Source organism: Gorilla gorilla, chromosome 5, assembly GCF_029281585.2.
Source record: "Gorilla gorilla gorilla isolate KB3781 chromosome 5, NHGRI_mGorGor1-v2.1_pri, whole genome shotgun sequence".
Lineage (NCBI taxonomy): Eukaryota > Metazoa > Chordata > Mammalia > Primates > Hominidae > Gorilla > Gorilla gorilla.
In genome coordinates, this window is record NC_073229.2 from 33,603,041 (window position 1) to 33,675,129 (window position 72,089).

At 43.0% G+C, this 72,089-nt stretch overlaps 1 long non-coding RNA gene and 1 pseudogene across 1 annotated transcript; one reads left to right on the plus strand and one right to left on the minus strand.

The window, feature by feature from the left end:
* Nucleotides 1-960: 960 nt before the first annotated feature.
* Nucleotides 961-58,452, minus strand: LOC129534242 (uncharacterized). The gene is made up of 3 exons (XR_008680754.2): nt 58,138-58,452; nt 57,890-57,973; nt 961-1,449 (listed from the first exon to the last, which is right to left on the minus strand). It is a non-coding gene; the product is annotated as an uncharacterized lncRNA (long non-coding RNA).
* On the plus strand, nt 31,590-32,241 carry LOC101154086 (actin-related protein 2/3 complex subunit 3-like; annotated as a pseudogene).
* Nucleotides 58,453-72,089: the final 13,637 nt, after the last annotated feature.

Sequence of the window (72,089 nt, forward strand, 5' to 3'; positions counted from 1 at the left end):
GACACAGACACAGAGGATGCACACAGGTTAGGAGGCCATGTGAAGACAGACGCAGAGGTTGCAGTGATGCTGCCACAAGCCAGGGAATGCCAGGGATTGCTGGCGACCACCAGGAGCTAGAAGAAAGACATGAAGCAGATCCTTTCTCTAAACCTCCGGAAAGAACCAACCCCAATGACACCTTGATTCTGGCCTTCTAACCTCCAGAACTGTTAGAGAATACATTTCTGTTGTCTTAAGCCACACAGTTTGTGGTAACTTGTTACAGCAGCCCTAGCTGATGGATATAGTAGTTTCACAGATACTTGGTTGAGTAAACTGACTTGGGTGGTGTATTAGTCCATTCTCACGCTGCTAATAAAGACATACCCAAGACTGGGTAATTTATAAAGGAAAAAAGTTTAATTGACTCACAGTGCCACAGGGCTGGGTAGACCTCAGGAAACTTACAATCATGGTAGAAGGGGAAGCAAACACATCTGTCTTCACATGGTGGCAGCGAGGAGAAGTGCAGATCAAAGTGGGGAAAAAGCCCCTTATAAAACCATCAGATCTCATGATCTCACTATCATGAGAAGAGCATGGAGTAACGGTCCCCATGATTCAATTACCTCCCACAGGGTCCCTCCTATGACACGTGGAAATTATGTGAACTACAGTTCAAGATGAGATTTGGGGCCAGGCACAGTGGCTCACACCTGTAATCCCAGCACTTTGGGAGGCCAAGGCGGGCAAATCACTTGAGGTCAGGAGTTCGAGACCAGCCTGGCCAACATGAGGAAACCATGTCTCTACTAAAAATACAAAAATTAGCTGGGCGTGGTGGCACACACCTGTAGTCCCAGCTACTTGGGAAGCTAAGGCAGGAGAATCGCTTGAACCTGGTAGGCAGAGGTTGCAGGGAGTAGACATTGTGCCACTGCACTCCAGCGTGGGCAACAGAGTGAGACTTTATCTCTCAAAAAGAAAAAAAAAAAAAGATGAGATTTGGGTGGGGACACAGCCAAACCATATCAAGTAGTGACTTGAACCAACCTATAACTCACCTAACTCATCTGAGAGATCTGCATAGCATTGATTGCTATGAGAATCCAATGTAATAATGTAACTGCCCCATGGGTTCTCCTTACCCTCTGCCTAGACAGAGCTGATTTATTAAGACAGGAGAATTGCATTAGAGAAAGATTTCAATTCATGCAGAGCTGGCTGTATGAAATTTTATTATTACTCAAATCGGTCTTCCTGAGAATTTGGGAATTGGAATTTTTAAGTATAATTTGGTGGGTAGGGGCCAGTGAGTTGGGAGTGCTGATTGTTTGGGTTGGAGAGGAAATCAAAGGGAGTTGAAGCTGTCCTCTTGCACTGAGCACTTCCTGGTTGGGGGCCACAAGACCAGATGAGCCGGTTTATCGATCTGGGTGGTGCCAGCTGATCCATGGAGTACAGGGTCTGCAAAATATTTCAAACACTGAACTTAGGTTTTATATTAGTGACATTATCCCCAGGAGCATTTGGAGAGGTTCAGAATTTTGCAGCCTCCAGCAGCATGACTCCTAAACCATAATTTCTAATCTTGTGGCTAATCTGTTAGTCCTGCACAGGCAGTCTAGTCCCCGGGCAGGAGGGGGATTTGTTTTGGGAAAGGGCTGTTACTGTCTTTGTTTTAAACTATAAACTATGTTCCTTCCAAACTTAGTTCGGCCTATGCCTAGGAATGAACAAGGACAGCTTGGAGGTTAGAAGCAAGATGGAGTTGGTTAGGTCAGATCTCTTTCACTGTAATGATTTTGTCAGTTATAATTTTTGCAAAGGTGGTTTCAGTAACACTTTTGCCACAACAAAATCTTTGGCTGTCAGTGTGCTTTGTTGTTTTGGTTAAAGTACTTCATAAAGTATAGCAATGCAAGCATTTGAATATGCACAGAACCCCTCTGGAGTCATCCACAGGGAATTGGTAGAGGAGGTGGTCTCTGTGTAACTGCCCAGTGGGTTCTTCCCGCCTACTGCACAGACAAAACCAATTCACTGAGACCACAGGATTGTAATAAAGAAAGAGTTTAGTAGACAAGAGGCTGGCCATGCCATGTGGGAGACAGAGTTGTTACTCAAGTTGATCTCCTAGAAGATTCAGAGGCTAGGATTTTTCAAGGATACTTCGTTGGGCCAGGGAGTCTGCTTCTGGATGAGATCAAGACTGGTGGGCAGGGGCCTGTGGGTCCGGGTGGAGCTATTGCTAAAATGCAGAAACCTGAAAGGACATCTCAAAAGGCCAGTCTTAGGTTCCACAGTAGAGATGTTACCTGCAGGAGTAATTGGGGAAGTTGCAAATCTTGTGATCGCCAGAATAATGGTGGTAATCATTTACGTCTATACCTTAGCAGAATTCAGGTTCTTCACATCCTCCCCGTGGCATTTCACTCTCTTTACAAAGGCATTTAATTTTGGAGAAGGGCTATTACCATTTAAACTATAAACCAAATGTGTCGCAAAGTTAGCTTGGCAAAAGCCCAGGAATAATTAAGGGCAGTTTGGAGGTTAAAGGCAAGGTGGGGGTTAGTTAGATCAGATATCTTTCACTGTCATAATTTTCTCACTGTTAGAATTTTTGCAAAGGCAATTTCATCTGGGGATGGGAACTGGTTGCGGGGAGTCAGGTGTGGGTGAGGACTTAGTCTTCACTGTTTACATTATTGAATTGGGTTGCGTATTCATGCAGCACCTATTTTAAAAGGTAAAAATTTAAGTGATAAAGAGCTATGTGACAGTTATTCCCTGTGACTCACTTTCCTCTTCCTCTTTCTGTTTCTCTCTGTTGCTGTGTCTTTGGTGAAGCAGAGGGTAGAGGACATCATGGGTCAATGAACTGTGGGTTGGGTCCCAGGACAAGGATAAACATTCCAGATCAAGAGTTGAGTGCTTGTCTCCCACACAGTACTCCCACTCCCTGCTCTGAGGCTACTTGCTGCTATCTTCATTGTGCATGTCAGGCAATGCAAATTCCCCCCATCCCCCATATACTCAGACCTCCAATCATTTGTCAAGTAGCTCATACAATATTATGTCCAGGGCCTGGGGCAGTACATGCCCATAGCAAGTGCTCAGCTGAAATGCACTGAGGTACATGGCTGGAGCCCTACCCCAATTCTTACTGGATGAAGGCTTCCTCCCTCCCCTTGTTAGGCTGAGCCCCAGGCAACTTTTCCAGAAAGGGTACAGCTGTGGGGAGAGGAGGGCATACATGCAGCACCCAGAAATGATTCTATCTTCTCTTCCATCCCTATTAGGCCAATCTTTCAGAATTTATGAAATATCAAGCAATGTAATCAAATGAGGAATCCGTTGCACGCACTGTGGGCCTGAAATACCAAAGGCAGCACAGTGAGGAACAGAAAGGAGGAATGCAATCTGTTTCCAGCAAGTTAAGGTAGAATTGAGCTTGCCTTCCTCCCCCACCTTCTCACTTAGCCTTTCACCAGAAAAATCATGCAATTTCCCCTTCTCTCTAATGTGTACTAATGTATGGTATTTGTAGTGGATGAAATTGCCATGCAGGAATTTGGGATGCTGGTATCTGAGGAGGCAGATGTCTTGCGAAAAGGTTACCATGAACCTGTGGGGAGGGGTGTTGCCCACTGCCAGGGATCCACAGCTGAGACTGCTCTGCCTGGGCCTCCCACATGATGGCTGGCATCTGGCTGGACTGGAACTGTAACCGCCGAATGGGTTCACCTTGCCCGCTGCCTAGACAGAACCAATTTATCAAGACAGGGGAATTACAATAGAGAAAGAGTAATTCACACAGAGCCGGCTGTGTGGGAGTCCAGAATTTTATTATTACTCAAATTAGTCTTCCCGAGCATTCTGGGATCGGATCTTTTAAAGACAACTTGATGGTTGGGCGTGGTGGCTCACACCTGTAATCCCAGCACTTTGGGGGGCCAAGGTGGGTGGATCACCTGAGGTCAGGACTTCGAGACCAGCCTGGCCAACATGGAGAAACCCCATCTCTATTAAAAATACAAAAATTAGCTGGGCGTGGTGACTGCGCCTGCAGTCCCAGCTACTCGGAGGCTGAGACTGGAGAATCACTTGATCGAGGGAGGCAGAGGTTGCAGTGAGCTGAGATGGCACCACTGCACTCCAGCCTGGGCTACAGAGCAAGACCCTGTCTCAAAAAATAAATAAATAACATAAAGACAATTTGGTGGGTGGGAGGAAGCCAGTGAACCGGGAGTGCTGATTGGTCAGGTCAGAGATGAAATCATAGAAAACTGAAGCTGTCCTCTTGCACTGAGTCAGTCCCTGTGCTCAGTTCACAAGATCATATGAGCCAGTTTATCCACCTGGGTGGTGCCAGCTGTGCCAGCTGATCCTTCAAGTGCAGGGTCTGCAAAATATCTCAAGCGCTGATCTTAGGAACAGTTTAGGGAGGGTCAGAATCTTGTAGCCTCCAGCTGCATGACTCCTAGACCATAATTTCTAATCTGTGGCTAATCTATTAGTCCTACAAAGGCAGTCTAGTCCCCAGGCAACAAGGAGGCTTCTTTGGGGAAAGAGCTGTTATCGTCTTTGTTTTAAACTGTAAACTAAGTTCCTCCCCAAATTAGTTCAGCCTATGCCCAGGAATGAAAAAGAACAGCTGGACGTTTAGAAGCAAGATGAAGTTGCTTAGGTCAGATCTCTTTCACTGTTTCAGTTACAATTTTGCAATGGCAGTTTCAGAACCACTACACTTATTTTGGCTCACAAACTTATATATGCTTTTCTGGACTTGCCCTCTCCCTTAGCTGTACTTGTTTTTTTCCAAGATACTCGTTTTGACTCAAAAGAAAATTGTAATAGGGAAGAAATCAAATCTTCACCTTACTGCGAGGCAAACAGGAGTTAGAGAGGTTTGAAAGTGTTCGCAATCAGAGGATGGAAAAAAGTGTGACAGGCAGGCCACAGGGAAATGCTTTTCATTTGTTCAGACAGTCACATCAGAAAGAACCAATCTGTTAGAAATACTAAACGGGTATTGGTATGGATTTAGAACAAAGGCTACCGATATAAACATGAGCACGCACATATCTGCAGTTCTGAGCTGGAAGACACATCTGTTTATTAAGGGCTCAGTCCCCTAGGGGCAGAGATGCCCAGACCGGTTAGACTGGATTGAGAGTCCATTATGGATTGAATCCATTGTGCTTGGGCCACCTGTCTGCTTGTGATAAGAGAGAGGCCCAGGAAGGCGGAAGAATCATCGGTTTCCCTGGTTAGATGAGGCATCAGGGGTGGTTTTTCCAAAGGGAGCTGTGTGGTTTTACTTTCCCCATGTAAGGATTGAAAATCATGTTATTTGCTTCATACTAATATACATAGGTCTACATATGTGTAAAACCTCATTGAATCTCCTCCGCCAGCCAGTCGGGTGTTAATTGCCATTGACATCATTTCCACTTCACAGATGAGCACACCACAGTCCAGAGAGATTTAGCATCAGGTTATAATGTTTGGTGTCTGGACCCAGATAGTCTGGAGTCAGGAGGCTATGCAGATTAATCCAGTGGGCTCTTTATCACCGAAATAGAGCTCACTCATACATTCCAGAAGTATTTACTGAGATTCTGAGCGCTGGATGCCATTCCTAGTACAGGGTGTTGGGGAGGGAAGATGGGGGACCCAAATGTGAATAATGCTCAGCTCTGGCCTCTGGGAGCCCACCTGCTGCTGGGGAAAACAGACAATGATAAAATAATGGGTAGGACAGGGAGAGTGGGATGGGATCCCAAGAGATTCTCCTCATTCAGCTGTGGGGTGATGGTATCAAGGAAAGACTTCCTGAGGGAGGTGGATCTCAAAGGATGAAGGGGTTACTGGTGGGCAAAGCACTGGGGATGAACATGCGTGTGGTGGAAGATGCATGTGTGTGTGCGTGTGTGTGTGTGTGTGTGAGGTCTGTGTATAGTATGTTAGGTGTGTGGTTGTTTATGTGTGTGTCTCCGAGGAGTATATATGAGGTGTGAGAGGGGGGTGTGTGTGTAGCTATGAAGAAAGTCTATGAGCAAATCTGTATAGCCAGTATAAAGACTTGAAATGTGCTAAACACATAGACATGATAAATATTTGGGTGATGGAAACCCTAAATGCCCTGACTTATCATTACCGACTATCCATCTAACAAAATTTCACATGTACCCTGTAAATACATTCAAATATAATGCATCAATCAATCAATCAATAATAGAAGGGTTGTAAAAAAGCAGGGTTCAGGAGCTTGATTGTGGAGAAGCAGGCTGTACTGTGACATTAACTTTTGTGTGAAACTCGTATCAGGAAGATACAGACAGGGATTTTTCATCTCTGATAATGACAGCTCTGAGCACCTGGAGGGAGGAAGGCCCTAAAGTAATCTCTGTAAATGAGTAGAGGGCTGAAAAGACAAGCAGAATGAGATAGTTAAAGAGGACGATTTAGCCTTTATTGGGTCCCGAGGTTCTAAAGGGCTAGTTAGGGAGAGCATGCTGAGGCTGTCCTTGCAGCAGACCTGATTCAGGGGAAGCTCCCAAAGTCCCAGGGTCGTGGGCAGCAGGCAAGGTGGCTCTGGTGGCAGCAGTCTTGAATTCAAATCCTGCTCCCTCCACCTGTGTGACAATGTGACCTGGGGTAAGTTGTTTACCATTTCGGAGCCTCACTTTGCTCACCTATGAGGCAAAGGTAAAGGCATGGCTTGCAGGTATGTTAGGAAGATAACACGAACTAAAAATATGTGGACCTAGTGCCTTGTGGGCACTCCGTAGAGCAGCTTTCTTTAGGTTCTTAAGTCAGGGCCATAGGAGGGTGGTTTTTCCCGACACTATCAAATACGGTGTCAAAGCATGATATTCCAACACATTGAGCTTTAAAGATCGAATTGGCTGTTATTAGCAATTCATAATCCAGGCAGTGTCCAGTCTCTGAAATAGACTGTCAGGAATGGCAGAACAGTGGATTTTTGTAAGGCACCTGAGCAGGAACGAGGAAAACAGCAAAAAGCAGATTGGTCAACATCAGCTGACTCTGGGTTATTTTCCTTGTATGGGTGAAAGCAGATGGGACTTCCTTAACACTGGCTCAGCTTGACTGGGCTTCTTTTGATTAGTTGCTGTGAATCTCCTGGGTTGCGTTGTTTGTTTGTTTGTTTAGAAAACTGACCTGTTTGGGTATTTTTCTGTTTTTTAAAATTTCTGTTTGCTTATGTGGCACTTATCATGAGTGATTGCATTTTGGTTTGGTGTGTTGGGGCTTAATGCAGGTGCTCAGTCCAAAACAATGGCCTCTTATAGATTTTATTTAAGGATAGAATAATACAGAGGAAATCTACCCAGGCAAATGGAGACAGTATATGAATTGTTATTTAAAGGAGCACCTAAATATCTTGGTTTGAGTGCTTTCTGTTTGTGGTTAGAAAACAATTTCAGAGAGAACTGAATCACAACGCTAGAGGCACCATAGGTGGTCTCCAGTGCTCTCTATGAGGGTTAAGACATTCTCAAAAGAAATAAATTTTAATTAACTTTAACTTAAATATATCTAGAAATTTCAAAGGACGGTAGGAGTCCAGAGGCACATTGTAAATTTTAATATATTTTATTTTTTTTATTTATTTTCTTTTCGAGATGGAGTCTCACTCTATATACTAGGCTGGAGTGCAATGGCGTGATCTCGGCTCACTGCAACCTCCGCCTCCCAGGTTCAAGTGGTTCTCCTGCCTCAGCCTCCTGAGTAGCTGGGATTACAGGCACCCACCATCATGCCTGGCTAATGTTTGTATTTTTGTAGAGACGGGGTTTCACCATGTTGGCCAGGCTGGTCTTGAACTCCTGACCTCAGGTGATCCTCCCCCCTTGGCCTCCCAAAGTGCTGGGATTACAGGCATGAGCCACTGTGCCCAGACTAAATTTTAATACATTTTAAAGTAAAGATCATACACTTGGACATAGAGTATGGAATGATAGACATTGTAAACTTGGAAGGGAGGGAGGGCTGGAGCCCAGTGAGAGATGAGAAATCACTTAGTGAACATTATTCAGGTGATGGCTACACTAAAAGCCCAGACTTCACCACTAGGCAATATATCCAAGTAACAATAAAAATAAAATAAAATAAAAAGTAAAGATCCACTGTGTTCCCCTCCTCTAAGTCTAAAAAGTGTTAAATAGTTTAGGAATCATTATTCTTTGGTTTTAGGGTAATGCAATTTGAGATGTTTTATGCACAACATGAATGAGAATACCCCTCATTCACCTAAGATATATTTAATACAGATTTCTTAAGAAGAACAGCGTTTCCTCTAACCATTTCTTTGATTTGCTACTTTGAAGTAAGACAGTGAACTAGACTTTCTGGGATGGGGTTGAAATTGGCAAATACTGTGGGAATTTTGGTGTGTTTTAAAAGGCTATTTGAAAATAACCTTTTCTCCCAAAGAAAGAACAGCTTGGAGCATCTTGTATGAATCGTAGCTTGTGCTCTATAATTGCAAGGGTCATGCTAACTAGAAGAGTGACATTGCTTTATAATAGGATGTGCATGACAATTAATTTAATAGAGAATGAGACTGAGGTATGAGAAACAGTTTGGTATTTCAGCATTCTCAGTTAAACACATTCCCTGGACAAAATTATGAATTGGGCCAAGAAGGTCAAGAAACTGTATTAGTTATCTACTGTTGTGTAACAATTCATTCTGACATTTAGCAGCTTAAAACAACAAACGTTTATTATTTTGTGCAATTTTTGAAAGTCAGGAGTCTGGGTTTAGCTGGGTGGTTCTGGCCCAGTGTGTGTCATGAGATGTAGTTGAGATGTTGATGTCGGCCAGAGCTACAGACATCTGGAGGTCTGCCTGGGGTTGCAAGACCCACTTCTAAACTCATTCAGGTGGCTGTTGGCCGGATGCCTCTCCCACCTTACCCCATGGCCCTATCCAAGGGCTGCTCATAACATGGCAACTGGCTAATCCGAGAGCAGGTGATCTAAGAGACAGCCACCAGGACAGAAGCCACCATGCCTTTATAACCTAATCTTGGAAGTGATACACCATCACCTCTGCTGTATTCTACTGTCACACAGACCAGCTCAACTACTGTGGTTAGGAACTGTACAAGGGTGTGAAAACCAGGATGTGGGGGGGCCTTTGCTTCTTGGGAGCAAAAAGTGATGGTAGATCACTTTGAAGCTTGGCTGAGTCACTTATTACTTGTGTGGCTTTAGTCAAGTTACTTAAACTCCTTGTGCCTCTGCTGTCTCATTATAAAATAGAAACACTTGTCCTCACCTCTGACTTAACACATGCAGAGCACCTGGAGCAATGCCTGATACATTGTAAGTATTAATACCATAGAAATGTCAGCTCTTACTTTTAGCTTGCACCCTGCTGGCCTTATATTAGTTCTTCCCCACCTTGGTTGTTCCTGCCCTTCTTCCTTCCTTTTCTCTTGCAAAAAACCTTATTCTCCTTTACAATGCTTCATTTGCACTGACTGATGACAGAGTTTTTTTTTTGAGATGAGTCTCGCTCTGACAGAGTTTTAGTATTATTCCTTCTGAATATATTTTCATATTAACTGAGAATAATATCTTGAACTTAAGGATGAAGCTGCCAGCTGTAGAGGGAAGGGCTTTGGAGAAGTGGTTGGGCTTTTCTTAGCTCCCTGGAATTTGCTCTTTGAAAGAAATACACATATGTGCATACGTCCCATGATGAATATAGTCCTAGGATTTGATAGTTCGTGGTTGAAAGACATTTTAGAAATGTCTTGGAAATACTAAGACTGAAGTTTCTTAAGTCAGTGTATGCTAAACTACACTTATGTGTGTGTGTTTGTGTGTGTGTGTGTGTGTGTGTGTGTATGTGTATATATACTCAGTGTATCTTAAATATACATAGTTCCTTATAAAAGAAATAAATGCACATCAGGCCGGTTGCAGTGGCTCACGCCTATAACTCCAGCACTTTGGGAGGCCAAGGCCAGTGGATCACTTGAAGTCAGGAGTTTGAGACTAGCCTGGCCAGCATAGTGAAACCCCGTCTCTACAAAAATACAAAAATTAGTCAGGCATGGTGGTGCACACTTGTAATCTCAGCTACTTGGGAGGCTGAGGTTGGGAGGATCACTTGAACTCGGGAGGCAGAGGTTGGAGTGAGCCGAGATGGTGCTGCTGCACTCCAGCCTGGCCAACAGGGTGAGACTCTGTCCTGAAAAAAAAAACCAAACAGAAAAGAAATACATGCACATCAAAATTAATAACTTATATGAACAAAAGGACACAACCAATAGAGTGAAAAGGAAGCCTATGGAATTGGAGAAAATATTTGCAAATCATATTTCTGCTAAGAGGTTAATATTTAGAATATAAGAATGCCTACAAATCGACAACAAAAACAAAACATCCTGATTAAAAATGAGCAGAGGCTGGATGCAGTAGCTCACACCTGTAATCCCAGCACTTTAGAAGGCTGAGGTAAGAGGATCACCTGAGCCTGGGAGGTAAAGGCTGCGAGGAGCCATGATTGTGCTACTGCACTCCTCCTGCCTGAGTGTGACAGACAAAGTGAGACCCTGTCTCAAAAAGGAAGGAAGGAAGAAGGATGGAAAGGAAGGAAGAAAGGAGAAGGGAAAGGGAAAAGAAAAGAAAAGGAAGGAAGGAAGAAAGAAAAGAAAGAAAGAAAGAAAAAGGCAAAGGACTTGAATAGACTTTTCTCTAAAGATATGCAAATGGCCATAAAACACATTGAAAGATGTTTAACATCACTAATCATTAGGGAAATTCAAAAAAGCCGCAATGAAATACCACCTTATATCCATTAGGATGACTGCTATAAAAAACAAAAACTCCAAACAGAAAACAAGTGCTTGTGAGGATGTGGAGAAATTGGAACTCTTGTACATGGTGGGAAGGTAAAATGGTACAGCCTCTATGGAAAACAGTATGGCAATTCCTCAAGAAGATAAAAAATAGAATTAACATACCACCCAGCCATTCTGCTTCTGGGTATGCACCCAGAAGAATTGAAAGTGGGGGCAAGGCACAGTGGCTCCCGCCTGTAATCCCAGCATTTTGGGAGGCCAAGGCAGGTGGATCACTTGGGGTCAGGAGTTCAAGACCAGCCTGGCCAACATGGTGAAACCCTGTCTCTACTAAAAATACAAAAATTAACTGGGTGTGGTGGTAGGCACCTGTGATCCCAGCTACTCGGGAGGCTGCAGCACGAGAATTACTTGAATCTGGGAGGTAGAGATTGCGGTGAGTAGAGATCATGCCACCGCACTCCAACTTGGGCGACAGTCTCAAAAAAAAAAAAAAAAAATTGAAGGCAGGGTGTCAAAGAGATATTTGTGCATCCATGTTCATAGCAGAATTATTCACAATAGCCAAATGGTAGAAGCAACCCAAATGTCCATTGATGATGAATGTATATTTAAAATGTGGTATATACCCTCAACTATTATTCAGTCTTGAAAGGAAATTCTGACACATGCTACAAAATAGATGAATCATGAAGATATTACACTGAGTTAAGTAAGCCAGTCATAAAAGGACAAATATTGTATGATTCCACTTCTATGAGGTTTCTAGAATAGTCAAATTCATAGAGAAAGCAGGTAGAATGGTGGTTACCAGAAGCTGGGGGAGGGTGAATGGATAGTCGTTAGAATTCCAGTTTTGTAAGATGAAAACAGTTCTGAAGATTGTTTGCATAGCATTATGAACACACTTAACACTACTGAAATGTACACTTAAATGTTAAGATGGTAAATTTTACAAGTGTTTTACCACAAGAAAAAATAAAAATAATTTTTTTTTAAAAAAAAGAACATCTAGCTCAAGTTAGACAAATTATCAGGAATTGAAATTAATGTTTGTTTTCAAGAATAAATGTATATATAGTCTACATATTCTATATATATTTTACACATATATGTAGAAATAAAAAGACAATTTCAGAGAAAAGACTATTTTCTAAATTGTTAGTGATTGCCAAAGCAGAATTTTAAAAATAATTGTTATTGAAAGAGAAATGTGAAGATTTGAATTTGAATTATGAAATATATACTATTTAAGGCAAAAAGCAGGGGATTATTTTACTGAGGCCCACATTCCCCCAAGGGAAAATTAAAACAGGTAAGGACTACACAGACATAAAATCAGCCCAATTTTCTTAAGAAAAATTTTTCTTAAGGGGAGCTATAAATGTTATTTCTTAGTTTTAAGTGAAGAATAAGAAGCATAAGATTTCACACAATGAGTGCAACTATATAAATCCATACTTTCTCCAGCTTACCATTATGAGTAAAGATGAATAAAGAAAGAAAGAAGAACAGGGAGGCCACACTGAAGGCGGATGACATGGACGCACAGGGATGGGTAAGTTCTGAAGGGCTGATGGAGCTGTTCCTTAAACCTCTTATCAGAGTTTGGAACTCAGCCAGCACCTTAACCAGCACCCTACCCTCAAATGATAAAGGAAGGTCACAGAGACCTCTGCATTCAAGTATTAGCTGGGAACGCCTTATCTTTCCTGGCCTCCCTTCAGGTTCTTTGTGCAGACAGAACATTTATCTTATAAAAACTTTGAAGCAAGAATATGTCTCTTCCTTGCCCCCTCCTCCTGTTTTAAGTGCTATGGACCAAGATAATTTCCCCTTTTTTTTTCTTCCATAATATACTGTTCCCTGGCCTCAAAATGGGAACCACTGATTTGATCAGTGGTTTGAAAAGTGACCTGGTTTCTTTCCAGTGGCTGTAATTACTTCTACATGTCCCGTGTTCAGTGCAATTCGGTGACTTCATAGCGTTTCCAGGGAGGATGGCAGCTGTCAGTCCCATGGCCATCTTAAAGGGTTGTTGTAGAGCAAACTCTGACAGCCCTTTGAGATGGTCACGGGTTGTTGCTTCTGTGATATTGTGCTCTCCCTTACTAGGCCTAAGACCTGTAGGCCCCAGGCTCCTGTTAGAAAGATTTGAATGTTTAACACAAGAGGCTTTTCTGTTCTGATAAACAGCTTGCCCCTGCCCTGATCCCCTTGATCTTTCTTGTTACACACAGGACTGAACGACCCATGGAAATCATGGAAATCACAGCAGGCAATAACGACAATACCATCTTGTGTTCATATAATGTTTGCACATACTGTATAACAGTTGTACCACCTTACTTCATATACAATCTCATTTGAGAACAATAGCAACACAAGTTTGATAGGGCCAGTGTTATTTCCATTTTATAGATAAAGACTGGAAAGGGAGGCTCAACTAGAGTCAAAAAGTTTCAGAAACTTATCTAAGCCCACCCACTAAGCTAGTTACAGAGTAAGTGCTACAACTCTGAACCCTTGACTCCAAAGCCAAAGAGAAGCAGGAGCCTAAGAGAACTGTGCATGATTTATCTTGCCGATAAAATAGGAGAGTTCCCTGACTTCCCTCACAGGACATGTGGCAGGGGTGTGGCTCATCTGTTCTATTGCCGCCCCTGCTCAAACCCCTTATGGGAGGAGGACCATACATATGGGCAGGTGCAGGAGCCGGGGTGCTGGGCTCCAGCCCCATGGCAGCATCCAGGGGTGGGAGCCTGTGACTCCCAAAGTCCAGATGGAAGTGTGTTACAGTGCGCTCTTTTAGCCTTGCTGTCCACGGACAGCTTAAGCGTTAAGCAGATCAGTGATCCCTCTGCCTTTTTGCAAGGGCACAGGGCCAGTGTGACAGCTTTCTGTATCCCAAGCTCTTGTTCAGCATCCCAGAAGAATTGGGTCACACAAGGACTTGAAGGATGAATGCAGGGGTTTTATTGAGTGGTGGAGGTGGCTCTCAGTGGGATGGATCGGGAGCTGGAAGGGGGATGGAGTGGGAAGATGATCTTCCCCTGAAGTTTGGCCATCCAGCAGCTGATTTCCTCTCCAATCATCCACAGCTAAACTCCTCTTGGCCTTCAGACATGTCTTTTCTTCTCTCTGCTGCACTGTTCTGCTCTTCTGTTCATTTGCTTGTCTCTTTCTCTTCTTCTGGGGTCTGGGCTTTATATAGATACAGGATAGGGGGAATGGTGGGCCAAAAGGCAGCTTTTGGGCACAAAAGCAGGAATGCCTGTCCTCATTTGGGGCTGCGGGTATTCAGGCTTGAGGGTGGGGGCTTTGCTGGAGAATCGCCCACTTCTGCCCAGTATTTCCCTGTCTCGTGTTCATATAACCAACATTAGAAGAGAGGGACAATATGCATCAGAAAACAGTTCCATGTCATTAAAAGACCACTTAGCCACTAGGCCTTAAGACCACCAGGTTTGAGGTTGCAACTATTTTCCCCACTCCACGCTGCATGAAACTGGATATATAGGGTCTTCAGTTGCTATGCCAAGTTTTAGGAGTCCTGTATTGTGCTGAGGAACCAGCACCCAAGATCTGAGCTGGGCCTTTTCAAGCCTCAGCAGACCCATTGGTTTCTGGGTGGCATGTCTCCTTTTTTCTCCTAATAGAGACTCCTTAGTGTTTCCTGGTAATTAGGAAAATGTTGAATGGCTTATGAATTATTTGGTGGTCAATCATGTCTCATAAAATAGAGTTGCCAGGTTTTGCAAATAAAAATACGAGATGCCCACTTAAATTTAAATTTCAGATAAACTGCAAATAAAGTTTTAGTAGGATATGTCCCCAATATTATATTTTATCTTGCAGCCTTACTCAAAGATAAATTAGAACACTAAACAGTTTGAGTTGTTTGGTTATATTTAAGAGCTGCTATGGAAGCCATCTAATATTCTTGTGATTCTGTCCCCAGGGAATACCTCTTACTTTAAAAATATTAATTTTTTGTCATCTTAACTCTAATAAACCATTCTTAAGTTTCAGATAATTACATTGAAATTGAAACTCTGATCTCCTTATGAATTCACATTCCAGCATGTTAAAGGGTTTCTTCTACATCTGAATTAATTGAATATTGGACAGGAGGAGGCTAGTAAATTCATCAAGAGAAATTTAATTTCTTTGTTTACTTGAAACACCTGAGCCCTTAAGCATGGTGTTCTAAATTCACCTAAAGCAAGATCAAAACTTACAGCAGAAAAGGGGAAAAATGAAACTGTGTATTGATGAGATTAAGATGGACAGAGCTGTATGCTGTTTACACAATTAAATGAGGTATATGTGAACATCTCCATGGTAACACATCATATGGAGGCATTCAGAGTATGGGGAGATCAAAGGTTTGGTTTAATAGAAGGTTTGCATATGGACATTTTTAAAAATTGAAGAAAATTGTAACGTCTATGACAGAAGGTATGAAGGCTAGTGCATACCCAGAGAAGTATACCACTTAATATTTGCTCATCAATTGAAACCCGCATTTTTCTAGAAATGCAAGGTTAAGAAAAGTGCAGGAGGATCCCGGCAAGCTAAAAGAAGTACCCATAAGATCAGAGTTTGGCTTTAAAGCCTGGTGTTTTCTGTCAGGTATGCCTGTCAACTCTAGCTCAATTGTACTCATCCTCACTTTACTGTGGTTCATATGGGCAGCTGTGTTTTCTTGCTTTCTGCCAAGATCTAACCTTATACGTATTGGAACTTTACATTCGGGCCCACGTTCACTCCAAGTTAGGAAAATGTAGTGGATATTTATTAGCCACAGCAGAGCTCCACTTCTGGGAAGGGAATCAATGAGTTACTGTAGCCATGGGGATAAAATGCTTTGATTGGGCCATCTCCACAGCCACAGGGAATCATTCATTCATCAAAGTCAACAAATATTCATTGAGAGTCCTCTGGGTGCTGGCTGCGGCACTATTCTAGGCACTAGGATGTATCTGTTGTCTAGGGAAAAAAACAAACAAACAAAAATCAAAATCCTGGCCAGCATGGTGGCTCACATCTGTAATCCCAGCACTTTGGGAGGCCAAGGTGGGAGGATAGCTTGAGCCAGGGAGTTTGAGACCAGCCTGGGCAACATGGCAAAACCCCATCTCTACAAAAAGTACAACAAATTAGCCAGGCATGGTGGTCTGCACCTGTAGTCCCAGCTACTCAGGAGGCTGAGGTGGGAGGATTGCTTGAGCCTGGGAGGTTGAGGCTACAGTGAGCCGTGATTGCACCACTGCACTCCAGCCTGAGTGACAGAGTGAGACCCTGTCTGAGCAAAAAAGAAAAAAAAATCAAAATCCCTGCTCTAATGGGAGGATTACATTCTAGTGCGAGGAGGCTGACCATCAAGACTCTTCATTTCTTTATTCCACCACAAATATTTATGAAGCTGCTGTGCACCAGGCACTAGGGAATGTGTATATATATATATATATTTACACTATATATATATATATTTTTTTTTGTTTTGTTTTGTTTTGTTTTGTTTTCAGACCGAGTCTCGCTCTGTTTCCCAGGCTGGAATACAGTGGTGTGATCTCAGTTCACTGTAACCTCTGCCTTCCAGGTTCAGTGATTCTTGTGCTCATGTCTCAGCCTCCTGAATAGCTGGGATTACAGGCACATGCCACCACACCGGCTAATTTTTATATTTTTAGTAGAGATGGTGTTTCACCATGTTGATCAGGCTCGTCTCGAACTCCTGACCTCAAGTGATCCACCCACCTCACCCTCCAAAAGTGTTTAGATTACGGGCTTGAGCCACCGCGCCCGGCCAACACTAGGGTATATTAATAAGCAAAATAGACAGTAATCCTTGCCTTCTGGAGCTTACATTATAGTGGGAGGAGCTAGACAGAAATCTTAGCGAATTAGTATGTCAGAAGACGATAAATGCTATGGAAAAAAATAGAGTAGGATAAGGAGAGACAGCGATTTCTTGGGGGTTGAGGGGTACAATTTAAGTGGGTGGGCAGAGAAGCCTCACTGAGGAGACATAAAGACCCTGGGGGAGTGAGGGGCATCAGACTATCTGGGTCATAATGGTCCGTTGGTTCAGGAACAGCTATGTAATTCAAGCCAGGCCAACCAACGCCTCTCCCTGGGATTTTTCAACCAAAGCGGACTAGAACCCACCATTTTTTCTCTCCCTTCAGGGAGCTGCAGGGAGGAAGCCGGGGGCTGCTAACAGCCATGCCTCTGCTTCAGGAGAAAATGATGATGGAGGAGAGAAAGAACAGGAGACAGGACACGGACATGGAGGTCCTGGGGGCCTGGAGAGCCGGGTTCATGGGGGCCCAGAGCCCACTCTGCCCCTGTCTCTTCAGCAGTTTGATTATGTGAGCCATTTTCCTTTTTTGGTGTCAGCTAACTCCAGTTGGGTGTCTGTGACTTACAGGCAAAGGGGGAGACCACACAGAAGGGAAAGGGAATTTCCAGCCATTGTGGAGCAGCGCATTTGCTGGAGAAAAGTCACCTGAGGCATCCATTCTCCACAGGCTGGTGCCCCACACAGGGAAAGCTGGGCCCATGGGCCCCGCCCAGAGTCATGCTTCCCAGACGTTTGAATATTTAGGGCTTATACATTTTCAGAAGGAAAAACAAAAAGTAAGTTGGGCTGGCGACTTTTTTATTTCGTCCAATGAGGATAAGAGAAAATAAATAATCGGTGATCAACTACTTTCACCACCATTTCACAGGAGATGTGCCATGCTCGAACTCCGAAGGTGGAGGGCATGGTTCAGAATAAAGGATAGCATTGTGAATGGAATAAAATAATGTGATGAAAGCCCCACTTTATTTTCTTGTCTCCCAAAGGACTGGGGAAAGCGCCTCTGAGAGCGGCCCCCATGAACCACCGCAGTGGGCTCAGAACCATTGCCCTGAAGTGCGTGGTGGGACTCAGAACTTTCAGGAAGACACAGGGCCAAAAGGGTGAGACTCCTCTTTCCAAATCCTGATTAGGTGAAGTTGTTTTATTAGACATTAGATCCCCCAAGCAAAAGGATTTTGTAACTAGCAGAGAATTGCCTTGCCTTGGGGAAAATAGACTATTGCTACACCTTCCATGACTGGAAAGAGAGGAACCTAGTGTCTGCTGACCTGGAATATTTGTTCCCCAAGAATTAGCCTTTGAAGAGCTTGCTCCTCTGCCTGTTTGAGGAAGGCAGTACAATCCTCATGAGCTCTATCCAACCTTTCCTGCCAGTCCCCAGGCCTCAGATGCTCCCTAATAGCCATGCTGTGTTACCGCCTTAGAATTTCCCTTTTCTCTAGGACTGTTGTTTTTCTGAGCATTGCTTTGTACTAGTCCAGATGTTGGTGAAGTTTTTCTGTAAAGGACTGGATAGTAAGTGTTTCAGGCTTTGTGGGTCACATGGTCTCTATTGCAACAACTCAGCTCTGCTGCTATTATGCAAAAGCAGCCACAGACAATATGTAAACAAATGGGTGAGGCAGTGTTTCAATAAAACTTTATTTACAAAAACAGATGGAGGGCTAGATTTGACCCACAGGCCACAGTTTGCTGACTCTTACACTTAGCCCGTATTTCAAAATGTGAAGTTTAACCCTCCCTTTCTGTTAAAGACACTGATGACGTTTGTTACCTTTACCCAGGGGTGGAAGGAGGAGGGACTGAGTTGTTCTTTTACTGATACCCTAGGGTCTGTGACTTTCCCTGTATCTTTCTTATTACCAAGACCTTGTGCCACATTTATTCTCTTTTTAAACAGAACCCCAATTTTTTTGTTATGGTGGGTTTATCTTATGAATTTTTAAATAATTTCTCAAACCAGGAAATAAATTTAATGTTTTTGTTATGAGTTAAATTTATCCACTCCACCCCACATCAAAGTCGTATATTGAATTTTCAACCAAAGCTGACTAACCCCCAGTACTGCAGACTGTGATCTTATTTGGAAAAAGGGTTGTTGCAGATGTAATTGGATAAGTTAAGATGAGGTCCTACTGGAGGAGTAGGGTGGGCCCTAAATAGAAAAGGGAAATTTGAACACAAACACACAGAAATGGGAACACCACATGAAGATTGGAGTAATGCTGACACACGCAGAGGACATGCTCAAAGCTGGGAGAGGTCTAGAACAAATTCAGTCCTGTTCTGGCACCTTCAGAGGGGACAAAATCCTGACGACACCTAGAGCTCAGACTTCCAGCCTCCAGAACTGTGAGAGAATAAATTTCTGATTTAAGCCACTCAGTATGTGATACATGGCTATGGAAACCCTAGCAAAGACATATAGTTCTGTTATGAAATGGGCTGACCCGAGGTAGACTAATGATGAATCTTGACTTTCTCAATGGGTACATGTCAGTAACACCAAGATGGAAGGTTGGGCATTTGTGACCTGGGGTTGTAGATTGAAAAAGAGTTGTTGACATATTCCTGGGTTGTTCCAGCTTTAAAGGAGATGCCATTTGGGCCTTCTTGAGAAGAAAGGTTTCATTCTTGAACTCAAGCTCAGAGGCCAGACCACTTGGAAGGGCCTGCCAGCCACAGATGTAAAGCTGTACCAGGTCTCCCTGGGAGAATGCAGGGCTGCAGGCCAGCTGGGGCTCCTTCCTTGTGTGTCCTGGTCATCTGGCTTCCATCAGTTCCTCTGCCCTGCTGGCTTAGGCTTTCTTCTTTAATCCTTAAGGTATTTTTTGCATCATTTAAGTGTTTCTGTTTCCTGCTGATACCAAGATACACAGAAGTTGCCCGGAATGTGGTGGAATGAACTTAAATGTGAGTCACACAATCAAATCTATTTTTAAAATCGAACAGATTTTTGTCTCTATCCGCTGTATGCATGTGTTCCTCACACCAGCTTTCTGCCCATACCATGGGAAGGAGAGACTCAGAGGTCCTTCTCTAAAAACATGTACCAGGGACACACCTTTCAGGAATAAAATTCTTCCCTTTCTTTAAGCCTCACTGGGCAATGTCCTGGAAACCAACAGAATTCCAAACACCGCTGTCTATTCCAAGATAAGAACACAAATGGCCCTCTGGATAGATAAGCCCGTGGAACTGATGCTTCATTGTCATTCTTCCACTGTACAAATGTTGACTGAACTTCCAACACAGACCCGACTGTTGGCACCACTATTCTGTAAGCATCCCAAAGGGTATGAGAAAAGGGTGTGTTTGCCAACATTTTCATCCCCAGTTGTAAAAGAGGCCCATAGTCCCACAGACACTCAGCATTGATTCTTTTAGACATCACCTCGACTTAGCACAGTCCACTAGGATCTTCATAAAGGCATGTTTTGCTACAAGTTTAGCATCGTGGTTGCTATCTTATTTTGCTTTGTTAATTTTCCCATCTCCCCTTCTTCGCTTCACCAAGCTCCCTGACTCTGACACCCAAACATCTCAAGGCTTGCATGGAAGTGTGTACAGTTGCCCATTAGTGCTCTCTTGCCAATATGCTTTCTGTACCCCTGGGTCCTGCCCTGGCCATCTTCCCTTCACCAGCAACCTGCCTGAAGTTCACTGCACTTGAGCATCATTAATGGTGCTTTATAATATGTTCTTATTCCTCCTTCCTCTCACCTTCCAAATGTTCCAATCCCATGACCCATTTCTGTAGACATCTGTTCCTTGGCAGCTGGGAGAAAGGAGGAGGCACCATAACAGGCAGGATGGGAATGGTTGCCACTGGCTTGGCAATTGAACGAAGATGGCAGCTGGGCTCTCTGTTTGTGTGACTTCACTTCTGTGGACTGAAAGGTCTGGCAGGGTTTGTGTTGCCCACCAAGAGAGTACGAATCATTCCATCCTTTTGTGTTTTATACATGCTTTTATCAGTGTATACATCACAATTAGACTAAACCAATTACTTATTGTCATGCCTGTCTTCCCTGTTAGGAAATGGCAATGACTTTCATTTTTCCATCAACCTAAAGGCCTTTAAAGGTCTTTGTGCCTGCTAGGTGAAAACTGGAGCAGTAGAATGTTAAAGCTTTGAGAACCTCTGATACAACCTTCTCCTGTCATACAAGGAAACTGAGGCTCAGAAAGTTGGCTTGCTCAGCAGAGATGAGGGAATGTCTGCTGGCTTTGAAATCATATTTATCTGTGTTCAAAGCCTTCCTCTTCCCACAGCTGGATGACCTTGTTCAAGATATATCTTTCTTTTTTTTTTCTTTTTTTTTTTTTTTGAGACGGAGTCTTGCTCTGTCACCCAAGCTGGAGCACAGTGGTGCCATCTCAGCTCATTCCAACCTCTGCCTCCCAGGTTCAAGTGATTCTCCTGCCTCAGCCTCCCGAGTAGCTGGGATTATGGGCGTGCGCCACCATGCCCAGCTAATTTTTTTATTTTTAGTAGATACAGGGTTTCACCATGTTGACCAGGCTGGTCTTAAACTTCTGACCTCAGGTGATCTGCCCGTCTAGGCCTCCCAAAGTGCTAGGATTACAGGCGTGAGCCACTGCGCCCAGCCAAGATATATCTGTCAACCTCTGTTTTCTCATCTGTAGAAAGAGAATACTGCAGTGATAGCCACTTTGAAAGGTTGTTATAAGGAATAAACAAAATAATACCTATTAAGTGACTAGCACAACTGTTGACACCTTAACGAATGGTAGTTCATTCACTTCCCACCAATCCTCTCCCATCCTGGGTCTATGCACTCCCCCATGAATAGTGAAGATTTCTGTGCTCTTCTCTGTATTTCATGTGGACTTCCTAATATTTAATTGCTTAAGCTAGTGGTGAGAGGTTTTGCTTTGCAGTCGGTATTTCCCAGATGGCACAGGGATTACCAGAAGGGCTACCTCCCAGTGGGCAATGGTAGTTTCCCATGTGCTCTGCACCTAGAATGAAATAACAGGATTTAGGCTGTCATAGAAAACTCAGAATCAAGTACTCCTTGCTGAGTGGCCTTTGAAAATTTTTGTCCATTTGGACATATGGATGGGAAGCAGTACAGGGCAGTGGTTCAGAACATGGACTTCAAGTCAGACAAATATGACCTCAAACCCCATCTCTGCTTTTCATTATGTGGAGTTGGACATGTTACTTAACCTCACTGTGCCTCAATTTATTTATCTGTAAAATGGGAATAACAATAATATCTTCCTTAGAGGTTGTTGTAAAAATTAAATGCAGTAGTATACACAAAGGACCTGGCATTTGGTGGGCACTCTCATGGTGGCTATCATTGGTATTAATATCATCTCCTCTGTTAGAAACTGGCTCAGGAATCAGTGGCTTGTACTCTAAAACTCAGTGGGAAAAAGTCCCTTTAGGAAAGCTTATCCACTGCTGGTGGGAATGTAAATTAGTTTAGCCATTGTGGAAAGAAGTTTGGTGATTTCTCAAGGAACTTAAAACAGAACTATCATTTGACCCAGCAATCCCATTACTGAGTATACCCAAAGGAATATAAATCATCCTACCCTAAATACGCATTCTATGTATGTTCATTGCAGTACTATTCACAACAGCAAAGACATGGAATCAACCTAAATGCCCATCAATGGTAGACTAGATAAAGAAAATGTGGTACATATACACCATGGAATACTATGTAGCCATAGAAAAGAATGAGATCATGTCCTTTGCAGTAACATAGATGCAGCTGGGGGCCATTATCCAAAGCAAACTTATGCAGGAACAGAAAACCAAATACTGCATATTTTCATTTATAAGTGGGAGTTAAATATTGAGTACACGTGGTCACAAAGAAGGGAACAATAGACACCGGGGCTTACTTGAGGGTGGAAGGTAGGAGGAGGGTGAGGATCAAAAAACTATCTATCAGGTACTATGCTTATTACCTGGGTTGATGAACTAATCTGTATACCAAACTCCCCCAACATGCAATTTACCTATATAATCAATCTGCGCATGTACCCCTGAACTTAAAATGAAAGTTAAGGAAACACAAGTTCTTTCATAATGCTCTTAACTATTTGGATTTTTCACTGGTTCAGTGACCCTGAAATTAATATTTTTAAACATCATCTGTAATTACTTTGAACTGTGCTGGGTATCATGATTAGAGAGAAATTTGAAACCATGATTTGCGTTCCACAAAATTGTAAAATCCATTTGGGCAGAAGATAGAGGATGTTTTACTTGATGGAAGGCTAGACTCTGAGTCAGGAAAACTGGGCTCTACTCTCAACTCTGCCATTAACAAATTATGTGATATTTGGCAAACTGTCATTGGCTTTGCCTCAGTTTTCTCAGCTGTAATGTGAGGTGGTTTGAAAATTTTCCAGCAGGAACAATCATTTGTATATTCGTACAACAGATTAAATTGTTTTGGGGGCTAGAGATACAGAAGTGAGCAAAATAGGCAAAGCCCTGCCCTCCTGGGGTTCCAGTGTTGAGACAGAGATAAACAGAACATGCAAGAAAACATCTAGTGTGTCGAATGATGATCAAGGCCACAGAGAAAATGCAGCAGGGAAGGGGGACAGGAAGTACTGGTACAGATTGGGAAGTTGGCTGTCATTTTAAATAGCATGGCCAGAGAATGCCACACAGAGAAGGTGACATTTCATCCAGGCCTTAAAAGGAAGTAAGGAGACCAGCCATGTGGCTGCCTGGGGAAAATGTCTTCCAGGCTGGTGAAACAGTAAATATATGAGAGAGGGGCATGCCTGGCATGGGTGGAGGAACAGCAAAAAGGTGAGTGTGACTAGAGCGAGTGAAGGAGGGGAGACGAGATGAAGTGAGAGAATGGATGGCAGGGAGGCCCAATCCTGCAGGGCCCGGAGGTCACTGGACAGATCCTGGCTTTTGCTCTACGGGAAATGGCTGCCATTGATGAGTTGAGTAGAGGAGCAACATGGTCTGATTATGATCTAAAAGATCTCTCTGACTACTGGGTAAAGAATAGTCTAAGATGGAACAAAGGCAGAGCAATACTCAAGATGAAGGCTGAGGCGAGAGGGCCACTCAAGCCCAGGAGTTCGAGGCTATAATGCCTTATGATCACATCTGTGAATAGCTGCTGCACCCAAGCCTGCACGGCATGACATGACCCATCTCTATTAAAAAAAAAATAGTCAAGATGAGAAATGATGGTAGCTTGGACCAAGATCCCAGCAGTGAAGGTGGTAAACAGTGGCAAGTCTCAAGGTATATGTTGAAGGTAGAGTTGACAGGATTTGCTGTTGGACTGGGAGATAAGAATGAAAAGAAAAATGAATGAAGAACTTTTGGCTTCAGAAACTGCAAGGATGCGGTTGATGTTAAGATGGGAAATAGTGTAGATGCGGCAGGTTTGGGGGGAAGATCAGGAGTTTGATTTTGAGAAAGTTACATTTCAGATGCCTGTTAGGCACTTCAGTGGGCAGCTGACATATGAGTCTAGAGTCCAGGCAAGAGCTAGATCTGGAAGATGTCAGCTTATAGATGGCATTTACAGCCGTGAGACTGGATGCAAGGGATGGTTGTAGAAACAGAAAAGTCCAAACCCTGCTCCTGAGGTCTCCAGTGATAAGGATCGGGGAGGTGTGGAGAAACCAGCAAAGGTTCCTGAGAAATATTGGCCCAGGAAATACAAGGAAATCCAGGAGAGTGTGATGTCTCAGAAGCCAAGTGTGGAAAGTATTCCAGGAAATCTATAAACCTATGACATAAAACAGTCTGAAGAAATGAAGAGATGGCCTTCAGAGATTCATGCGTAGGCATGGATTAGAGTCCATTGTTCCTGAGGTTCCTGAGAGCTTGGGGGCAGGGCTGGTATTAGGCTCAGAACAGGAGGAGGATCTAGGTGGAAGTTGTTTATGCAATTACCTTTCAGCCTTTTCTAAGCGGGTTATACACAAGACTGACAGACTGTAGTTGGGCAATTAAGTAGGACTCAGAGAGTGGGATAGAGTGTTGAAAGAAAAAAATTAACATTTTAGATCAAAATTCATCTCAACTACAAGCTATTAAATGTCTTTCCTGTGTTTCTTTCCATACACTTTTAATTATTTCTTGGTCAGAAACATCCTGTTGGTGAATGCCTAGAAGGGTCAGCCATTCCCCAAATTCTTTTGAAATGCTGAGTTCTAAGTTATGAAAGTTGTTTCTCTTAGAAGGGCATCTGAAGATGAAAGTCAACCTCTCCCCTGCTCAGCAATGAATTACATTGGCCTCTCTTATTATTCCCTCATTTTTATGAAATGGAAACTCTTTCACAATGTTTAATGGGCTCTTCACATGTTATTTCACGGACCATTAACATAACTGGATAATAAAATTGATGGTTAAAATACCCTACTTATCCCATGTAAGGTGTGAATACGCCACGATTAACCCAGGACAGAAGAGGGCAAGAGCAAAGCCATCCGACACAAAGCAAGAGTGGTTCAGAAGCACAGGAAGTGGGTGCCCTGCCTGCCTGTTTGGGAGAAATAATAATGATCATAATGGCTATCATTTATGTTCTATACTCATCCCCTTTTCCAGTCTGTACATAAATTGTATGAGGCAATATTGTCCCCACTTTTTAAAAAAGTAAATTACTGAGGATCCCCTGGCCAAAGGGGTGTGCTATCAAAGGTGCCTGAATAACGACCTACTGCAGCCTAGCCCAAGTGGCACATCAAACTCACCATCATAGGTGCCCCCCAGAATTCATGTATTGAAGCCCCGATCCCCAGTACTTGATGTGTGGCTGTATTTGGAGGGAAGGCTTTTAAAGAGGTAATGAAGATTAAATGAGGCCATTAGGGTGGGGCCCTAATCCAGTAAGTCCAGTGTCCTTACAAGGAGAGAAAGAGACCCCAGGGATGCGCATGCATAGAAGAAAGGCCATGTGAGGACACAGCAAGAAGGTGGCTGTCTGCAAGCCAAGAAGAGAGGCCTCAGGAGAATGTGACCCTTCCAGCACTTTGATCTTGGACTTCCAGCCTCCAGAATGGTGAGAAAGAAATTTATGTTTAAGCCACCCCAACTGTGGTATTTGCTATAGCAGCCTTAGCATACTAAGATAGGGTGGTATCAGGTCTGCGGTAGACATATTTTGGAGCACTCTTTTTGTGAAATGGACACTCTTATCCTCTACTTAATTAGCGGTGGTGGGGAAGGTGGTCATGTTTGTGCCACATGACCCTTGGCTGCCTATAGCTGTGGACCAGGGGTATATGGCAGGCTCCTGGCAATCAGATCTCTGTCCTGGGAGTTTATAATTGGAAGACTGAGAAATGGAGTCAGTTAGACAATGAAGGTCAAGGCAGTGGTGATGCCACAGTGTCCTGAGGCCATGGTGGTCTGTGGGTGAGCAGAAAAACTTGGCCTTCCATTGGAGAGAGCAAGGGATATGTGGAAAGAGAGAGGGACTCTGTAGTCTCAGAATCAGAGAGATGAAAGAGAAGCCACCTGGTGATGTCTGAGTCCTGTGAGACCCTGCTTTGCTTCCTGCCCTTGGATTCTGGGAGCATCTCTGTATCCTTCCAATAAGTCTTCAACTCTGCCTAGTCTGAGTGGATTTCCCTTCCTTGTGATCAAACCGAATCAGACAGCAAGCTCAGGCTCTTTCCATGTGTATAGTGTGCTAGGCCCATCTAAGGCAATCCCTCACAGCCCAGAAGCACTCCTGAACATTCAGGATCTTTCTCCTTCAGTACAGCTTTATTAATTCTACAAAAGCATGTTAGATGCTGTGTTGGTCAGGGTTCTCCAGAGAAACAGAACCAGGAGATCATATATACAAAGAGACTGATTTGAAGGAATTGGCTTATGTGATTGTGGGGGTTGGCAAGTCCAAAATCATGAAGGAAGCCAACGACAGGTTGGAACCTCTGAGGCAGGTGGTTTGATGTAAATTAAGGATAGGAGTTGACAAATGTTTTCTGTAAAGGGCCAGACTGTAATTATATTAGTCTCTGTGTGTCATTGTTTCTGTTGCAACCACTTAACTCTGCCATTGTATTGTGAAAGCAATCACAGACATTATGTAACTAAATGGGCATGGCTGTGTTCCAACAAAACTTTATAAATACTGGATTAGGGATTTCACATAATTTTTTAGTGTGTTAAAATATTATTTTAAATCTTTTTGATCATTTAAAACTTAAGAAACTTACTAGTTCACAGGCAGTAGAAAAATAGGGTGGGTAGTTTGGCTCACAGGCTCATAGTTTACTGACCCCTAATTTAGAACAATAATTAAAATATTGCAGTTAAAGAAGATTCACATCAAAACTTCTGTGTTGTTCAAAAAGACAATGATTGAGTAAATTGAAGTACAATCACTTCTAAAAATTTGTGCAATTAAAGTAATATAAAGACTATATAGCAATATTGAAATGCTGTGATAAATTGCAAGTGGAAAAAGCAGACTCCAAAATTACGTCTACTCTGATTTTAACTATGTTGCATGAATCTTGAATAAACTATGTGCAAATTATGTATGCACAAGGATTGAAAGGGAAAAATGAAAGCTGTTTGATTTGAATGAAGCTGGGATTGTGGGTAATTTGTTTTTGCTTAAATGGGAGTATCGAGTTTCCTTCTAATTCTCAGGTTCTATGATGCCATTACCATGGACATTTAGTTTAAATAATTTATTAGGCCATCCCCCTTTGCAGATAAGGAAGGAAGAGGACATAATTTAGATTGGTCAGAGGTCAGAGTTTCAAGTAGTGTTCCAGTTAACCATTGCTGAGTAACAAACAACCCTACACTTAGTGGCCTCAAACAACCACCATTTTATTAAGTTTATGGATTCTGTGGGTGAGAAATTCAATCAGGGCACAGTAGCCATGGCTTGCCTCCACCGTAAGATGTCTGTGGCTTCAGCTGGGAAGACCTGAATGGCTGCAGGGGACTCAAATGTCTGGGTTCTGCAGCATGCTCTTCTGAGATAACATCTTCATTTGCGCTGGAATCTGGGTAGGAATCACTCCTAGGATGGTGAGTTAGTTTCCTAAGGCTTTCATAATGAAGTACCACAAACTGGATGGCTTAAAACAACAGAAATTTACTGTGCACAGTTCTGGAAGCTGGAAGTCTAAGATGAAAGTGTTGGCAAAGTTGATTTCTTCTGAGGTCAGGAAGGAACAGTCTGTTTCATGCCTCTTTTCTATCTCCTGGTCATTGGCTGGCAACCTTTGGCATTCCTTGGCTTATGGAGGAGTCACCCTGATCTCTGCCTTCATTTCCACACGATGTTCTTTCTCTGTGTGTGTGTTGTCTCTGTGTCCACATCCTCTTTTTTCATAAGGACACCCATCATTTTGGATTAGGGCCCACGCTAATGACCTTATCCTCACCTGATCATCTGCAAAACCCTGTTTCCGAATAAGGTCACATTCACAGATACTGGGGATTAGGTCTTTAACATTTCTGCGGAGATGCAGTTCAACCCATAAAAGCTGGGCTCAGCTGGGACTGCCTACACAGTGCCTCCATGTAGCCTCTCCATTATTGGGCGAAATTCACCCCCGATATTTCACATAGGTTCTTTTCTATTTTCCTTAAGTGTCATCTGGTCTGAGAAATAAAGGGAAAGAGTACAAAAGAGAGAAATTTTAAAGCTGGGTGTCTGGGGGAGACATCACACATCAGCAGGTTCCATGATGCCCCCTGAGCCATAAAACCAGCAAGTTTTTATTAGTGATTTTCAAAAGGGGAGGGAGTGTACGAATAAGGCATGCTTATTATAATCACAGAGATCACATGCTTCACAAGGTAATAAGATATCACAAGGTAAATGGAGGCAGGGCGAGATCACAGGACCACAGGACCGGGGTGAAATTAAAATTACTAATGAAGTTTCAGGCAGGCAATTTCACTGATAACATCTTATCAGGAAACAGGGTTTGAGAGCAGACAACCGGTCTGACCAAAATTTATTAGGCAGGAATTTCCTCGTCCTAATAAGCCTGGAAGCGCTATGGGAGACCGGGGCTTATTTCATCCCACTGCGATGACCGTAAAAGAGAGCCACCCCCAAAGCGGCCATTTTAGAGGCCTCCCCTCAGGGACACGTTCTCTTTCTCAGGGATGTTCCTGGCTAAGAAAAAGAATTCAGCAATATTTCTCCCATTTGCTTTTGAAAGAAGAGAAATATGGCTCTGTTTCGTCCAGCTCACTGGCAGTCAGAGTTTAAGGTCATCTCTTTTGTTCCCTGAACATTGCCGTTATCCTGTTCTTTTTTCAAGGTGCCCAGATTTCATATTTTTCAAACACACATGCTGTACAAACAATTTGTGTAGTTAACGCAATCATCACAGGGTCCTGAGGTGACATACATCCTCCTCAGCTTACGAAGATGATGGGATTAAGAGATTAAAGACAGGCATGGGAAATCACAAGGGTATTGATTGGGGAAGTGATAAGTGTCCATGAAATCTTCACAATTTTTGTTTGGAGATTGCAGTAAAGACAGGCATAAGAAATTATAAAAGTATTAATTTGGGGAACTAATAAATGTCCATGAAATCTTCACAATTTATGTTCTTCTGCCATGGCTTCAGCCAGTCCCTCTGTTCGGGGTTCCTGACTTCCCGCAACACTCCATCTGTCATGGAGCTGAGTTCTGAGAGGGAGTATCCCTGAAGCGAGCCTAAGTGAATCAGGTAGAAGCTGCATGGACTTATATGCACTAGCTTTGGAAGCCATGGTCTATTGGTAGAAGCAGTCACAAGCTTGCCCAAATTCAAGACAAGGGGCATAGAATTTATCTTTGAATGAGAGGAGTATCAAAGAATTTGCCACCACTGTTTTTAAAAAGCGGACTTCCGCCAGGTGCAGTGGCTCACCCTGTAATCCCAGCACTTTGGGAGGCTGAGGTGGGAGGATCACTTGAGCCTAGGAGTTTGAAACCAGCCTGGTCAAAATAGCGAGGCCCTGCATCTTAAAACAAAACAAAACAAAAACCAGACTTCATTATACATATACATATGTATGTGTGTGTTTGTGTTTGTATATATGTATATATATATACATATTTTTTTTTGAGACAGGGTCTCACTCTGTCACCCAGGCTAGAGTACAGTGGCACCATCACTGTACTCTTACTGCAGCCTTAAACTCCTGAGCTTAAATGATCCTGATCCTCTCACCCCAGCCTCCCAAGTAGCTGGGTCTATAGTATAGGTGTGCACCAGCACACCCGGCTAAGTTTAAAAAAATTTTTTTTGTAAGAGATAAAGTCTCACCTTCTCACTTTGTTGCCCAGGCTGGTCTCAAACTCCTGAGCTCAAGTGATCCTCCTGCCTTGACCTCCCAAAGTGCTGAGATTACAGGTGTGAGCCGACATGCCTGGCTGATTTCATTTTTTAGAGCAGTGTTAGGTGCACAGCAAAACTGAGAGGAAGGTACAGAGGTTTCCCATATAATTCCTGCCCCTACAAATGCACAGCCTCCCCTATTATTAACATCCCCCACCAGAATGGTGCATTTGTTACAACTGATGAACTGACGCTGATGCATCATCACCCAAAGTCTATGGTTGACATCAGCGTTCACTGTTGACATTGTACATTTCATGGGAATGCATAATGACGTGTATCCACCATTATAGTTTCAGTGCCCTAAAAATTCCCCTGTTTGCAGACATTTTTAAAAACCACCTCATGTAGCAATGTTTAACCTAGGGTTTATGGACCCACTGGGAATCCATAGATGGCTTCCAAAGCATCTGAGAAACTATGGGAGTTATGCAATGTGTTGTATGAGTCCAGGTTCTTTTTTCTGCAGCATTGGTCCGTAGTTCAGAAGGGGTTATGACCTACAAATGATGAGGAAGTACAGGGATATTAGGCCAATTTGCTGCTTCCAAACAAATCAGGGCACGCTTCCCATTCTCTAACTCAGAGAAAATGTTTTCTATCTCTGGCTTGGCATCAGAGACAGGCTTTCTCCTTCCCCGAGGCAGCCTCTGCCATCTGCCAAATGGTGTTGTTCTGTGACCCCAGTGTCCTTGAAGCCATCCGGAAGTCTTAGAGGGAGGTCCCTAGTGGTCCCAGCATGCTCTAACTCCTCAGGGGACAGGACTGGAACTGAAAAGCAGCCTGTTTCCCACTCTCCCTAGAGCTGAAGGCTCTGTGAGCCCAACCATCCCACAGCAGAACTAGGAGCCCATGGAAGTGTTGGCTTGTCCCACCATACTCAGCCCTTTCCAATTCCCCTTCCAACCTTATTCATGCTTCTGTGTTATTTGGGTACCTGCTTATCTCCTCTACTAACTAATAAAATTTTGAGAACAATGACCTGTCATTTTTCTGTATATTAAACAGTATTTAGCACCACGTTTTGCATATGATAATTCTCAAAATGGTTGGTAATTTTAAAACATCAAAGCTGAGTTGCAGAAAGTTAGAACAGGTCTCCGACAGCTCTGATCGCAGCTTTGGTCATGAGGATGCTGGTTATTTATGTGGTTAGAACCAGGGCCTCAAGAGCTCACCGTGCTAGGAGGGTCTTATCTGGGGAAAGCCAGAGTGGGCCAAAAATAAGAAGGGGATTTGAGAGGGGGAATTTGAGGAGAGAAACTTAGAGCTAGCCTGGGTTCTAATCCCAGCTCTGCCACCAACAATCTGTGGGACAGGACACCAGTCAAGGCATGTCTGTATGGCATAGTAGAGTTGGAATGTGAAGCTTGGCTCTCCCATGTATTAGCTGTGAGAGAGGCAGCAGCTTCATGTCCTAGCTCCCTCCTCTTCTTATTATCTGTGTGACCTTGGGCATTAATAAGTCTCCAAAGCCTCAGCTACCTCTCTCCTAAAATACCTGTTCTAGTGATCCTGCTGCTCTGGGTTGAAACCCAGGTGATCCCAAGATGCTGGCTTACCTATCTTCTCTCATGGGCCCTGACACCAAACTCACTGGAAACATGGCACTGTTACCCATCAGAAGCCAATTCAAAGGACCTGCCCCCAGAGAGACAAAAGATACAGATATTGTGGATGAAGCCATCTGTTACTTCAAGGCCAATGTCTTCTTCAAAAACTATGAAATTAAGAATGAAGCTGATAGGACCTTGATATATATAACTCTCTACATTTCTGAGTGTTTGAAGAAACTCCAAAAGTACAATTCCAAAATCCAAGGTGAGAAAGAAATGTATACATTGGGAATCACGAATTTTCCTATTCCTGGAAAGCCTCATTTTCCACTTAACGCAATTATGCCAAACCTGCGAACAAACAGGAAGATGAAGTGATGAGAGCCTATTTACAACAGCTAAGGAGAAAGACTGGACTGAGACTTTGTGAGAAAGTTTTTGACCCTCAGAATGATAAACCCAGCAAGTGGTGGGCTTGCTTTGTGAAGAGACAGTTCATGAACAAGAGTCTTTCAGGACCTGGACAGTGAAGGGAGCCTGGGCAGCCACCATCTCCAGAGCCCTGGGCAGCATTTTCCATTAAGATGTACACAATCTTTTGCCTTTATCTCATAAAGTTTTATACAGAAGAGAGAGGAGCATGTCTTCACTTGAAAAACTCTTGACCAAGAATTCGGGTGGGGGAAAAGAAAGTGAGGTATCAAAGGTGATCTGAAATTTTCTACAGTATTAAGCTGGTGCTTAATAAGAATAAGTAATAATAAAGAAATTTCTAACATTAAAAAAAAATACCTATTCCAGAGATTACTAGTGTCTGCCAAGTGCCCTCCATGGGATAGGTACTGTTGTAAGTGCTTTATATGTACTCACTCCTTTGGTCCTTTTAACAATCCTGCAAACTAGGTAGTAGTATTATCCCATTTCCAATAACTCAACTGAAGCACATGGGGGTAACTCTCCTACAGTTACCCCACTGTCAAGGGGGTATAGCTGGGATTTGAACCAGGCAGTCTAGCTCCCTGAGTCTGCTTCCTTAACCACCACATTACCACACAGTGACCTGACACAATGCACTGAAATTGCTTAGCATGCAGTAAGAGCTCAACAAATGTCAGTTGCTTGTGATGGTCATTCTGAATCTCCCAGCCTCATTTTTAAGGTGGAGATGATACTACCCAATTCATGGGTAGAGATAACACAGATAAAGCACTGAACATTACACATAAGACTGGATGCCTGGGTTTGGTTTTTTTTTTTTTTTTTGGTTCTGGCCACATGGCAAGCAGATTGGCTATTTATTTGCACCTATGACACCGACTTAGGGGTTCAACATGCTCTTGTTTGTTGCCGAGTCTGTATTGCTTGGTGTTTTCTAGCTTGCCTAGTGCTTTGCTCATAGCAGATGCTAAAAAATATGGTTCATTTATTTTCCTCAAATCTATAGAATTCCCACCATTCTTGTATAGGCTACTTTGGAAGGCGGTGTGGGAGAAAGGGTACTTAGGTGCTGAGACAGAACTAATAATTGATCCCACTCCTGATTTCAGTCAGTCCCTATGCCAGTATTGTGCAATGTATAAGCCTCCCAGAAACTCACTTAAAGGCAATTTCTACTTAATTGGTGCTTTGGGTGTTACAAACACAAGCTTGTAGCAGGTCTCCCCTTGTTAATACATGACAGCTATTGCCCTGTTCTTACCATGCCTATGCAGATGAATCCTGTCTGTCTTGGACTTCTGATTGCTACAGGCTGGGGACCATGTCTGTTTGACTTACTATCAATGGCACAATGCCAAGTACCAAGTACCAGGTTCAAAAAATGTTTATTTGCTGATTCAGCAGTTGTTGATCCTGTTGGAGGTAGATTCTAGCCTTGGTCATTCACCACCTTGATTTCTGACTCTGTGGCAAGATTCGTATATCATGCTCTACTAGGTCTTCTCACCTTCATTTTTGTTATTTGGTGGGCAGAGCCTGTGTGCTGAAAAGGGGAAGTGGTTGTGAGTGTGCTGGAGAAAGAGGACCTGCTTCAGCAGATTTTTAGGAATGGGCTTAATCAGGGAGGGCACCTATTATTTACTAAGTACTTACTATGTCAGGCATCAGGTTAGGAGTTCTCCAAATGGATATAAAGAAACAGAAAACTTTTGGTGCACCAGTGGTGTGTGGGAGACATTTGGGGGAGCATTCACTGCCTGCTCCTCATATTCCCAGGACTACGACTAGATCAGCAAGTTACTACAGCCCTCACTTCTTGTCTCTCTCCTTATCCATTTCTCCCCAGGAGGAGAAATGAGTTAACGGCTTGTGTCCATGATTTTCAGTGTATGTTGAATAACAGCAACTCAAACATATTAAGTCCTAATCGTTGGCATTTATAAATGTTACCTTATTTGGGAAAGAGCTCTTTGCAGTGTGATTAAGGATTCCGAGATAAAGAGGTATTATTTGTCTGTTAGGACTTCTGTAACAAAATACCACAGACTGTGGGACTTAAACAACAGAAATTTATTTTCTCATAGTTCTAGAGGCTGGATGTCCAAGATCAAGGGGCTGACAAGGCTGGTTTCTCTGAAGACCTCTCTTTGACTTGCAGATAGCTGCATTCTTGGTGTGTCCTCACATGACCATTCCTCTGTGTATGGGCACCCCTACTGTCTCTTCTTCTTATAAGAATACCAGTCCTGTTGAAGTAGGGCCCCACCCACATAACCTCATTTAACCTTAGTTACCTTTTAAAATGCTTTATCTCCAAATATAGTCAGACGGTGGGTTGGGGGTGGTCAGGGCTTTCACATGAATTTTGGGGGACAGAATTCACTCTGTAACAGGTTACTTTGGATCATCCAGGTGGGCCCTAAACCTCATTGCAAGCACCCTTATAAAAGAGAGGCAGAGGGAGATTTGAGACACATGCAGACAGAAGACACACAGAAGGCAGTATGGCTACACAGGCAGGGACTGGGGTGATGTAAACATAAGCCAAAGAATGCTGACAGCCACTAGATGCTGAACAAGGAAGTGTGGTCCTGCTAACATCTTGATTTTGGACTTCTGGCTATCAGAGCTATGAGGGAATAAGTTCCTCTTTCTATCAGGCACCCAGTTTTGTTACAGCAGCCCCCCAAAATGAACACAATTGAATGGTGCTGTTCAAAGACTGAAACCTAACACCTGGAGCTTTGACTTTTTCCTGTCTCTCTCTGTCTCTGTCCAGGATGAAGCAGTAATGCTGGGTAAAAGTGTCAGCTCTGCAGACCAGAGTTTTCTTTCATGTGGAGTGTCCCAGAGTCTAGACTGTGGAGCACAGTCAGGCAGCATTATGGCTGAAGTATTCACAGGCCTGCTTGGTCACTTATACCATAGCCATATCCTCTAACCTGGAATTCATTAGGATGAAGCTCAAATTTTGATCTCCACCTGTCGGATCCTCTCTATCTCTCTATCAGTTCTTGCTATGGTCTGAATGTTTGTGTCCCTCCCCTCCAAGTTCATAGGTCAAATCATAATCCCCAGTGTCATGCTTTAGGAGGTGGGGCTCTTGGGAAGTGATTAGGTCAGGGAGGAAGATTACTCATGAATGGGACTCGTGCCCTTATAAAAAAGGTGCCAGAGACATCCCTTGCCCTTTCCACCATGTTAGTTCATAGTGAGAAAATGGCCATCAATGAACCAAGAAGTGGCCCTTACCATGTAACGCATCTGCCTTGCTCTTGGACTTCCCAGCCTCCAAAACTGTGAGAAATCAATTTCTGTTGTTTGCAAGCTACTTGGTGTATGGTATTTTGTTAGAGCAGCACAAGCAGACTAAGACAGTTCTGAATTGGGATTCTGAAGAGAGGGGTGTTATTTATTAATCCCCTTAAAACCCCAAGAGAATGCATGGGAAATATATCTGTGGACTGGTTGGAGAGAAAAAAAGAAACTTGTAAACAGGATGTGATCTGTCAGGATCCTCCTGAAAGAAAAGTCGGGGTGGAAATTAGTAAGGCAAACCAGGGTCAGAGCTTCCCAAGACCATGGGAACCTACTTCTTGCATCAGCGTGACCTGGATGCGAAACATGGAATCAAAGAAGATCAAAGAAGAAACATGGAATCAAAGAAGATTTTGGAGCTTTAAGATTTGACCACCCTGCTGGATTTGGACTTGCATGGTGCCTATAGGCCCTTTGTTTTGGCCAATTTCTCCCATATGGAATGGCTGTATTTACCCAATGCCTTTACCCCCATTGTGTCCAGGAAGTAACTAGCTTACTTTTGATTTTATAGGCTCATAAGTGGAAGGGACTTGCCTTGTCTCAGATGAGACTTTGGACTGTGGACTTCTGAGTTAATGCTGAAATGAGTTAAGCCTTTGGGGGACTGTTGGGAAGGCAGGACTGGTTTTTAAAACGTGAGGACATGAGGTTGGCAGAATGATATGGTTTGGCTATGTCCCCACCCAGATCTCACCTGGAATTCCCACGTGTTGTGGAAGGGACCTGGTGGGAGGTAATTGAATCATGGGGGCAGGTCTTTCCCATGCTGTTCTCATGATAGTAAGTATCACGAGATCCGATGGTGATTATAAGGGTGAGTTTTCCTGCACAAGCTTTCTTCTATTGTCTGCTGCCATGTGAGATGTGCCTTTCCCCTTCCACCATGACTGTGAGGCCTCCCCAGCCACATGGAAGTATAAGTCCAATAAACCTCCTTCTTTTGTTTAAAAAGAAAAAAGAAAAGAAAAGAAATTAATAAGGCAAGTTCTGACACAAGACTGCCTGGATTCAGATCTGAGCTCAGATCTTCCCAGCTGCATGACTGTGAGCAAATCAATTTTTTCTCCCCTACTCGGTTTTCCCATCTGTAAAATAGGGCCAAATAGGAGCCCCTCTCTCCTAGATTAAATAAATATATGGATTAAATAAATATATGCATATAAAGCACTTAGGACAGCTTACACGGAGGCACATAATAAGCCCCCAATAGATGTGAGCTATTATTCTCTAGAAAAATAGTTGAGAGAAAGGGAGAAAAAGAAGTTGCCTATAGATGCAGATATAAACTCTCTTTCTCTAGATGACTGTGGGTAAAATTCAGCAGCATTTAAATGTCTGGTCTGACCCACTGTTGAGATAACCAGTACAAACTCAAGGCCTCAGGAGGGTGGGGGAAAAGGGAGTTGCAGGTGTTTGCAGGAGGAAGCCATCATTTCAGCCAATAACGGACTTGGTGCAGCATGGGCATCTGGCAGCACAGCAAAGGCGCTTTGGCAGCTTCATGTATGGTACAAGTGAGTGAATTACTGTTATGCTAATTAAACTTATTAATACAGCATCAGGAAAGAGTCTGATCCCTTCATTTCTAATATCTTGGAAATGCAGGGAAGGAGGGGAGGGTCATTGATTCATTAATTCAACACGTGTTCATTGAGTTCTGCTGTGTGCCAGGCACTATTCCAGCCCCTGGAGACATGAGAGTAAATGAAGAAAAGTCCTGGATTCATGGCTTCTATTATAGTGATAAGAGAGAGACAATAAACAAATAAACATGTGAAACGTAAATATAATAGTCAGGGCTGGGCGCAGTGGCTCACGCCTGTAATCCCAGCACTTTGGGAGGCTGAGGCAGGCGGATCACAAGGTCAGGAGAGCAAGACCATCCTGGCCAACATGGTGAAATCCCGTCTCTACTAAAAATACAAAAATTAGCCAGGTGTGGTGGTGCGCACCTGTAATCCCAGCTACTCGGGAGGCTGAGCCAGGAGAATCACTTGAACCCAGGAGGCAGAGGTTGTAGTGAGCCGAGATCACGCCACTGCACTCCAGCCTGGTGACAGAGCAAGATTCCGTCTCAAAAAAAAAAAAAAAAAAAAAAAAAATTACAGTCAGATAATGACATGGGCTATGGAGAAAAATAAAATAGATAAATGAGGAATGAGGAGAGGGTAAGAATGAGATGGTTTTAAATAGAGTGGTAAGTTCCCCAGTGCTGCTAAAACAAATGACCATAAACATAGTCCTTAAACAGCAAAAATTTATTTTTATCTTTCTGTTCTAGAGGTCAGAAGTCCTAAAATAAAGGTGTCGGCAGGACTGTGTTCCTTTTGGAAGGTTTAGGGGAGAATCCACTTCCTTGACTTTTTCAGCTTGTGAGGCCACCCCCATCCCTTGGCTCATAGCCCCTTCCTGTATCTTCCAAGCCAGCAGTGTGGCAGATTCGTATTTCTCTCTGATGCTCTTTCCACCATCATATCTCCTTCTCTGACTCTGTCTCCTGCCTTCCTCCTGTAAAGACTCATGAGTACAATGGGCACACCTGGATTATCCAGGATCATCTCTCATCTCAAGATCCTCAGCTTAATTATGACTGTAAAGTGTCTCTGCCATGTAAGGTAGCAGGTTCTGGGAATTAGGACATGGATATCATTGGAAGGCCATTATTCCACCTACCAAGATAGTCAGAAAAGACCCCAGTGAGAAGGTGACACTGAGAGAAGCAAGGATGTATGCCATGCAGTTAGCTAGGGAAGAGCACACCAGGCCACAGACGAGAGGCAGGTCTGGAGTGTTTGAGGAACAGAAAGGGCCTGATGAGCTGCAGAGGAGGGAGGAGGGGAGAGTAGCAGGTGCTGAGGTCAGAGGTAAAGGGGGACCAAATTCCACAGGCCCTTACAGGTCACTTTGAGATCTTCTCTGCCAACCCCACCCTGTTTGTGAAAGACTGAAACAGACTATGGTCTCATTTGGTTTTCACAGTGGTGTGACATCCTCAGTTTATGCTTGCTGAGTAAGGCCTGAGGCCTTGCCTCACCTACCCAGGCATTAAGGGATAGAGCTGGGTGTTTTTGGCCATTCTTGTGTCACTATAAAGAACCACCTGAGGCCAGGCACGGTGGTTTATGCCTATAATCCCAGGACTTTGCAAGGCCGAGGTGGGCAGATTGCCTGAGCTCAGGAGTTCAAGACCAGCCTGGACAACACGGTGAAACCCCGTCTCTACTAAAATACAAAAAGTTAGCTGGGTGTGGCGGCATGAACCTGTAATCCCAGCTACTCAGGAGGTCGAAGCAGGAGAATTGCTTGAACCCGGGAAGCGGAGGTTGCAGTGAGCCAAGATCATGCCACTGCACTCCAGCCTGACAGAGCGAGACTTTGTCTCCAAAAAAAGAAAGAAATACCTGAGACTGGGTAATTTGTAAAGAAAAGAGGTTTACACTGTGGAAGACAATGTAGTGACTCCTCAGGGATCTAGATCCAGAAATACCATTTGACCCAGCAACCCCATTATGTGGTGTATACCCAAAGGATTATAAATCAGTCTACTCTAAAGACACGTGCACACATATGTTTATTGCAGCACTATGTACAATAGCAAAGACTTGGAACCAACCCAAATGCCCATCAGTGATAGACTGGATAAAGAAAATGTGGCACATATACACCCTGGAATACTATGCAGCCATAAAAAAAGATGAGTTCATGTCCTTTGCGGGGACATGGATGAAGCTGGAAGCCATCATCCTCAGCAAACTAACACAGGAACAGAAACCAAACACCGCATGTTCTCACTCATAAGTGGGAGTTGAATAATGAGAACACATGGACACAGGGAGGGGAACAACACATACCAGGGCCTGTCATGGGGTTGGGGGCAAGGGAAGGGAGAGCATTAGGGCAAATACCTAACGGATGTGAGGCTTAAAACCTATGACGGGTTGATAGGTGCAGTAAACCACCATGGCACCTGTATACGTGTGTAACAAACATGCACATTCAGCACATGTATCCCAGAACTTATTGTAAAATTTTAAAAGAAAGGATAAAGTTTAAAAAGAAAAAAAAGAAAAGAGGTTTAACGGCCTTACAGTTCTGCAGGCTGTACCAACATGGCTCCAGCATCTGCTTCTGGTGAGGGCCTCAGGGAGCTCACAATCATGGCAGAAGGTGAAGCAGGAGCAGGTGCAAGAGCATGAGGGAGGAGCTGCCACACACTTTTAAATAACCAGGTCTTGTGAGAACTCTCTCAATATCATGAGAACAGCGAGGGACAAATCCGCCCCCGTGATCCAATCACTTCCCACCAGGGCCCTCTTGCAACACTGGAAATCACATTTCAACACGAGATTTGGAGGGGACAGGCATCCAAACCATATAACTGCGTTTCAAACCCACAACCCATCTGACTCCAAACCTGTCCTGGACTTCTGAGTAGGGTCTCTCTGATCAAGTGCTTTAGCTCCTGGTTTCAAGGATACATCCTCTCTGAAGCCTTCCCTTCCCTTCCCAACACTAGGTTAGGTGTCCTGCCCATGTGCACTTACACTGATCACCTTCCATACTCATTCCAAGGGGACCCCTTTTCATACGGTATTATAACTCCTGGATTCAGGGTCTGTATCTCACCTTTAAGCCTAGATCATGTTCTATTTATCAATGGATACTTACAGTAGAGTTTAGAGTAAATAATCAGTAACTGTTTGTAAATGAATTGATGAAATTAAGAGTAAATGCATGAGTAAATGACCTTACCTTAGCAAATTAATAGGTGAGTCCCAGAAAACTAAAGGCTCATAAAATAGCACCTAACCTTAAAAGGACACACCTTTTAACTCAAGGTGTTTAGAAGAAATGCATGACAGTTCTGCTTATGGCACAAAGTTCCCTGCTATAAGAAGTGGAGCAGGGAAGTCATTAAGGATCAAGAAGTCCCTTCCTAGCTGCAGGAAGCAGCCCTCTTAGCCATGAGGAGCATCCATTGTAGATCATATTAATAAGCATAAAAGCAGGAGAGGAGAATTGCTCCTTTGGAATCCTTTAGCTCCTGTGCTTGCTTTCACCTCCTGGAGCAACATCCAACCCAAAAGATTGGATTAAGAAGCGATTAACAAGCAATAGGCAGTGATTCCATGCAGGAGGCTGATGAACACCATGAGGACATCTCAGGATCCCTCCCTCCAGGCATCCCGTGGCCCACACATCTGTGTGTGTCTGGTGCTGATGAGGTACTGTTTTGATCATGATGTAAAAGTAAGAATGCTTGGAATAAAGTTGTCATTTTCTTCTGAAGCCTGTTCACAGCCTGTTTATTCCTCCAGGGACATTCTGAGTCTGATTCCAACAATATGCTTTGAGATTATTAAAAGACTTTCCAAAAAACACTGTCAGAGAGAAACTGCCACCATAGTACATAGCTGTCTGGGGCTGGAGGAATCCTGGCTCTAAGCAAAATCTTGGGATATGGAGCACAAGTTTCAGATGAAAACAGCTTCTGGGAGGAAGGAGAGCATTTTATAGCAGAAGCATTAAATTAATCCTCACTCATACAGTGCAAATTTTGACACAAAAATCCCTGGTTTCCAGGGGAGCAGGGCCAATAGGAGGGCTCTATAGGTTTCCACTAGGCTGCAAGGAAATGGATATTATATAAGAAGGGGTGGGAGTTGGGGAGAGAAAAGAGGCCAAGTAGAGTACAAAAGGAAAGAGCATAAGGGCCGGGTTTGGTGGCTCCCGCCTATAATCCCAGCACTTTGGGAGGCCAAGTTGGGTGGATCACTTGAGCTCAGGAGTTTGAGAACAGCCTGGGCAACACGGCGAAACCCCTTCTGTATAAAATTTATCCAAGCATAGTGGCATATGCCTGTGGTCCCAGCTACTCGGGAGGCTGAGATGGGAGGACTGCTTGAGCCCAGGAGGTTGAGGCTCCAATGAGCTGTGATCATGCCACCGTACTCCAGCCTGGGTGACGGAGTGAGACCAAAGAAAGGAAGGAAGGAAAGGAAGGGAGAAAGAAAGAAAATATGTGCATTTCTAAGAGGCAACTTTATCTTGGTAAATTAACTTCACACAACAAGGATGCAGTCAGACTCACAGTGTTAAATGCTGCACTTCTCTTGCTAAGCTACTGCTTACACACGGAAAGAAACCTTGCAGATTACCAGATGTAGATGGAGTTGTTTGGCTAGAAAAGGGCAAAATCTTTTGCCACAATAACAATAATATTTACTCTGTGCCAGGTACCACGTTAGGCTCTGGGGTTGCACGTGGCTATCAGTGAGACTTAGTCCCTGTCTGCATGGAGGACACATGTTAAACAAGTCCTTGAGGTTCAAAACCTCAGAGAAGTGTTATATTCATATTTATTTTTCCTAAGATTTCTCTGGCTATGTTGTGGAGAATGCATTAGAAAAGGGCAAAGATGGATACAGAAAGACTGCTTAAGAGGCTGTTATTGTCATTCAGGTGAGAGATGATGGAGGTGTGGAAGAGATAAATGATAAAGAATCAAAAGATATTTAGGCATGGAACTGGCGTGACCTGGGTATGCATCTGAGAATAGAGCAGGGGCATCACTTCCAGTTTCAGACTTGACCAACTGGTGGAGGGGTGCACTCTACAGAAATAGAGGATGTTAGGAGAGAAGGTGTCTGTTGGGGAAACCATGAGTTCTTAGATGTTGTGAGGGACACTGCAGATTGGCTCACTTGACCTCTATTCTATGCTCCTTCTCATGGTCCATCTCATATTATAGAGTCTAGAAAGCCAAAACAACATTCCCCACACTCTCTTATAATTCAGGATTCAAATGTGGTTCAGGTCATCAATCAGCTACACTTGCATGAGTCTTGAATCCAGAAGCGAGTCAGGTGGAGAAAGAGGCAGCAGAGCCTGGAGCGTCCATTCTGCTGATGCAAATCTAGTGAGTTAAATGACTCTGGGTCCAACACTTCAGGCTATAGCTGCCTGACATCTGCATCAGAGCTAGGCCCACATTTGGAACAGCAGGTTTCTAATTCCTTAGCTTCCTGCCTGTGGCAAAGCTAGAACTTCCCCTAGAGGGTTAATTCTGCAGTGGTATTCTGGGTGCCATTCCTGGAAGCCTAGGGCCTTCTTCAGTCCTTCCTACAACTTCTAAGCACACAATTTCCTGTAGAAGCCCCTTTCTGCTTACAATGTCTAGAATGCATTATGCTCTCAGCAACAGAAAATTAACCAATATGAAAGTAGTGAGTTTGTAGAGCCTGCAAGAAATGCAGGTGCAAATACACATATGGCACTCAGATGATAACCTATATCATCTGACCTATAACCCCAGACCTCTGGGGTTAAGGAGAGAGGACTGGGCTGGCAATTTATGAGTAATGTTAGCATGCGGTTATAGGATGAGATCATCCTGGGAGATATTGCCAAGAAAGAATTTGAAGGTTGAGAGGAAAGGAGGCCCTGGGACCAAAGCTTTGGAAACACCAGTTTTTGAGAACTGGCTAGAAATGCAAGCTGGCCACCATAGGAAGATGGACAGAAGGTAGGAAGAAACCACGAGGTGCTGGTGTTATAGAAACCAGAGGTAGAAAGTGGTCCTTTAAGAATGGATTAACCTGGCAAGTGCTGCTAGGAGGTCAGGCAAACTGAGGACTGAATATGCCTGTGGAGTCTGGTCTTTGGTAACCTTGGAAAGAGCAGGTTTGGTTGCAGTGATGACAACAGGGTCAGATTAGGGAGATCCAGGGGTGAGGGAGAGATAAGAAAATAGATACCATGAGAGGAGGCAGTCTTAAAAGAGGCTTAACCATCTCCGGAAGTGACGAAGGATTAAGGAGGGGAGTTTATAAAAAATCTTTAGTCAAGCTAAGCCACTCCTCATCATGAAACATTAGTGAGGTGTTATGTGAGGTAGTATTGCATATTTTAACTGAATGATGAATTTTTGCATTTTTTTTTTTTTCTAGACAGATTCTCGCTCTGTCATCCAGGTCATCCAGGCTGGAGTGCAGTGGTGCTATCACGATTCACTGGCACCTCTGCCTCTGGGCTCAAGTGATCCTAGCACCTCAGCCCCCCAAGTAGTTGGGACCACAGGTACGTGCCACCATACCCAGCTAACTTTTGTGTTTTTTTGTAGAGATGGGGTTTCACTATGTTGCCCAGCCTTGTTTCAAACTCTTGGACTCAAGTGATCCACCTGCCTCAGCCTCCCAAAGTGCTGGGATGATAGGGGTGAGGCACCATGCTTGGTTACTTTTTTTTTATATGGGAGAAAGAAGCACATGTTTGAATGGTCAGGAGGTGAAATTGGAAGACTCGGGGGAGAGGGAATGCTTACACACCTCAATGGTTGTGCAAATGTAGGAGGTAGTGGGCTCCAGATGGGGGAGATGGTTCTAGAGAGAAGAGAGAACACCTCTTCTTCCACTGCCCCGGGAGGGAAGGATGAGGCAGAGAGAGCAGATGCATTAGGGATTAGCTGTTGTGGGCAGGAATGGGAGGACAGATGGACTGTGGTATTTAGTCTGTGCAGTAACAGACACAATTCTCTTTCTAGGTTTGTAGGGGGTGAGGGTTGGAGATTTTGGGAGAGTGGAGAAGGTCTTAATGGTCATCCTGGAGAATGAAAGGGCAAGCTCGCTAGATTGCCATCAGCACTGGGGCCCTGCTTGGGATTAGTGACCAGGAACTGACAGTGGGATCAATCTGTACAACTGCAAGATTGTGCTTGGCAGTACTTGGGCACTTGCTCACAGCCAGGGAACAGGTGGTCAGCTCTAGTCATGCAGGCTTGGGGTGTTTTCAGGTCGCTATGATGGAAGGACAATAGGCAAGGGAAACGGACAAGAGAATAAATCAGAGGTTCTCAGTGACAGAAGGGATGGTAGCACCCTGCTGTGGTGTCTGGAAGTAGCCAAGGCTGTTTCGGGTTCTCACAATGAAGGGGAGCATATTGGAATTTAGTGGGCAGGACCCAGGGATGCTAAATGCCCTCAATGTGGAAGAGGGTACCTAACAACAAATAATCATCCCCCGCAAATTGCCAATCATACCCAATGATAAATGATGAAACTAAGGGACTGTGGGCTTAGCTAACTAAGCCAGACAAATAGAGAGGTAAAGAAAGGTGGAGGTAGGTTAAAAGTAGGAAGACCTGAGCAGGTGAAGATCAGACCAAATCAGGAAAGGCTGAGCATGCAAGCCAGCAGGATTAGTGTCTGTGGTCAGACGGTGGGTGTCTGAATCCCTGATTTCAGAAGCAGGCAGTTTCCAGTGATGCAGCATGAAAGAGGACTCCAGTTTGAGTCTTGAAAAGCAAATGTCAAGATAGAGTTTGATGTGCAAGAGATTTATTGGGGTAACATTGTAGAGGGTAAAGGGGAGAGTAGCAGGAGTGGGTGGGGAAAGTCTTCAGACCAGGATGCAGGGCTGACACCTGTGACAGGAGAGGCACAGGAAGGAGGGTTGGGTGGGAGAAGCTTCAGAGAGCAGCCCCAGACTGATGGGGGAGCTCCAGAGGAAAGGCGGCCCACTGGGGGTCCCAAGGAGGGCAGGAATGGTTGGCCCTCTGGTACACTGCAGTGTTCATCATGGCCTTGCACAAAACTGCAGCCAATCTGAAGATGCAGCTGATGGAGGCTGTCCACCAGCCGCCTCCACCAAGCAGATTGTTCTGAAGTGAGACTGAGCAATGCACCACCAGGGCCACCACATGGGGGTAGCAGATGTAGTGTGTGGGTAACGGAAGCTCCAAAAGAGCAGGACTAGCTTTTTTTTTCTTTTCTTTTTTTTTTTTTTTTTGAGACAGAGTCTCACTCTGTCACCCAGACTGAAGTGCAGCAGCATGATCTCGGCTCACTGCAACCTCCACCTCCCAGGCTCAAGCGATTCTCCTGCCTCAGCCTCCCGAGTAGCTAGGATTACAGGTAGGCACTACTACCACTCGGCTAATTTTCATATTTTTGGTAGAAACAGGGTTTCACCATGTTGGCCAGGCTGGTGTTGAACTCCTGACTTCAGATGATCCACCCACGTTGGCCTCCCAAAGTGCTGGGATTACAGGTGTGTGCCACCACAGCCCGTGTATTTTTTAAATTTTGCCTTTTCTCATATTTTAGCCCTAATGCCTTGACACATTCAAACTTCCATTCAAAAGTTTGTCGAATGAACTGATGAATATATGTCAAGAAACTGAGAGTAGTAGAGCATAGAGATAAAGTCTTCCCATCAGGGTTACAGTCCAGCTCCACCACTTGCTAACTCATCTTAGGAAAACTATCACTGAATGGGAATGGTGATAAAGAGCTCCTACTCTGTGGGTCTTTGTGAGGATTTAAAGAGACACTTTAGGAAGAAGGCCCAGCACAGTATCTGGAAGATGGTATGCAATCAATGATAACTACTAGTAGTATGATTATTTCTGCCCCTTTCCATTATCTTTTGCAAGAAAACCTTTTAAGAACAAATAGAAACATGTTCAAGCAGTTGGACTATGTTACTTCTTCCTATATTAGACTTTTTTTCACTTTCTATATTAGACCCCGTGCTCCTGGAAAGTGATGAATCCATGTTTTCTTGCTTTGTAAATCATCATAGTGCCCCGAACAATGTTCTAAACACAGTTATTATTTACATCATATAGGTAGAATAAAGGTGAAACAAGGGGAGAGTCACCCCGCAGACATTATCAGAGACTTAATGAGTTCTTGGGTGAGAGAGTAAGAATGTGAGTACTCTGTGAGTGTGTCAGAGCTGGAGGAGGGTGGGTTTCATCAATCCTAGATAAATATCACCCTGGATCCGTGTCTTCTCAGCCAGGGAAAGGAAGCAACTTGCTTTTCCTTTTGAACAAAGCCTGTGCCTGAATGAACATCTCTAGAGAGAAATGTGTTTGTACATTAAACTGGTAATTAAAGGTCCCCAAAAAACCAAGTCTCATTACTCAGCTTAAGGAGCTGCCTAGATAGCGTCTGGCATAGTGTCAAGTGTCTGCTTGGTGCAAAGCTGAGCCTGGAGTCGTCCCATAGGCTGGGGGCCCTTGGAGACCTGCCTCCTGGGGCTCTCCTGCACCAGACTCATGTTTACATTGGGCTGATCATAAACCAAGCAGGTCCTCACACTTCTCAGGTTTCATTGTTCTCCTTTCTAAATATTTAAACAGGCTGTTAAGAAGAGGGCCATGTCAACTGCCTGATTCAGTGAACATTACAATGGTTAATTGTCGGGATCACAACAGACATCACAAACTCCAGGCAGGTTAAAATCTCTCAGCCTTGAGGAAAGCTGCTGCCAGTCATTCTTCTCTAGACTGCAAGAGTCTGTTAGAATCAAGTTCAGATAAGGTAACACTGATCACATCAATTTCTTCTGCACAAAATAGAGCATGTGGTTTGTACTTTAAAAATATTTGTCTAATTAATCACTTTCACTGAGGCAGGGAGATAATAATACCTTATCTTTGTAAAATGCTTCCTATTTGCAAAGCACTTTCACCCATATCATCTAATTTGCTCTTTATTGTTGGGTGTTATTTCTTAGCCAGACTAGGGATGATCCTAGTTATTAATATTAATATTAAAAGCAACCACCACCCCAACCATAGCAGCTGATTTACTGACAGCTTTCTATGTTCCACGCACTGTTTTAAGTACATTACAAGTAGGATGATCAGTGGGAACAGACACCAAAAGAATAAAAAAGATCCTGCATTTGCTTTGCACATATTGAATTTTATGTGCTTGCTGGGAGGATGCTATACTTGGAATATTTTTCCCCTCCAAACCTCATGTTGAAATTTGATCCCCATTGTTGGAGGTGGGGCCTAAGAGGAGGTGTTTGGGTCAAGGGGTGGATCCCTTATGAATGACTTGGTGCTGTTCTCAAGGTAGTGAGTTCTTGCTCTATTAGTTCCCTCGGCAGCTGGTTATTTAAAAAAAAAAAAAAAAAAAAAAAAAAAAAGCCTGCCCCAGCCCCTGGCTCTCCCTTGCTTCCTCTCTCACCATATGATCTCTGCACAAGCCAGCTCTGGCTCCTGTTCACCTTCCACCATGAATGAAAGCAGCCTGGGGCCTTCACCAGGAGCAGATGCTGGCACCTGTTTCTTGTACAGCCCACAGAACTGTAAACCAAGTCAATCTCTTTTTCACAAATTCCCCAGTCTCAGGTATTCCTTTATAGCAATATAAAACTGATTAAGACAGAAGTACTCAGGGTGGCACATTTTTGGACAGTTTCTCCTAGGAAAAACCTTGCTCCCTACAACTAACTTCAATTCTCTCCATCATCCTTTCCATGGCTTCCAAGAGGTTCCAGATCTAGCTCCTTTTCTGTAGTATTCTGAATAAGCCAAATAACTATAATTGATAATAACACAACACTAATGGGGCATGCCTATATGCTAGGCTTTGTTGTAAGCAGTTTCAAGGCTTTCTCTCATTTAATCCTCACAACAGCACCAAGAGGTGGGTAGAGTTATTGTCTCTATTTCCAGATCAGGAAACTGAGGCACAAAGAGGTTAAGCAATGTGCCTGCGGTCACACACCTATTAAGTGGTGTGCTGGGACTCTAGCTCACATGGTCTGGCTCTAGTGTCTGTGTTCTTAATCACCACGCTGTGTTTCATGGCTGGTAGACCGTGGCATCCGTCTCTGCCAAGATTGGACCTAACTTGAGAAACATGGGGTCAGGGAGCCCCGTTGACACCTCTTTGCTCTAGATGAAACAATGAAGGCTCAAAGAGGTCACGTGACCTTCTGAGGAAGTCCCTTCTCAATCTTCAATGTCCAAGTTCATTGCTAATTTTACTATGCCATGCTGTCCTCCTGATATGGTTTGGATTTGTGTCACTGCCCAAATCTCATGTTGAATTAGGGGAGGGGCCTACTAGGAGGTGATTGGATCATGAGGATGGATTTCCCCTTTTCTGTTCTCCTGACAGTGAGTGAATTCTCATGAGATATGATGGTTTGAAAGTGTGTGGCACTTCCCCCTTTGCTCTGTCTCCTGCCACCACGTGAAAAAGGTGCTTGCTTCCTTTTCACCTTCTGCCATGATTGCAAGTTACCTGAGGCCTTCCCGTCATGCTTCCTGTTAAGCCTGTGGAACTGTGAGTCAATTAAATATTTTTTCTTCATAAATTACCAAGTCTCAGGTAGTTCCTGATAGCAGTGTGAGAACAGACTAATACACCTGCCAAGTTTTAGCATCCCAAACTGAGATACCAAAGCATAAGAGGCAGGTGTCAACTATTTTTTTAAATTAAGCTCTTGGGAGTTGGATAGCGCCCCCACCCCCGCCAATTAAAATTCATTTTTCACTTTCCTCCATAAAAATGCTTACTTTTGTAATTAATCAGAGAGGAAGAAACCACCAGAAGCTTTCATTTGCTTGGGCTTTCTGGTTGGCCAGCTGTTCTTTGGACATTTGTGTGTTAAACTCCTGGAGGCAGAGTCTGCTTTTCCAAGCTCTCCTGTCTAGGTGCTGACTGCCTGCACTTTTGCTGCCCCACGGTCGTGTTGACTTGAGTTTCCAGAGGGGAGCTGATGTGGGGTATGTCCAGCCTATTCTGGACAAGAGGATGCAACACACTATTACACAAGTTGCCCACACACCAATTAGGCAAATAGTCTACTTTTGTGGGAATTAGACATTTCTTACATTGAGGAAAAGTTGTCCTGGCTGAGGCCTCCTGGTTTGCTCCAGTGGGAATGAAATTATTGGTTTGTAAGAGAACATTTCTGCAATTATCCCTGAAAGAGCACCATCTACCATCTTGTGGGCTACATTTTTTTTTCCCACTTGACTGTCTCTGTAGTTTTATTTGTTTTTAGTTTAGATTTTTTTTTAAACACAGCTTATTACCACTTTTTAAATCTGCATGAAAGTGGAAAATGGTTTTTCCTTATAAAAGACTGTGAGTATCAGGGTAACCTCTACTCTGCCTTCAAACAGGACTGAGTTTACTGGCCACTCCCACTGCTGACCACTTTTGAAGTGCTTAGTGAGTTACACCTGTGAACCTGTTAGCGCCACACTCCACGAGGGTCAAACATTTTCAAATGATCATAATGTGGTTGCTAAAGACACAGCCTCTGTGAGACTTGAAATGTCACAATTGTTTAAACAGTCCTGAGAAAATGACCCTGAAATCACATGCACCTGGGCGAAGCCCATTCGCCCTCCACTTGAAAGCACTGTGGTACACACACACACACACACACACACACACCCCTCCAACATATACAGATGTTATCAGAACTCCAGAAAGCACCAAAACACTGCACTGCACACCACTTCATTTAATTAAAAAACCTCTAGTTCTCAACCTCGGCTGCACATTACAATCCCCTGGGGAGCATGGGTACCTTTTGAACATTCTGATGTCCAGGACTGACAACCCAGAGGTTGTGATTTAATTGTTTTGGATAGGGCATGGTGACCAACTGTCCCTACATGCCCAGGACTGAGAAGTTTCCAGGATGTAGGACTTTCGGTGCTAAAACACAGAAGATTCCAGGAATCCGGGACTAGCTAGTCACCCTGGTGGAGACAGGCTGTCTTTGTAAATGTCCCTGGTGATTCTATTCTGCAGTAAGGGTTGAGAACCATTGGGCTAAACTTTCTCAACTTTAACCCACATACTGAGGACAAGTAACTTAAGACTTGAGAAAATATTGTTCTTTTGTAGAGGATTTCTTTTTTCATACTACTACTAATAAAGAGACCCTCTGTAAATGAGTCCTGGCCAACTGGTGCCTTGCCTTCCCTTCAAGGGCCCCAAAAGAGTCACTGTTCCTGGGAGCAGCTTGCTATTTCCTCCCCTCACTGGGCAGAAATCCACACAATGAGCCCCTCTGTTAAAGTGAGGAGGGACTACGGAGTTGATTATTTTATAATTAAAGAAGACTCTGGGGGAGATGTTTTGCTCAGGAGCCCAGCATTCCAAACTGGGTCACTGTGAGCTGGAGTTGTCATCAGCCCTAACCAGCAGGAAATACCAAGCAGAGCAGATATTCTTTCTTTACTTTCCAGTTGACTTTCACATGACTTGTTTACATCCAGCAAGGCTTGTAATAATGCCTTGTTTATATCCATCATCTTCCTCCTGAGTTGCCAAGCTGGGAATGGAAGAAGAGCATGTATACCTGGGAAACTTCTAGACATACTGTGGCTCTCAACCCTGGTATCATATTAAATCAGCTGGGAAGCTTTTAAGAATCCAGATGCTCAGGCCCATCCCCCATTCAATTAGGTCAGGATCTCTGGGGGTGGGAACCAGGAAATGCTTTCTGAAATCTCCCCCAGGGGATTATAATATATAGCCAGGGCTGAGAATCACTGCTTTAGAGTACTGATTCTCAAGGTGTGGACTCGGAACTAGCTGCATCAGCATCACCTGGCAACTTGTTAGAAATGCACATTCTCAGGGCCCATCCTGGACCTACTGAATCAGAGACTGTGAGGATAGTCCCCGGCAATTGATTTTAACAAGTCTTAGGTAATTCTCAGGCATGATAAAGTTGAGAACCAGTCTGGATGACAAGGCTGTAACATTATTTTTTTAATCTGCTGGGATACTTCCACTGTGAGCTGTTGCCTCTTATTTTCTTATCTGCAGCAAAACCCAAATTTCTCTTTTGATGACTGTCAGAAATAACATGGTTATTCCTGGCTCACCTGGGATGAAAAAACACAGACGACACACCTGGGTCTCTATGCTTATTTCTGGTCTGGGAACCAACAAAGCAATCTTATGAATAGTCATATGAAGCAGTGGAGGCAAATTATTTGGTTTCCTCTAATTAAGTCATCTGCTTTAGCATTGTCTTATAGGGTACAACTTTCTAGTCTTCTGCTGTCTCTTCATCTATAAAGCTCAGAGCTGCCAGAAAAAAAAAAATGTGGCCCAAACAGGTTTAATTAGAGAGATACTGAGTTAAAGTTCCCGAGGAAAATCTATGATACCATAGGTTGGGGTGTTTATTGTGTAGAATTGGGGGTAGAGAACCTAAATTTACTCTAATTAAGCAGGGTTTGTGTAAACACTGGAGGATGGGAAGCCAGGCAGAGAGAAGAGGGTGATCAGCAGCAATCTGAGCCAAGAGAAGTGAAAGCAAAGATGACGTGTTCTCCCATCTGGAGAGTTACTTAAATTTGAGGATCTAAAATCTTTTGACCCAAGAGTTACTGAGAGACACAAATGAGTATTTTTGTATTAGGGAAGCTCAAAGATTGTCATCTCCTGTTCTTTCCTTCAATATACAGGACCAAATCACAGGAAAAGACAGCTGACTTTGTACATGTCTTTATGAGTCTCTTACAATTTGGGGATCCAAAATGTTATTTTTTATTTTTTAATTTTTTTTTGAAGCAGAGTCTTGCTCTGTTACTCAGGCTGGAGTGCTTCAGCCTCCTGAGTAGCTGGGACTACAGGTACACACCACCACACCCAGCTAATTTTTGTGTTTTTTTTGTAGAGACAGATTTTCACCATGTTGCGCAGACCAGTCTTGAACTACTCGCCTCAAGTGCTCTGCCTGCCTCAGCCTCCCAAAGTGCTGGGATTACAGGCATGAGCCACCATGCCCAGGCCCCAAAACGTTATTTTTTCAAAGTAAAAAATCAAAGAATATTAGGTGGTGAACTAACATGTATTCAGTTGCGCATATAATATATTTTAATCCTTATGGCAACACTATGAGGTAAGTATCATTGGCTTGATTTTACAAATTAGAACACCGAGGATCAGAGACACTAAGCAAATAACTTATCTGTTAAATGACAGAGCTAAGATTCTAATCCAGGTTTGTCCAAACCTAAGGCCTTTCTTTGCTTCCTTGGTCCAAAAAATATTAACTGGAGCTTAGACTTGTGTAGCCAGCTGGCAGTTCTACATCCAACCACGACACAAATAGATTAGTCCAGAACTTCACCCATATAAGGAGACATTGTTGGGGCAATTCTCTATGGTGCTTCTATGTATCTTGTGATAGATTCTATCCCAGACTATCTTTCCAAGGATGTTTATAAAGCAAAGAGCCACAGAAGATATAAGTCTCTCCAGGGAAGAGGACAGATTGGTTTTCTGACTACGATAAAAAAGATAACATATCTCTCTGGGACAAAGGTTGGGTAAGTTTACTACGGCCTCCCCCTTATAAGTTTGGGGACTTCTGCTTGAGTTTTCTCAGACCCACTATGTGTACAACACCCATCCACCTGGGCCTGCCTCCGCATTGCCCTCACGGGACTTAAGAAGCAAGGGAAAGCACTGTGGCCATGAGTGATAAAGTCCTTTATCTCTAACCTAGGAGTCTCATGTCTTCTGCCAGCATCAATGAAACTGCGGCAGGCTCACTTGTTAGCTTGCAAACAGGGTAAAATCTCAGACCCTTCACGGTCCTTGATAGACATGGATTCCTCCTCCTTAGTGTATGTAGCAGCACATGGAATTCCTTCAGACTTCCTTGGTTCTGAGTGAGCGCAGCTAGCTGACTGGAGTTGGTGTGTTAGAATCGTCCCACTATTCCCTTTCTTCCTCTGTCCCTTTTGCTGCGATTACTGAACCTGAGCAGTCACTAGAATAGACAGTGGGGATTTAGGAAGACAGCGTTAAGCAGATGTTAACATCAAAAAGACGTGAGGCTCATGTGTATACCAAGTTGAAACCCCACTGTCATTGAATGAGGTTGAAAGTGACTTTAGTAGTTTAGGCTACTTTCCACTCAAAGGGGCAAACTTAATAGAGCCTCTTGTCATTAATCTCTCCATGATGGAAGCTCATACCTAAAAAGGAAAGTGAAATTGACTCAATATTTACCTCTCTATGGTATCTTCTCTTTGATCTTAGTCCTGTTAGCAGCAGCAAATAATATGAGTATGCAGCAACCTCAATTCTTGCCTCTTCAGAAGAAATAATTCAACGAGGGCCATAAGGCAGAGGGAGAGATGGAGGCAAGTTTGAGAGCAGGAGTGGAAGTTTACTAAAAAGTTTAGAGCAGAAACAAAACGAAGTAAAGTACACTTGGAAGAGAGCCAAGTGGGCGACTTGAGAGATTCATGTGCTTGACGATTTGACCTTTGACTTGGGGTTGTATACATTGGCATGCTTCCAGGGGGTTGCATTACTTCTCTCCTGATTCTTCCCTTGGGGTGGGCTGTCCGTGTGCCCGGTGGCCTGCCAGCACCTGGGAGGGGCTGCACGTGCAGTGTGTTTACTGAAGCTGTGCTCATGATCACTTGAGGTTCTTCTGTTACCAGCAGAGTGTTCCTAGAGGAACACTAGCGGTCATACACCAGGTAAACGCCTCCATTTTGCCTCTTAGTGTGCATGCTTAAGCCCACTTGCTCAACTCCTGAGATCTTATTGGGAAGCTGCTGATCACCAGTTTCGGGTGTTTTCTGTGTATTGGGAGACTGCCTTTCCCTGATGCTGGCTGCAACCCATTATTATTTTAGAGAGGCAGTTTAACAACCGCCTGACCATCACCTGATGGTCGCCTGACAATCCTGGTTCAGGGGACCCTCTCCTGCCCTGCTCATGTCTGCCTAACTACCTACTGTGACAGTCCTGTCTTCTAAATAAACATAGACTAAGGTGGATCTTCAAATACCTTCCATCTACCACCCATTTTTCCCATCCCCACACCCCCAAGTCTAGGCAAACATTTTCCAATCTATCAACCACTCCTTCTTAACATGAGGAATAGACCCTGCGCCCTTCCAGGCTTTCTCCTCTGAAGAGGCTCTATTTTGTCCACCTTTTCATCTAAGTCCTTTAAAAAAAAAATCATTTGGTTCTTGAATAGGCAATACCTGCATGCAGTACAGAATTCAAAAGATACAAGTGTGTTTCCTTCCCTGTCAAACTCCAGCCACCCACTCCCCTCCTCCAATCACTCTTACTGGTGTCTTATTGTCTTACTCTTCCTCCTATTCTGTATATAGTCAAGGTTCATTGAATAGGCTGAACATATAGGGCACAACCAGAAAACAGCTTTGGGTTGTTTTTTTTCCTCATTACTATCTTTAAACTCAGCAGACGGTTTTTGCTTTTTGTTTTTTTCTTTTTTCCAGCATATCAGCCAAAATCTTTTAAGCATTCAAATGCCTGTTTTAGTATGAGATTTAAGTTTTAGTCTTACACTTGACACAATGCTTCTCTCTCCCCTGCAGCTCAGACTGGACCTTCAGACCAGGCACCAGCAGCAAAGAAGTGGAATGTAGTTTGTTACTTCCCTGTGCCTCTATCTCCTCTCCACTATTTCTGATGCCTCCAGGATTAGGGTTGTTAAAGGCGTGATTAGAGGGGAAGGAAGAGTCTTCCTTCATAAATACTGTTGTTATTCATCCTTGATGCCCTATGTGGCCATGTGCTAATATATCAATACAGTCTCAAGGCAGAACACAAAATAGGTGCTCAACAAGTGTTAAGTGAATGAATGAATTTATGAGTAAATGGATGACTGGAACTCAGCAATAGGTGTGTTCCAGTTGACAAAAGATCAGAAAACACCAGCGTATACCATTAAAAAGGACAAAAAAAAAAAAAAATGCATGCACAGCTCTGCTTGATACACCAAGGTCCATGGGGGAGAAGAGATAAACATGTGCATTCAAATTATCACTCTGAACCAACAATGACCTTTTAGAAAATGTAATATCCAGGACTGTGTTAACATAATACTAGCACAAGGATAGTGGAACTCTGTATTTATATTGCTTATTTTGAATATTAAGAGTTCTCAGGCAGGTTCTCTCAACTTGCAAACAAGCTGTAGTCATTTTTTAGCCCTAAGCCAGACTTCATATTTATCCTTATGAAATTTTATCTTTTTAGTTTTGACCCATGGTTCCCCTCTCTTGTGATCTCTTTTTAATACTTATCTATTATTTAAAATATAATTGTGCCTCCAAGATTTTTCCTCTGAAAATATAGCAAGATCTTTCATGTGTTTATTAAGTGAACTAATAAAAATATTGGCCAAATGCAAAGCCGTTGGAAATCCTCCTCTAGTCTGAGACATACTTTTTGACACAATGGCATCATTTATATTCAGTATCATTTAGGGTTAAGTTCAGCTGCATGTAACAGAAAATAAATAAATAAATAAGATAAAAGTTTAGTGCTTTCTCACTTAAAGTAAACCTGCAAACCAGCAGTACACAGCTAGTATAGCAACTGTGACAGGTACTAAGGACCCAAGGGTTTACTTTCTTTCGGCTTCATAACACGATCTTAAGACCACCCAATGGGTTAAGATAGCTGCTGGAGCTCCAGCCATTACATTCCTAATCTAACCAATAGGAAGGAGAAGGATAGAGGCAAAGGGTGTAACTACTCAATGGATTCTTCCTGCCTAGTGTACAGATAAAATCAGACCATGGCATTGCAATAAAGAAAGTGTTTAATAGATATGAAGCTGGCCACACCACATGGGAGACAGAGTTATTACTCAAATCAATCTCTCTGAAAATTTAGGGGCCAGGATTTTTCAAAGGTAGTTTGGGCTAAGGGGTGGGGATGGCGAGGCAGTTGGTGCTTGCTCTGATTGTTTGGGGGTGCAATCACAGGGGTGTGGGAAATGGTCCTCCTATGCACTCAGTCATTGTGGTGGGGCCACAGGAGTGGTTAGTGGGTCCAGGTGGAGCCAACGATTGTCAGACCTGCAAAAAACCTGAAAAGATATCTTAAAGGGCCAATCTTAGGTTCTACAATAGTGATGTTATCTGCAGGAGTAATAGGGGAAGTTGCATAGCCTGTGACCTCCAGAATAATGGCTGGCAATCATTCATGTCTACACCTTAGCAGGATTCAGGCTCCTCTATCCTCCTACACTGGTGGTCTCTCATTAGCTTTACAAAGGCAGTTGAATTTTGGGGAAGGGCTATTATCATTTAAACTGTAAACTAAATGTCGCCCAAAGTTAGTTTGGCCTAAGCCCAGGAATAACTAAGGGCAGCTTGAAGGCAAAAGGCAAGATAGGGTTGGCTAGGTCAGATCTCCCCGACTGCCATAACTTTCTCACTGTTACAATTTTTGCAAAGGTGGTTTTAATAGGACCCCTTCCTTTTAGGAAGACTTGAAAACATTGAGATTCTGTCACCCAGACTGGAGTGCAGTGGTGTGATCTTGGCTCACTGCCACCTCTGCCTCCCAGGTTCAAGCAATTCTCCTGCCTCAGCCTCCTCAATAGCTGGGACTACAGGCGTGTGCCACCACGCCCGGCTAATTTTTGTATTTTTAGTAGAGATGGGGTTTCACCATGTTGGCCAGGCTGGTCTTGAACTCCTGACCTTGTGATCCACCTGCCTTGGCTTCCCAAAGTGCTGGGATTACAGGCGTGAGCCACCATGCCCAGCCCATGCTATACATTTTACTTAACTAGAATCTAGTCTATATTTAAGAAGAATGTGAGAAAATTTTTGTTAAATTCCTTGTGAGTATTATGGTTATAGTAATAACTATCTAATTCTTCTGATATACTAACTTAACACTCTTACCCCAAATCAAATGAGTTAGACAAAATTTATCTGTAATAAATCCATGTTTGTGTCTAGTTATCACCATGTTCATTTTTTCCTTTGATTGTTCATAATCCATAGGTTTAAATTCTATTTGAGAATTTGGGGGGACTAAAATCTGTAAAACAAAAATAAAATCCTAAGCCCCCTAACCGATTATGAATCCCCCTCTGGGCCAAGGGGATCCCAGAGAAGTCTGAAAACCAAATTCCTGGCCATGATGGAAAAGGAGGTTGGACACACCTCATCGTACTCCCCGCCTTTAGGAGTTCAGGCACCACTGACCAGCATTAACATTAAAACAGACATCATAAGACTGACACAACAGACTCTTTGTGGCAATAAAATTCCAAATTCCAACCTGACTCTGGTGTAGCATCACATGGAAGACTGAAGGAAATAAAAATATTTTACTACCAAATATATTTCTTTGACATATTTTGAAATGGCACTGTGAAGCCATCTTTTGGGGGGAACTGCAGAGAACTGCAGAGAATCTCGCTTAATACGGTTCAGCCTTTCCCAGATCTAGAGGAGATTAAGACTCTGACCTCTTTAAGGGTCCAAAAGGAGACATTTACCACCTATTCTCTCTGAAAGCAGTTACCCGGAGGCTTCACCTATGTAACAAGAACCCTGGTCTCCACAGCTCCCCTTAGAACTCAAGCATTCTTTTTTACTGACTTCAAGGCTTTACAAAGCTTAACTCTTAACCAAGTGACAATCAGAAAATCTTTGAATCCACTTATGACCTGTCAGCCTCACTTCACCTTCAAAACATCCAGCCTCTTTAGGCTGAACCAATGTACATTTTTAATGCACTTATTTATGATTTTACTTACAGTTCCTGTATCCCTAAAACATAAAAACCAAACTGTAACCTGACCACTTCAGGCATACTTTCTCAGAACCTGTTGATACTGTTCTCCATGCCATGGTCACTCATATTCACCCAGAATAAACCTCTAAGTAGTTTACAGAGTTGTTGTTTTTGTTGTTTTCTCACTGACCCATCAAAATAAGTAGTTTTCGGAATCCACTTCCTCTTTTGGAAAGTAGTACACATGCTCATCTCTTCTGTGCTGAGCTGATTTCTGAAATAAAATCAAAAGAAGTTCATCATTACAATTGCAACTTCTCTAGTTCCTTGGGTTATAATCTATATCCATTGGGATTCAAACTGAAACACAAATACTAGGTGGAATCAAGAATTCATTCTAGGGATTTGACTTCAGGCACTTGCGGACGCTTGTCTTACATCTCGTGTTGGAGTCTGAATTCTGCAGGGCAGCAGGTCAGGGTGGCAGCAGGTCAGATGCAGAGCAGGGAAGTGAGGACAGACTGGAGCTGTCTTCTGCCTTGTGCTGTCTCCAAGTCTGGCCCCTTTGGCTCAAGGACCTAAACATGTCCTGCCTGGGTCTGAGAGCTGAAGGAGTGGATCATCTGGCTGCTTCTGCAGGCCCACAACATGAGCCAGCAGACCAGCGGCATAACTCAGATGCCCTGGTGATCCTCCTCCCACCTTCAGAGCGGGGAAAGAACAAGGCTGCCGCTTCCCTTTTGGCTTCCAACTGTGGTGCAAATGTCTCTTTGCTGGGCCCTTGCCGGGAACCATGCAGGGTAGGGGATTCTGGGAAATGTAGTTCCAGCTGAGCTAAAAGGCCCCACGAAGCTGTCAATTTGAAGTCTTCAAGGCTGAAATCCTCCTACTATCTTGTGACCTATTTTTTCTTAATAATGTTCATCTTATCCTTTCTACTTTGAAGTTTATTTCCCTTGGTAGAGAAAATAGAAAGTGAATAGAGTAATCCTGCTTTCTCTCCGTTATTCGCTAGCGTTGTGTTGTATGCACCCAGCAGTGGGCTACTCCCCCTCTTGCTCCCTGTGACTCTGATGAGAGCTAAAGTGTCCTGTCTGTCCTTGGTAGGTCCCATGAGCTCCTGCTCTTCTGAAATGTCCCCTTCTCAAGCTATTGGATCAGATCCATTGTTGTTCTGAATGAAATTCATTGTTTCCCTTCTTTTGTCTGTGCTAAAATCTAAGAGGGTGTGGGCTCATTGTCTCAAGGCTTATACATTCACACTTCTCTTGCTTTAGAGTCAAAAGTAAGTCTAATGTAGGGATTCCCCTTCTTTCTCAACTATGGGGCACCACACCACCAAGGCCATGTAACAGAACAGACATACCCTTCTGGCTACCTGCTGCCCTTCTGTGATCATTTTTCCCTTTGAGACTGCCCTTTATGCAATTAAAAAAATAATTTGGACAAAACTGTGTATGTGTATGCAAACATGTGTGTGTCTACAGGATATAATTTGCCCTGGTAAGGCGGGCCTACCCAGTAGTTTGACTTCACAAACACTGCATCTCCTGGGGGTGGCTTGGAGCAGTCTGTAGGGAGTATGGAGGTGAAGAGCAGAATTGTCCAAAACCTCTAAAAAGAGAATGACAGAGAGAGAGAGAGAGTTGTATTCTTTCCCTCAACAAAGAGTAGAGGCTGACTTTAATCCCTGAGAAAGAGAGAGAGAGAGAGAGAGAGTGTGTGTGTGTGTGTGTGTGTGTGTGTGTGTGTATGTGTGTGTGTAAGGGCTGCCAACAGCAGGAAAAGCTACAGAAACAAAAGCCTTCACTGCAGAGTCAAAAAATGAACAGGAAATGGTCATTAACATCCTGCAAATGTTCTGATCTGCTGTAGAGGCCCTGACTCCTAGGTGATTAAATGTGAAAGAATTTTAAATATCAGGCTGTGAAATGAGTCTTTTTAGTTAGGTGAGAAGGAAAGCCCTATTGGGTAATTCTAAACCTTAAGAACTGAAGGAGAGTCCCCAAATTTCAGTGCCAGCATCCTATTTAATGTAGATCTCCTCTGCTGCTTTCTTCAGACATAATCCCAAATTTCCCCCTAAAAGCACCTAGTTAGTTACTAAGTATTTTGGTAGCCATTGCCTCACAAGGGGACAAGGCTCTTCTATGTCCTCTTGGAGCTCTCTGAATTGTCCCTTCTACCCTAAGTCACCAGAGTCAGAAGACCCTCGAAAATTTTTGAACTAAAACACAAAAGGGAAAACAATAAGAACAAAGGGTATTTTCTCCTCTTTCTTTATTTATTTGTTTTAATTGGTATTTATATTTACCTATGTGAAACCATATTGCTCTGACCTTGTCACGTGGCATGCATTCATATCTGGAATGAGGTTAAGTCTTCTGGAGCTGTGCTACATTTTTATTCTTAACCTGAGGAATATGAGAATTCCGACACCCATTGGTGATGAGCCTCCATTTACTTCTAGATTTAACCTAATACCATGCAACAATCTCGATCCACAGTGCTTGAGTTAATTGTACTGGACAAGGCAAGTGTGTGTCCAGGTGGTAGACATGTCTATGAGATGGATTAAAGATGCAACAGATACAAACATCTCTAATTCAGAGGTGCTTTATCTTGTACATGGCGGGAACAGCAACTGCATATCTAGCACATGGTATATACATAATAGCAAACATTTAGCATATTGTACCCCTATTTAATTCTTACAGCAATCCTACAAGAATACATATTGTTACATTAATAATTTCATCTTATAGATGAGAGAACTAGGTTCTGAGATATTAAGTAATTTCTTTGCCCAAGGTCTGGGCAGTTTTTGAACTGGGATTTTTGACCTGGCCATTACACTTCCTGCTCCTCGGAAAGGTCTGAAGCAGCTCCACTTTATAAGTGATGGAATTAGGCTCCAACTCTGGTTAACCTGCAGGAGATTTCCGAACAGGAACAGTTCACAGCTTGCTCAGCTGCCATACTTTTCTCTGTGGTCTTTGTTTTTTGCTGTGTTTTGGTTTTCAAGACAATCATGAACCTCACCACAATTGGAAGACATCTCATCTTTGATGGGCTCTGACAGGGCTGATGAGTTGGTTTCTGGACTCTCCATGGTTGCTGTTGGGCTTTAGGCTAGAACTCTTCTGTACTTTCATCTCTTTGAATACGTTTCAGGCAGCAGTTAAGCAGGTCTGAAATTACATGTGAAATCAAATTTAAAAACAACTGATTCTTTTCTCTTCCTCAGTCTTTCATCTATAAAATATAAATGTGAGTCCCTTTTTTTTTTGTTTTAGAACTAAACTAGGGTCTGTTTGCCAAGTGCAGTAAGACCAGATATCCACACCAAGTTTTGCATCAGGAGAAAGAAAGGTGTTTATTTATCGGGCACCAAGCAAGGAGGACTATGCAGTCAATGCTTAAATCCTGACCTCCTTGATGGCTTGTAGGTTAGGGGCACATTTCAGGAAAGCAGAAGTTACAGGCACAATTATAAATCAATACATGGCACTTACTCCTTGGTTTTGTACTAAAGGGGTGGGATATTTTGGAGAGTGGCTATAAGTCATAGGTAGATTCAAGGATTTTCTGATTTGCAAAAGCTTTATTTAAAAATTTAGGGTCAGCAGTAAAGAATGTTGATTCTAGCTCGTGGGTGTGACTTTCTCCAGGCCCCTCAGGAAGAAATTTAGAACAAAGAATGGGGCTCAGAGTTCAGTCCCTAGGTCCCCCTTATCTGAGGTCTATGGTGGGCAGATCCCTTTGGTGGGGGTCAAGTTTCTGAAAAGCAACTCTGGAAACATGTGTTAAGATATTATCTTAATTTCTATAGGGGAACCAAACATCCCATGATTCTAGCTTCCGTGGCTATCGTTTTAGGCTACAATTACCTTCTTGCTTATCAAGTTGCTTATTTACTTTTCTGGGCTAGCTAGGTACCTAGAATTCCACTTGAAGAAACTCAAGATTTTCCTTCATTTCTATTCTTGGAGGGTGGGCACAGGTCCCTAAGAGGGGAGTCCCTGCTCTGTTTCACGTTTTCATTTTTTCTGAAATCTACAGCACCTCTCATCAACCTCTAGTGTCAGTTTCACAGTGGTTCATATTAAGGCATGGTTGGCTGGAGTAGCTCATCATCATTTCTATTTAAAAACATAAAAATGTGATAGTTTTAAAGTTAGACTGCTGAGGAGAGGATGGGATCCTTCATCAATATGGAGGCTTCTGTGACCTAATCTCATCAGAAGATCCTTGGCTTGGTTGATTCAGTGGCCGGGATGGGTTTTGCACTGGCCTCTTTAAGCAGTTTCCTCTTTGTGACAAGGCCAGTGAGGGTTAGGCTTGTAGTCTAGGAATGGTAGTTCTGAATCAAGATCAAATCTTGATCTAATTAGTGATATAATCTGTTCAACCAGTAAAATTAATACATGGAATTTGCCCAAGAATAGGTGAAGCTGGTACCTTTTATTGGAGAGACTCCACTGAGACCCCAGATATCTCAAAATACCTTTCCTTTTGTTTCACCTTGGCTCATCTTGGTCCTATTACCTGCAATAAGATTATTCCCAATATCCCAGACTAAACTAGGGTCTGTTTGCCCGGTGCAGTAAGGCTAGATATACACACCAAGTTTTGCAGCAGGAGAAAGAAAGGTGTTTATTTATTGGGCACCAAGCAAGATACTATTTATACAACAGATCTCAGAAGCTGAGCCACAGGATTTTGATTTTTTGCTAAAGTGTAAGAATGAAGACATTATGCTGAGAAGCTCTGAAGAAATTTTCAAGATTTCTTCTACTAGTACATGTTAGCGAATTAGAGTAGGCAGCGTAGCCTTAGATAATGTATGAGTTAAAGTATGTCCCCCCAAAAGGTATGTTGAAGTCCTAATCCCTAGTACTTGTGAATGTGACCTAATTTGGAAATAGGATCTTTGCAGATATCACCAAGTTAAGACAAGGTCATTCTGAAGTAGGGTGGGTCTTAATTAATATAATCATTGTCTTTAGAAAAGGAGAAAAGACATGGAGACAGGGAGAATGCCTTGCGACAATGAACGCAGGCATCGGGGTGCCACGTTCACAAGCCAAGGAATGCCAAGGACTGCCAACAAAGCCAGCAGCTAAGAGAAAAGCATGGAAAAGATTCTCCCCTAGAGCCTTTGAAGAGAGCATGGCCCCTCCTGTCACTTTGATTTTGGACTTATGGCCTCCAGGATTGTGAGAGAGTACATTGCTGTTGTTTGAAGCCATCTGGTTTGGGGTAATTTGCTATGGCACCTCTAGGAAGCTCCTACAGACAGCAAGGAGAGGCTGGCCCTGGTGTAGGGGTTATGGGTTTCCATGGAATTAGAAAGCAGGCACTGTCTTCCTTGATGGCTGTAAGTTAGAGGCAGGAGCCACCAGCAGCTCTGTATGGGTAATTTTTCAGGCCTGGGGTTCATTCCATGTGGGAGAAGCTCCTGCAAGCCAACCACAGTTCTGCTAAGGCTCTGGGCTGTTGCCTTCAGGAGGAACCCAGGCTAACTGAGCAGCACAGCACAGTTTGCAAAGGATCAGGTGCTCGGGTGGGTGCCAGAAGAAAGAAGAGTTTTCCCAACAATGTCTGTTTCGCAGCTGTGCTCAGGGCCAGTTTCCCTGAAAAAAGACAGAACACATCAACTTGCTTCTGTGAAATCTAGGAGTTAACGTACCCGGTGCTTGTTCCTGGCCTGTTTGATTCTGCGCCACCTTTCTTAGGGTTAACTGACATTGCCCATTCTGATTTTTCCAACCTAAGCATTCCCTGTCTCTGTGTTTATGGCCTGCCAGCAAGACAGTTCAGGGAGCCGATTTAGTTACCTTTCGTCTGCTAATTCCACTAGGTGCTTAATAAATATTGGCCAATAAATGTTTATTTTTGTATCCAGAAAACCAATGGCATGAACACTGTGGTGCATTATCCAGAATTCTGCTCAGGACTGAAGCACTTACTTTTCCAGCTGTTGGGAGTGTTGGCTGCTGAGAGCTCATGGGCAAGTCTCTCCTTAAGGTTTGCCTGAAGCAGGCTGCCTGGCCCAAAGTTATGTCCTTTGCTGGGCACTTTCTCCATTTAATGACTAGCCAATGCAGGAGTATAAAGGCCCAGTCCCCTTGCCTCAAGTAAGACCTCTCTCAAGGGTCATCCCTCCTCCAGAGCTCCCCACAGGATGGGCTGAGATCTTTATTGCAGCTACATCACAGTTTGATTTCTGCCCAATTCTCCTTCCCTTGCTTTCCTGCAGGTCTTTTTCCTAAGAACAGTCACTCCTCAGTGCGCACTCACTCCCTCACACAAATCTCAGTCTCCAGGTCTGTTTTCCGGGGACACTGATCTAAAAGATCCTTCTACTTGATCCTATGTAAGTGAGAAATACACTAACTGCACTTAGTAGGTACAGAATCTGAAATGTAAGAGCTACAGGAAGTAAAATAAAATGTCACCCTGTCTCTGCAGTGTCTCTGTCCCCAGACTAATGGCTGGGCCTTTAAGGGTCTACAGCTCATCAGGGTTCTCATGGGTTCTGAGCACAGCGCAGCTCTCAGTAGGCATCTGTTGAATAAAGTAATGGACAAGTGTTCAGGAATTTACTTTGGCCCTGGAATCAACTAAATGGGCTTTTAAAAAGGTTTTCTATCCCTTTGAGGCTGGGCACAATGGCTCACACCTGTAATCCCAGCACTTTGGGAGGCCGAGGTGGGCAGATCACTTGATGTCAGGAGTTCAAGACCCGCCTGGTCAACATGGTGAAACCCTGTCTCTACTTAAAAACAAAACAAAACAAAACAATCAAACAAGCAAAAAAAAAAACCAAAAAAGCCAGGTGTGGTAGAGTGCGCCTATAATCCTAGCTACTCAGGAGGCTGAGGCATGAAAATCACTTGAACCCAGGAGGCGGAGGTTGCAGTGAACTGAGATTGTGCCACTGCACTCCATCGTGGGTGAAAGGGCAAGACTCTATCTCAAAAACAAACAAACAAAAAAGGTTTTATATCCCTTTGTAATGGGGAGGAAGGTCTTTGGAGTCCGTATTAGTTTCCTATGGCTATATTATTATTAAGGCCAAAATAAAGACAAGAGAAATTCATTCTCTCACAGCTCTGGAGGCCAGAGTCCAAAATCAAGGTGGCCCAGGCCTTGCTCCCTCTGAAGACTCCAGGGAAGGGTCTGTCCGGGCCTCTTCCCTGCTTTGGTGGTTTGCTAGCCCTCTTTAGCATTCCTTAGCTTGTAGATGCATCATGCTGAGCTCTGTCTTCATGTTCCCACGGCATTCTCCCTATGCGCGTGTCTCTATGGCCAAATTTCCCCTTTTTATAAGGACGCTGTTATATTGGAATGAGGTCCCATCCTACTCTAGTATGACCTCATCTTAACTAATTACATCTTCAACAAACCTACTTCCAAATAAGATCACATTCGGAGGTACTGGGAGGTAAAAACTTCAACACATAAATTTTGGTAAGGACATAATTCAATCCGTGACATGGCGCCTCCCACCATTTTCTATGGTGTTTTCATTTTTGGGTTCTGAATCCCAGATTCTCCACCTTGCCCTGTGGTAAGAATGCTGGGGCTGCAGAAGGAAGATGGCAGAAAAAATGGGACCCACAGCAGCAGGTCTGAGTCAGAGGCGGTCAGGTTCTAGTTGTCAGAGGAGTGAGAATATTGAAAAGCCCAACCTCAACGATGGTGCCTGGCTGGATTGGGAAAATGTTCTGTGCATTTTGCTGGTGGCTACAAACACAACTATGTATCATTCTTTAATTGATGTAGATACTCCTCCCTCAAGACCAGGGAACTTAACTCCTCACTCCTTAAGTAGAAGCTATGCATATAATTTCCTTCCAAAGTGTGGAAAGGGGGAAAAAAAAGAGTCATTTTGCAGCAGAGAAACCTGACAAACATCCCCTCAGCCAGGAGATCAAGGTCAAGGTCAAGAGTGATAAGTTATGTCGATAGTGCGTAGCCTTGATATGATGCAATGAAAATGACACTTCACCTCTGTGATCTTCCTCCCCAAAATTCACAACCACATATAACCATGAGGAGAAAGATCAGACATGTCCCAACTGAGGGACGGCCTACAAAATACCTAGCACTCCTCAAAACCATCAAGGCCGCCAAACACAAGAAGGGTCACAGAAGGTGCCATAGCCATGAAGAGCCTAAGGAGACACGATGACTAAACGTAACGTGGCATTCTGGAGAGGACCCTGGAACAGAAAATAGACATTAACTGTAAACTAAGGAAATCTGAATAAAGTATGGACTTTAGTTAATATGAATGCACCAATACCGGTTCATGGAGTGTAGCAAATGGACCACAGTGATATGTTAATAACAGGGAACTGGGAAAGGAATATGTGCAAGCTCTAGCTCCCCAATTTTGCTGTAAATCTAAAATCCTTTTAAGATGAAAGAGGTTTTAAGAATATAATTTTAAAAGTACCCTTTGATTATTTTCTCTAAGCACTGATCGTTCCACCTTGTGTTGAAAGGATTTATCTTTGCTTTCACTGGACTTTCTTGGCTTCCTTTTATCATAGCCTTAACCACAGGCTACAGTATAATTGTTGAAAAGGCACCCATGCCCTTGTCATGAGTCTGTGCCTCTAAGGCATTGCTGCCTACATGTTTGAGATTTCTTTGGCCAGACATGTCTTTATACGTCTATTCTAATTTATGGTTCTCAGCCTTCCCTCTGCCAAGATAGCTCTGCGGAGTAGTTCTCCACCTGGGCAGCACATAGAAACAACTGGGAAAGTTTTACAAATCCTGTTGCCCAGGCCCCAGCCAGCTTCAGGTGATCCAATGTGCAACCCAGGTGGAGAACCACTGCTGTGTGCTCCTCCCCCATGGCTGTCCTCTGTGTTTCCGGGACTTCCTACCAGCCCCACTCACTCCAGTTCTGCTTTATACTCCTACTTTGGTAAGCTAGGTGATTTTTCATTTCAAAAACTTCAGTAAAGAGTTCTCTCCTTTATTTCTTGCAAACAGTTTTATCTCACAGCTACTCAAGAACAGAAGGGAGGCTTGGCATGGTGGCGCATGCCTGTGATCCTAGCACTTTGGGAAGCAGAGGGAGGGAGATTGCTTGAGCCCAGGAGTTCCAGACCAGCCGAGGTAATATGGTGAAACCCTGTCTATACAAAGATGAAAAAAAAAAACATTAGCCCAGTGTGGTGGCAGGCACCTATAGTCTCAGCTACCCAGGAGGCTGAGGTGGGAGGATCACTTGAGCCCAGGAGGTCGAAGCTACAGTGAGCTGTGATCGTTCCACTGCACTCCAGCGTGGGCAACAGAGTAAGACCCTGTCTCAGAATAAAACAAAACCTAAAACCAAAAAACAGAAGGCAGAGAAGAGTGGCCACTGTAAAAGGTTGTTTATTTCCAGGGATAATATTAAAAAATGCATAACAAGCAGGGCATTGACCAATCTGACCACCAGTGGGAGGTAAATAATTGGTAAGGGGCTTATTGGTTGAATACCAGCTCTGCTTATTCTTCCCCTACCTCTATTTAACCAGAGAACTTAAAGGAGGAGATATGGAGAGGGAAAGAGAAAATTCTTCATTCTTACTGTGCCTGCCATGCTGGGAGTAATGGAGACACTGAGGCACCCAAGAGACAAACCTAGAGTTCCCATCAGCTGCTCAGCCCCTCTCAGAACTTTGAGAAGGAAACAAGATGGAAGCTCCTCCACCTTGGATTAATTTGCTCAAGGTGTTCTCCTAAGATTATGACTTATACTCCTTGGAAATTTGTGTAATTGATGCCTTTGGAAAATATGTCCAAGACTCACCTTTCACTCTGTTCCAGAATGAAGGCTGAATCCAGAGAAGCTCACCCTGCTCCCTTCTCCAACGTGACACAGAATAAAGAGGGTCAGAGTACAGGTCTTTTATTGTTTTAACCTGAACCCTGGACGCCAAAGCCTGCACAGTCTTATCTTCCACAAGTATGGGTCAATCACTTTGACCTATTGACTCTGCATCTGGTCAAGCACTCCAGAACGCCATGGACAGCTATAGGATTCCCCAATGAGCAAATGTTGACTTACCCTGTGGGTCTCCTGACACTATTATAAAATCTATTCCATCAGAGACTAAGTTGTTAAAAAATGAAGAACTTGGTTTTAGTTTATTGTCTGTTGTTCAAGGAGTATTTATGCAAAATTGCAATATTACTACTCCACATGAACCAATCAATATACTGCCACTTTCAAAAGTTAAAAGTGGGAAAAAAGATGGTCTTTGTTTTGGAATGTGCTAATATCTTATTCTTTTCTTTCAATTTTCTGTTATATGCTTAAGAAGCTCTTGTACTGTCCCTTCATTTTGCTATACAATATTCTTTACATTAAATATTATAACAAAGACAAAAATTAATTTGGTCTGCATAATACCTTCTCTCTCAACCTAAGTGTCCCTCAACAGATGATTGGATAAAGAAAATGTGATATATATATGTATATATATAAATATATGTATATTTGACTTTCAATGTCCTTGTTATGCATACACACACACACTCACACAAACAAACCGTGGAGTACTACTCAGCCATAAAAAAGAATGAAATCATGCCTTTTGCAGTAACACAGGTAGAACTGGAGGACATTATCTTAAGTGAAATGACTCAGAAACAGAAAGTCAAACACCGTGTGTTCTTACTTATAAATAGGAGCTAAATAATGTTTACAGATGAACATAGAGTACAGAATAATAGTTACTGGAGACTCTGAAAGGTGGGAGGGTCGGGGGGTGAGGGAAGAGAAATTACTTAATGGGTACAGTGTACATTATTCAGGTGAAGGTTACACTGAAAGCCCAGACTTCATCACTACATAATATATCCATGTAACAAAACTACACTTGTACCTTTTACATTTATACAAATTAAAAAAAAGATTTCAAATGATTTTTAAATGAATTACATATATACCCTAACTTGTTTATTTTCTTTTTCCTTCCAATCTTTGAAAAAATGTTTTTATATAATACAAACACATTTCCAACATTAAATATCCTTAAAACTTTAAAGTTGAAGACAAAAATATAATAACGATAAGCAAAGACAATGTTTGATCCAAATAACACATATTACATCTTTTAAATGAAGGTGTTTTTCATTCTGATTAGCGCAACTGGTTTACTACATTTTCCAGTATTTCTGCCGCTTGACTGTATCTGCTGACTAAAGTTAATTCTGTTAACGGTTATTATCCTATAGGTTTTTTTTTTGTAGTTTCTAAATTGGTTTAATTTGGAGAAAGAACATTTGCTGTAGATAAAATAACAATGAAAGAACATATTTTAGTAAAACTTACGTACATGCCACTCTATGTTATAATAAATGTTTCATCTAATTTTCAGATTGTTGTAATCTTTTCACTATCACTTGTTCATGAGTTTATGCAAAGCAGTAATACTTTGATAAATGATTCTTTACACACTCGAAAATTTTTTGTGCCTTCGGAGTGTTTATCATAATGAAACTTTTAAATAACTATTTTATTAAAGGCGAATTCAACTGAAGAATAGTTTTGCTTATGTTGAGTTGCATTTTGCAATATTGTCATGATAATGACTTGATGAGGCTTTGCTTTTCTGATTATTTCTTGAATTAGAAAATATTTGCTTATGTTTTCAAAAAGTTTTAAACTGCCCCTGAATCACTCTGTTTTAATAAAGTTTTTAAAAGCTGTTTTTATTAAAGTATGGTCCATACAGAAAATGCACAAATCGTAAGAGTACAGCTCAGTGAATTATAACAAATTGAATGCCCCAATGAACAACCATGAAGGTCAAGGTAAAAAATATTACCAGCACACCCAAATTTCTCATCGTGCCCATTCCAGTGACTACATTCTCTTTCCTCAAAACTTCCCCTCTTCTCAAAAAACAAAACAAAACAACAACAACAAAAACCCACAACTGTCCTGCTTGTAACACTTTAGTTTTTTCTGTCTGTATTTTATATGAATGGAATCATACTATATAATCTCTTTCATGCCTGACTTCTTCATTGGACCTAATGTTTGTAAAATGCATTTGTATCACGAGTGTAGGTAATTGCACTTATTATCTTTATTTTAATTTCATTGTATGACTGTACCACAAGTAAGCTATCTATTCTACTATTGATAGACGTTTTGGTTATTTTCAGGTTGGGGCTTGTGATGGTTAATTTTATGTGTCAACTTGACTGAGCTATAGAATACCCAGATATTTTGTTAAACACTATTCTGGGCATTCCTGGATGAGATTTACATTGCATCATTAGACTGAGTAAAGCAGATTGCCCTCCCTAATGTGGGTGGCCCTCATGTAATCAGTTGAAGGCCTGAATAGAAAAAAAGGCTGATCCTCCCCTGGCTAAGCGATAATTCCTCCTGCCTACTGGTCTTCAAATTGAGACGTTGGCTTTTTCCTGCCTTTGGACTTGAACTGAAACATCAACTCTTCCTGGGTCTTGAGTCTGCCAACCTTTTAAGTGGAACTGCACCATTGGCTCTCTGGGTCTCAGGCCTTCAGACTCAGACTGGAACTTGCACCATTGGCTCTCCTGAGTCTCCAGCTTGCCTAGGGCAGATTTAGGACTTGTCAGCCTCCATAATTGCATAAGCCAATTTCTTATAATAAAACTCCTTCTATATATATAAATCCTATTGGTTCTATTTCTCTGGGGAACTCTGACTAATTCAGGGCTCTTATTAATAATAGTATTGTGAGCATTTTTTTTTTTCCAGACAGAGTCTCACTTTGTTGCATAGGCTGGAGTACAATGGTGTGGTCTTGGCTCACTGCAACCTCTGCTTCCCGGGTTCAAGCAATCCTCCTACCTCAGCCTCCTGAGTAGCTGGGACTACAGGTGCATGCCAGCACACCTGGCTAATTTTTATATTTTTAGCAGAAATCGTTTTTCACCAGGTTGGCCAGGTTGGTCTCAGACTCCTGACCTCAGATGATCCACCCAACTTGGCCTCCCAGAGTGCTGGGATTACAGGTGTGAGCCACCATGTCCAGCCCCGTGAGCATTTTTGAACCTGTCTTTTGGTGTATTTGAGGCATTTTTCTTAGCTATATATCTAGGAGGGAAATATCTAGGTTAAAAGGTAAGCATAAGTTTGACTTTAATAGATACTAACAGTTTTCCAAAGTGGTTACACCAGCTCTTTTACCATCTCTACCTTGCTCACCAGGAGAGTACGAGTGTCTTCCTTGCTCCACATTCCGACCGGCTTTGTGTTGGTTTGGTTTGTCAGTCTTTCAAGTTTTATCCATTCTGTGAGGTGTGTACAGGTATTGCATTTTGAGTTTAATTTGCATTTGTCTGGTGACTAATGAGGTTGAGACATTTGTCTATCTCCTGTGAAGTGTCTGTTCAAATCTCATTTTCTGTTGGATTATCTTTACCTCGATATGTATAATAAATTTTAAAAACCACTTATGATTTCCTCTTCTTTAAATTTTTTAAATTCTTCACTTGTTAAAGGTAGTGTTTTTGTCTACTCATTATCAAAGATGAAAATTTTATCTCACCTATTCTATCTCCAGAATTCTCTTCCTCTACCTCAAAATTTGTGTTAGTTATAATTATTCCAGATTTTGTCTTAAAATTTTAAGTAATACACTTAAACTTTTGTTTTGTGATCAAATGTAGAATCTGTTGATTCTTCACTATAAAAAATAAGTCACCTAGAAAAGTCCTTGGCACATAGCAGGGCTTCAGCAAATACTTGCTGAAAAAAGAGAGGAAGATAAAGGATAAGAGAGTAGAAAGGAGGAGTACATCCGTATTTTTCTCCCCCGTTCCTATGCATTTATGTCAGTAATATAATTTTGTTTATATTTTGAAGGTTTGTAAAATTTACATTTTGATCTATATTATGGTTTCCTTCCACGTTTTATCTATAGGCTGGTTTAAAAAATTCAAACTAATGAACAGTATATGATCATGTGATCACATTGACATATTGTGTCCCCCAAAATGGCTACAGCAGTATTTTCAGTCCCACATGAGCTTCCAAAGCCTTGCCACTCTCCCATCAAGAGCTGGAATCTATCTCCCCTTTCTTTGAGCCTTGGTGGGTTTCAGTTGACTACCTGGCTTAATAAAGTCCAGTACCGGTGATGCTTTGTGACTTAGTCCAGATATAACAGGCAACATAGCTTCAGCCTGATTCTTTCTTGGAGAGCTGAGCCATGTCTGGCTACACTGAAGCTGCATGCTGGAAAGGCCACATGGTCATAGAGAGATGCCAAAGAATTCCCAGCTGTCCCAGCCCTCAGCTGTCTACCTCTCTTCTTCTTCCCAGTACAGGCACTAGACATGTGCACACAGAAGCCTTCAAGATGACTCTAGGACCA